The sequence below is a fragment of the Mya arenaria genome, chromosome 14 (assembly GCF_026914265.1).
Source record: "Mya arenaria isolate MELC-2E11 chromosome 14, ASM2691426v1".
In the NCBI taxonomy this organism is placed as follows: domain Eukaryota; kingdom Metazoa; phylum Mollusca; class Bivalvia; order Myida; family Myidae; genus Mya; species Mya arenaria.
In genome coordinates this window covers 28,980,601-29,052,689 of record NC_069135.1, presented here as the reverse complement: position 1 = coordinate 29,052,689, position 72,089 = coordinate 28,980,601, and the positions used below count along the sequence as shown (strand labels likewise).

The following is a 72,089-nucleotide window of genomic DNA, read 5'->3' as shown; positions in this document are numbered from 1 at the left end:
ACTAAAGAATCACAAACATGTCGAACTCCCACCACCCACCAAAAACACATAATTGACGCCGTGAAAGGTATAAAAAAAAGATGTTCATATAATCAATATCGGGACACGATTTCTACTTTTAATCGAAAAAGATTGGAAAATTTCTTTTGCGATTTCTAGCTTTATCAAGTGAAAACTGGCTACAATATTTAAAGGTACTAGATACCAGATGGTACTGTTGCAAAAATAAAGAGAAAATTTCCAAAAACTTAAACGGAATTGATACTATTGTGTACAGCACATTACATCTTACTAACTGATGTTCCACAGATCAGATTTTAAAAAAATACTAGGTTTGTCTACCACGTACTTACCGGTAAATAAAAAATAGCGTCGGTATGTGCTTCTGTATTAATCACATGACTTTCAAATACTAAAAATACACACAATGAACTGGAAAACAATACTTCGCTATTTTTAACTGGTAAACTTCTTTTTATCATGTAAATTTCGAGATAATTTTGTGTCTCGTCCCTTTAATAGGCAAGGAAACAAGCCATCGTAAAGCTGAACTGTAGTGGCGGTACCTTTTTGCATTGTGATCATCCATTGCCTGTCCGTCCGTCGTTCGTTCATAATTGTTTGTATATACCTGGAGTGAGTTTCAAAGAGACCACATTTTGCAAACAGAAATGCACAACTTGTATTGGCGTAATCGGTCAGATCCCATTACGGGCTCTCCAGTCACGACACATTAAAGAGGGAATTTGCTGTTCTGATTTTGCAGCCATATGTAATCTATTAGATATTATTTTGGATACAAGCTTTCAAAATGCATGTTTCGTCATAGGCGATGTGCGAAACTTGGTAGCATTGAGGTAATCTGTACAAAAGGGATAGCTTGTTTACACATTTGATTTGAATGCTAAAAAGCTTAGTCAAATGGTCGAGATAATAAAAGCTTTCTCCCATCTCAGATAAGTAGATCCAATAATTTAACCATGCTAGAAATTCTTATCTTGCCCTAGGGCGAAGATAAAATGCCCGTATGGAACTTCTGTTTAATGGTCACCACATTGTAATTATTTCCCTTGTTAAAGACTGGCGTCTGTAGCACCATGGAAACATTTTTTTTCTTTTGGCAATACTTGGAACGCTAATTAATTATTTCTCGATTCAAATGTCACCATTAAACAGTTTTCATGCACCTTTCAAGAAATAATGCTTCGTTCTCCTTAGAACTATTTAAAGACCGGTTTGACTACTTACATCATCTGAATCACTGCGCATCCATGACAACCACGACTAATCGCATATCCATGCGAAATAACTTTTACTAAGCACACAAGAATTCCAGCAAAAAATACATGTTAACTTAATATTGTTTAACTGAGGTGGGAGAAAAAGCATCTACCATAGCCGCTCCTGTAAGATTGGCGATCGTTTAATATGAATATGTTCCACATAACATAATGTTCAGCCTAACTCAGATTGTTAAAATCAGACATAAGAGGAGAACGACCTGATATCAACCTTATGTGTATATAACATTCTCCACATGTCTCCTCAATTGTCGCTTATTTCTATAATTTCTTAAAACTTTTAAACTACATTCGAATTATGATTAAAATATTTTTTCACATCTTAACCTAGTCCGTCGCCTCTTTAGTGTCTTGCATCATAACTCTGATATAGGAACGCCATTTCCTGATGGAGATGATGATGATGATGATGATGATGTTTTATTTTCATTTTCAGAAACAACAAAAACATGCAGAATCACTGTGAATTGGTACAGAAATTAAAGTTTTCACAATATTTTATATACTAAATCCCTCCTGGTATCACTCCAGCAAAGATAATGTATAGAAAAATGTTATAATTTGTTCTGATGAAGCTAATTTCATTGATTTTTAATCGGTAATCCAACTAGTTTGGTCATTTTTTTCATATAGATGGTACATACAGTATGAAACAACTCTTTGAACGATAAAATTTTGAATAGACTGATACAAATTTGTACCATCTTTGAAACTTATATTTTTTTTTTCAGAACTGTCCTCTTGCAAATGCCTGGGCATTTCTTGAAACGTCCCATGAAGAAGAACAAGATCTTCGTGAATATATCAAGACGTGTAAGGTATGTGATCATATTTCTCCTATATCTTTTGAAGATGCGCAGTCTTGTATTGTCACGATTGGGTCAATACAGATACTGAAATGCCACGTATCACTTATTGATTCGAGACGAAGGTTATTTGGCTGTTCGGACAGCGGCAGCACAGTGCGGTATTTTTTGTATTGACGCCACGCAAACATTTAATGATACGTCACTTGACCAATCATGAGTGTTAGTTCTATATAAGCAATAGTATTCCAAAAGTGTTCCTTTCCGTGATTTATGAATGCATTGAATAAAATGTATACGCAATAGGAGTAGCTATTTGCATTTATACTCGTAACGCAAGCGCTTCCTTACAAAGTTCAAAAACATTTCATAGCATATTCCCGAGAGAGAGAGCATTATGAGAAAGCATGTCGTCGACTAACATTGAGGTGCTGTACTGTTAGCTTCTGATACAGTTCTTGAGATGTATTCGTTCGATGAAATATCAAAACTATTATTTGGATCACTAACTAAAATCGATGGACGATATAGTAAGGATCCTCATAAAACCTTTCAATATATTAATAGCATTTTAAAAAAATTTATTTCAGAAGAATATTCGGAATGGCGAATTAATAGAGGCCGACCTCCGGCAACACATGCAAGCCATTGAAGCTGTGCGAACCGGCGTTGCGGTTAAACTTACTGAACATAGAGAGGAGGTTAGTTTTATTCTTATTAAAATGTTTAAAGGAATGAGTGCATTGTATAAGACACCTCCACGAATCGGGTGAAAATAAATTCATGTTAGAAGGCGAAATAAAATCTTCTCATATAGTATTATATACTGTATAGCAGGAGCTAGTGAAATAAAACATAATTTTAACCATATTTAATAATGATAAAAATAATTTTTGAACCAATGGGTTGGCAGTACTTTTCAAATTATTCGATTTTTGAATCACTTATTCATCGTCATTTTACCTGGGGTACTTATTGATTGAAACGCCAAAGTGTTTTAAGTATTCTATTTATTTGAAAGGAATTCCACAAACTGTTTTGTCCAAAATGTAAATTTTCGAAAATATGGGTAGAGGGTGAAGTAACTATTTGTACGATTTCCCATCTTGACTGTAAAGCAACTGTTTGTTTGAGGTATAATACAAAAAGGTGTGCTAAATAAAAGATACTGCACCAACATCCTGAATAGGGTTTAAGGAAATACAAAAAGGTGTGTTTAGTAGTAGATACTGCACCCACACCTGAGTAAGGTTTAAGGGAATATACAAAAGATGTGTTTAGAAGTAGATACTGCACCCACACCGGCCCAGTAAGGTTTAAGGGAATATACAAAAAGGTGTGTTTAGTAGTAGATACTGCACCCACACCTGAGTAAGGTTTAAGGGAATATACAAAAAGGTGTGTTTGGTAGTAGTTACTGCACCCACACCGGCCCAGTAAGGTTTAAGGGAATATACAAAAAGACGTGCTTTGTAATAGATACTGCACCCACACCGGCCGAGTAAGGTTTAAGGGAATACACAAACAGATGTGTTTGGAAGTAGATACTGCATCCACACCGGCCGAGTAAGGTTTAAGGACATAAACATAAGATGTGTTTAGTAGTAGATATTGCATCCGCACCTGAGTAAGGTTTAAGGGAATATACAAAAAGGTGTGGGTGCAGTGTCTACTTCTAAACACACCTTTTTGTATATTGTATATATATATATAAGACACAAGATACAAGAATTTTTAGAAGTCGGGTATTTGTTAACAAGCAACATTAGTTCAATGAGCTATTTTCTGACATATAACAAACATACATAACATATCAAGTAACAGTTAAAATGAGCAGGAATAAACAAAAAGGTGTGTTAAGTAGTAGATACTGCATACACATCGACCTAGTAAGGTCGCACCCACACCGGCCGAGTAAGGTTGAAGGAATTATGATGTTTGAAGGGAATATACAAAAAGATGTGTTTAGAAGTAGACACCCAAACCAGCCTAGTAAGGTCCGAAGGCGGAGCTGCTGGTATAGACTATAGTATAGTATACACTATGATATGCTTAATCATTGTTTATTACGATGTGTTGCATTGCTTAGTCTATGTTTTTTAAGTATTTGGCATGAACTGATGTTCCCTACCTTGTTTGTTAGAAGTGTTTTATGAAGCAGGATACAATCGAAGAGTATGCCATAAGTGCAGTATTCGTCAACTGCATCGCCTATACTTCAATAGCAGTGGAACAAACACAGACACTAACAAATCAAAAGCTACAACAACAGCAGTATCAACGACCACAACACGAGAACAAACTGCCAATTCGTTACAAGGATTACGTGTGCTAAGAGATTCTTAACTATGGATTGTGCATAAGGGCATAATAAACCCTAACCATCCATCAGTTGCAAGTATCATACTACATGTAAGCTGATATTTTCTTTGATAAATTTCTTAAAAATTAATATATATATCACTTTTTATATACTAGTATATGCTTTAAAATTATTCATAATTGTGTATGTTTATTATGTTATGTAAATGATTGCTTAAAAGAATAAACATTTCTTTGTATATCTACTAAAATAAACTTTGGAAATGTTGGAACACCATTTTTCACAAAAAAACCTAATTTAGGACAAGTTAGGTTAAAGGGAGTAAACAAAAAGGTGGGGTTTGTGATAGAAACAACCCACATCAGTCGAGTTATGTTAATGGGAGTAAACAAAAAGGTGGGGTTTGTGATAGAAACAACCCACATCAGTCGAGTTAGGGTAAAGGGAGTGAACAAAAAGTGTTCTGTGATTATACTAAGAAACTGCACAGACAAGACACCCAACACCGCCAGTCAGCGTGACAAGATACCGGCACGAACAGTCAGCGTGACAGGACACCAAACACCGTCAGTTAGCGTGACAAGATACCGGCTCGGACAGTCAGCGTGACAAGACACCAAACACCGTCAGTCAGCGTGACAAGATACCGGCACGGACAGTCAGCGTGACAAGACACCAAACACCGTCAGTCAGCGTGACAAGATACCGGCACGGACAGTCAGCGTGACAAGACACCAAACACCGTCAGTCAGCGTGACAAGATACCGGCACGGACAGTCAGCGTGACAAGACACCAAACACCGTCAGTCAGCGTGACAAGATACCGGCACGGACAGTCAGCGTGACAAGACACCAAACACTGTCAATCAGCGTGACAAGATACCGACACGGACAGTCAGCGTGACAGGACACCAAACACCGTCAGTCAGCGTGACAAGATACCGGCACGGACAGTCAGCGTGACAAGACACGAAACACCGTCAGTCATCGTAACAGATACCGGCACGGATAGTCAGCGTGACAAGACACCAAACACCGCCAGTTAGCGTGACAAGAAAGCACGATGCGACGAAGAGGACTTTGCTAATCACTGGCTATAATTTCAATCTTTTAAAGTGCAGTTACTGTTAACTTTCCCATATAGACACACTGGACGTATACAACTATGATTTCAAAGTTTAGTTTATGATTTACATGTTAATAATCATGAATGTTTTTCAAATTTTTGATATGTCTGAAGGAGTTAACAGCTCAGTTTTACATGATTGTTTTTTTTTTCTCCAAATAAATCGAGGATTTGATCTTGTTTTGTCTCTTTGCATGAGTTTGGTCACTCCACCTTCATTCCTTATCCCCAATAAACTAAAGAATCACAAACATGTCGAACTCCCACCACCCACCAAAAACACATAATTGACGCCGTGAAAGGTATAAAAAAAAAGATGTTCATATCATCAATATCGGGACACGATTTCTACTTTTAATCGAAAAAGATTGGAAAATTTCTTTTGCGATTTCTAGCTTTATCAAGTGAAAACTGGCTACAATATTTAAAGGTACTAGATACCAGATGGTACTGTTGCAAAAATAAAGAGAAAATTTCCAAAAACTTAAACGGAATTGATACTATTGTGTACAGCACATTACATCTTACTAACTGATGTTCCACAGATCAGATTTTAAAAAAAATACTAGGTTTGTCTACCACGTACTTACCGGTAAATAAAAAATAGCGTCGGTATGTGCTTCTGTATTAATCACATGACTTTCAAATACTAAAAATACACACAATGAACTGGAAAACAATACTTCGCTATTTTTAACTGGTAAACTTCTTTTTATCATGTAAATTTCGAGATAATTTTGTGTGTCGTCCCTTTAATAGGCAAGGAAACAAGCCATCGTAAAGCTGAACTGTAGTGGCGGTACCTTTTTGCATTGTGATCATCCATTGCCTGTCCGTCCGTCGTTCGTTCATAATTGTTTGTATATACCTGGAGTGAGTTTCAAAGAGACCACATTTTGCAAACAGAAATGCACAACTTGTATTGGCGTAATCGGTCAGATCCCATTAAGGGCTCTCCAGTCACGACACATTAAAGAGGGAATTTGCTGTTCTGATTTTGCAGCCATATGTAATCTATTAGATATTATTTTGGATACAAGCTTTCAAAATGCATGTTTCGTCATACGCGATGTGCGAAACTTGGTAGCATTGAGGTAATCTGTACAAAAGGGATAGCTTGTTTACACATTTGATTTGAATGCTAAAAAGCTTAGTCAAATGGTCGAGATAATAAAAGCTTTCTCCCATCTCAGATAAGTAGATCCAATAATTTAACCATGCTAGAAATTCTTATCTTGCCCTAGGGCGAAGATAAAATGCCCGTATGGAACTTCTTTTTAATGGTCACCACATTGTAATTATTTCCCTTGTTAAAGACTGGCGTCTGTAGCACCATGGAAACATTATTTTTCTTTTGGCAATACTTGGAACGCTAATTAATTATTTCTCGCTTCAAATGTCACCATTAAACAGTTTTCATGCACCTTTCAAGAAATAATGCTTCGTTCTCCTTAGAACTATTTAAAGACCGGTTTGACTACTTACATCATCTGAATCACTGCGCATCCATGACAACCACGACTAATCGGATATCCATGCGAAATAACTTTTACTAAGCACACAAGAATTCCAGCAAAAAAATACATGTTAACTTAATATTGTTTAACTGAGGTGGGAGAAAAAGCATCTACCATAGCCGCTCCTGTAAGATTGGCGATCGTTTAATATGAATATGTTCCACATAACATAATGTTCAGCCTAACTCAGATTGTTAAAATCAGACATAAGAGGAGAACGACCTGATATCAACCTTATGTGTATATAACATTCTCCACATGTCTCCTCAATTGTCGCTTATTTCTATAATTTCTTAAAACTTTTAAACTACATTCGAATTATGATTAAAATATTTTTTCACATCTTAACCTAGTCCGTCGCCTCTTTAATGTCTTGCATCATAACTCTGATATAGGAACGCCATTTCCTGATGGAGATGATGATGATGATGATGATGATGATGATGTTTTATTTTCATTTTCAGAAACAACAAAAACATGCAGAATCACTGTGAATTGGTACAGAAATTAAAGTTTTCACAATATTTTATATACTAAATCCCTCCTGGTATCACTCCAGCAAAGATAATGTATAGAAAAATGTTATAATTTGTTCTGATGAAGCTAATTTCATTGATTTTTAATCGGTAATCCAACTAGTTTGGTCATTTTTTCATATAGATGGTACATACAGTATGAAACAACTCTTTGAACGATAAAATTTTGAATAGACTGATACAAATTTGTACCATCTTTGAAACTTATATAATTTTTTTTCAGAACTGTCCTCTTGCAAATGCCTGGGCATTTCTTGAAACGAACCATGAAGAAGAACAACAAGATCTTCGTGAATATATCAAGACGTGTAAGGTATGTGATCATATTTCTCCTATATCTTTTGAAGATGCGCAGTCTTGTATTGTCACGATTGGGTCAATACAGATACTGAAATGCCACGTATCACTTATTGATTCGAGACGAAGGTTATTTGGCTGTTCGGACAGCGGCAGCACAGTGCGGTATTTTTTGTATTGACGCCACGCAAACATTTAATGATACGTCACTTGACCAATCATGAGTGTTAGTTCTATATAAGCAATAGTATTCCAAAAGTGTTCCTTTCCGTGATTTATGAATGCATTGAATAAAATGTATACGCAATAGGAGTAGCTATTTGCATTTATACTCGTAACGCAAGCGCTTCCTTACAAAGTTCAAAAACATTTCATAGCATATTCCCGAGAGAGAGAGCATTATGAGAAAGCATGTCGTCGACTAACATTGAGGTGCTGTACTGAAAGCGCCTGATACAGTTCTTGAGATTTATTCGTTCGATGAAATATCAAAACTATTATTTGGATCACTAACTAAAATTGATGGACGATATAATAAGGATCCTCATAAAACCTTTCAATATATTAATAGCATTTTTAAAAAATTATTTCAGAAGAATATTCGGAATGGCGAAGTTATTGAGGCCGACATCCGGCAACATATACAAGCCATTGAAGCTATTCGAACAGGCGTATCGGTAAAACTTACTGAACATAGAGAGGAGGTTAGTTTTATTCTTATTAAAATGTTTAAAGGAATGAGTGCATTGTATAAGAAACCTCCAGGGATCGGGTGAAAATAAATTCATGTTAGAAGGCGAAATAAAATCTTCTCAAATAGTATTATATTACTGTATAGCATGAGCTAGTGAAATCAAACATAATTTTACCTATATTATTTTAAATAATGATAAAAATTATTTTTGAACCAATGGGTTGGCAGTACTTTTCAAAATATTCGCTTTTTCAATCACTCATTCATCGTCATTTTACCTGTGGTACTTATTGATTGAAACGCCAAAGTGTATTAAGTTGCAACTGTTTGTTTGAATAAATACAAAAAGGAGTTCTTAATAAAAGATACTGCCCCAACATCCTGAATAGGGTTTAAGGGAAAATACAAAAAGGTGTGTTTAGTAGTAGATACTGCACCCACACCTAAGTAAGGTTTAAGGGAAAATACAAAAAGGTGTGTTTAGTAGTAGATACTGCACCCACACCTAAGTAAGGTTTAAGGGAAAATACAAAAAGGTGTGTTTAGTAGTAGATACTGCACCCACACCGGCCAAGTCAAGTTTGAGGGAATATACAAAAAGGTGTGTTTAGTAGTAGATACTTCATCCACACCGGCCTAGTAAGGTTTAAGGGAATATACATTGTATATATATCAGACACAAGATATAAGAATTTTTAGAAGTCGGGTATTTGTTAACAAGCAACATTAGTTCAATGAGCTATCTTCCGACATATAACAAACATACATAACATATCAAGTAACAGTTAAAATGAGCAGGAATAAACAAAAAGGTGTGTCAAGTAGTAGATACTGCATACACATCGGCCTAGTAAGGTTTAAGGGAATATTAAAAAAAATGTGTTTTTAGTAATAGATACTGCACGCACAAAATATAAAAAAACGTTAAAGTGAATATACAAGAAAGGTTTGTTTAGTAATGGGTACCGAACACACAACGGCCGAGTAAGGTTATAGGGAGTGAACAATAAGGTGTGTTTTGTTATAGAAACATAACACACGCCGGCCGCGTTAGGGTAAAGGGAGTGAACAAAAAGGTGGGTTTTGTGATAGAAACAACCCACACCAGTCGAGTTAGGTTATAGGGAGTGAACAATAAGGTGTGTTTTGTGATAGAAACATAACACACACCGGTCGAGTTAGGTTAAAGGGAGTGAACAAAAAGTGTTTTGTGATAGAAACTGCACTAACATCTTGAGTAATTAGCACATTGCACACGAATTTCGCTCGAAGGTAAAATTTCAATTGAAAGGTAACATCTTGAGTAATTAACACGATGCACACAAATTTCGCTCGAAGGTAAAATTTCAATTGAAAGGGTAGCTGTAAATGTGACTGTTTGGTATCATATTGTCAAGGTCGCTGCTCAATAACTAGCGTGTGTTATGTAAATAGCGTTGTAATTTATTAAGTCATTGCGTCGACTGTAATTACACGGATAAACATGGTTTTCTTGTTACCTTCGTGAATAGACTAAAGAAAAGAACACTCTCAGGCATTAGTTCACTATAATAATGAATTTCAAATGTTGCAGTTGAAGCAGACCGAGGAGGCCCTGGTGGTTTACAATAAAGTCCGGGAAGTTTTGAAAGTAATTACTTTGTTGTGAACAGTACTGCATACCACCACCACCATAATTATCGTTATCACCATTACCATTATCATCACCATCACCACTATTATCACCATCATCAATCATCAATCGTAGGCTAACAACGTGCTTCTTTTTTTATACAGAACAGAGAAAAAAGATCTTAAAAAGGCTGCCAAAGCCAATGCAGAGGTCGGCAGGCCCGGAGGCGGAGCTGCTGGTATAGACTATAGTATAGTATACACTATGATATGCTTAATCTTTGTTTATTACGATGTGTTGCATTGCTTAGTCTATGTTTTTTAAGTATTTGGCATGAACTGATGTTCCCTACCTTGTTTGTTAGAAGTGTTTTATGAAGCAGGATACAATCGAAGAGTATGCCATAAGTGCAGTATTCGTCAACTGCATCGCCTATACTTCAATAGCAGTGGAACAAACACAGACACTACCAAATCAAAAGCTACAACAACAGCAGTATCAACGACCACAACGCGAGAACAAACCGCCAATTCGTTACAAGGATTACGTGTGCTAAGAGATTCTTAACTATGGATTGTGTATAAGGGCATAATAAACCCTAACCATCCATCAGTGGCAAGTATCATACTACATGTAAGCTGATATTTTCTGTGATAAATTTCTTGAAAATTAATATATATATATATATATCACTTTTTATATACTAGTATATGCTTTTATAATTATTCATTCATGTGTATATGTTTATTATGTTATGTAAATGATTGCTTAAAAGAATAAACATTTCTTTGTATATCTACTAAAATAAACTTTGGAAATGTTGGAACACCATTTTTCACCAAAAACCTAATTTAGGACAAGTTAGGTTAAAGGGAGTAAACAAAAAGGTGGGGTTTGTGATAGAAACAACCCACATCAGTCGAGTTAGGTTAATGGGAGTAAACAAAAAGGTGGGGTTTGTGATAGAAACAACCCACATCAGTCGAGTTAGGGTTAAGGGAGTGAACAAAAAGTGTTCTGTGATTATACTAAGAAACTGCACAGACATCTTGAGTAATTAACACGATGCACACAAATTTCGCTCGAAGGTAAAATTTCAATTGAAAGGGTAGCTGTAAATGTGACTGTTTGGTATCATATTGTCAAGGTCGCTGCTCAATAACTAGCGTGTGTTATGTAAATAGCGTTGTAATTTATTAGCTCATTGCGTCGACTGTAATTACACGGATAAACATGGTTTTCTTGTTACCTTCGTGAATAGACTAAAGAAAAGAACACTCTCAGGCATTAGTTCACTATAATAATGAATTTCAAATGTTGCAGTTGAAGCAGACCGAGGAGGCCCTAGTGGTTTACAATAAAGTCCGGGAAGTTTTGAAAGTAATTACTTTGTTGTGAACAGTACTGCATACCACCACCACCATAATTATCGTTATCAGCATTACCATTATCATCACCATCACCACTATTATCACCATCATCAATCATCAATCGTAGGCTAACAATGTGCTTCTTTTTTTATACAGAACAGAGAAAAAAGATCTTAAAAAGGCTGCCGAAGCCAATGCAGAGGTCGGCAGGCCCGGAGGCGGAGCTGCTGGTATAGACTATAGTATAGTATACACTATGATATCCTTAATCTTTGTTTATTACGATGTGTTGCATTGCTTAGTCTATGTTTAAGTATTTGGCATGAACTGATGTTCCCTACCTTGTTTGTTAGAAGTGTTTTATGAAGCAAGATACAATCGAAGAGTATGCCATAAGTGCAGTATTCGTCAACTGCATCGCCTATACTTCAATAGCAGTGGAACAAACACAGACACTAACAAATCAAAAGCTACAACAACAGCAGTATCAACGACCACAACGCGAGAACAAACTGCCAATTCGTTACAAGGATTACGTATGCTAAGAGATTCTTAACTATGGATTGTGCATAAGGGCATAATAAACCCTAACCATCCATAAGTGGCAAGTATCATACTACATGTAAGCTGATATTTTCTGTGATAAATTTATTGAAAATTAATATCACTTTTTATATACTAGTATGTACTTTTATAATTATTCATTTATGTGTATGTTTATTATGTTATGTAAAATGATTGCTTAAAAGAATAAACATTTCTTTGTATATCTACTAAAATAAACTTTGGAAATGTTGGAACACCATTTTTCACAAAAACCTAATTTAGGACAAGTTAGGTTAAAGGGAGTAAACAAAAAGGTGGCTTTTGTGATAGAAACAACCCTATGTAAATAGCGTTGTAATTTATTAGCTCACTGCGTCGACTAATTGCACGGTTAAACATGGTTTTCTTGTTACCTTCGTGAGTAGACTAAAGAAAGGAATATTCTCAGGCATTATTTTAACAATAACAATGTATTTTAAATGTTGCAGTTAAAGCTGGATGAAGAGGCGATGACAATTTTTGATGGGTTAAGAGACACGCTCAAGGTAATTACTTGTGAACAGTACTGCACAGTATTATAAATTGTGTGTCAGTAGGCATATTATTGTAGGGTGGTGATGAACAACTAAGTCTTATAAAATGGTCTAGACAAGCCGAATTTCCTGGATTGAAGGTCTAACTGTAAGTCATTTTGAACCATAAAGGGCATGCCCCCAAGAATTTCAACATCAATTTGGTCAGCAACAATAGCTTCTAATGTCAATGGGGTTTGACCACATAACAGTGTAATATGCGTTTCTCCAACAATTGACAGGGGTGTCACACCATCAGCTTACAATGCACTTTGCTTCGTTTTCTTTATAGGGGCACCAATAGTTTTTACTACTGAATGCTTAATCATATTGATTTCAGCGCCAGTTTCAAAATTCACAGCCAAAAGGTTATGCAAGTAGAATACTTTCAGAGTCGGGACTGCTTAGAAGTGACTCGATGAGACGTTGAAACTCTTTAATTGTGGCTTTCCTTATCTACTGATGACTCCTATGGTTGTCCATATGCTCCTTACAACATGGCGCTCAGGTGGGGGGGGGGGTTTAGTAAGGTTTGACAAAGAGACCAAACTTGGTAACATTGCATCATTGTAATTGTATTCACTTCTAAATCAAAGCAGTGTAGTCGAGCGTGGAAAGACAGCTTTTGTGCTATAGTGCTCTGATTGGATAAGTGTGACATCAAAACTATGATTTGAAAGAAAATAAAAGTACCATTTGGAACTACTTCAAATTTTCACAAATGTTTATATTCAAGGATGAGGTACAGAGAGTAATGGTCACCCTGCCGAAGTTAGAGGCGATTTCAAAACAAGTGGACAGTCTGAAAACGCTGATGAAGCAGAAACTTAAAACTGCCCAAACAAACGTGAGAAAAGGTTATACGATACAGATTGATAATTAAGAAATTAATTAATTACCATGTAATTAGGTAAATATTCAAGCAAATTCATACGATGTTGGCTGTTGAATTGTATCTGACACCGATCCGAAGATTATGCATAACAGTCATTCATGAGTTCTACTCAATACAGATATAGGCCAATGTGAAAAACCCTCAGTGTTAGTCTTATAAAATGGTGTAGACAAGTCATTTGGATATTCATACATTTTGATAAGTTAACAGTTCTAAAACATACTGGTTCCTTTTTAACCTTAAAATGATATTCACTTGGAACTAACAAATATTTGTGCCTATGTCAAAATGCTCTATCTGAAAAAGGACCCACTAATCTGTTGGCTGCTGCTCCTCCAAAAAGAACAAACAATAGGCATAAGACGGCATACATTGTGGTAATCATTTTATACCTTACAAAAGAACATGTTGTTTTCCAGAGTAGAAATGCTGTACAAGCAGAGAAAATATTCAGCGAATATGACATTGCGTTAAAGGTACTTGTTAAAGTTCAATGCATAGTTCTTTAACATCTAATTAAAATCAGAAATCTGAAAATATATACTTTAATTGAAAGGCAAAATATGTTTTGTACAATTTTCCGAAAAAGCATTTCTGTATTCACAAATCCAAAGGAAGCATACTAGTTTATGAATATAAGATTTCTAATATGATGTGGACGAAGAGCTCACGCAGAAATTTATAACAAATATAAGCAATTTATATAAGTGGCCATGGAACGTCTCATGTGATGCAAATTTTTTATTGGTTAATGCATTCGGAACTCCTCGGCCATTTCCCATCAGAAACAACCTCAGATTTATGCCAGTACATCAGTAGGAATAGTTCGTAAAAACTGAATTATTAGTAATAATTATTTGTAGTGTTGTTATGTTTATTTTGTAAATCTAAGTTTAAATTTATTGCCAGTGAAGTGCTTTATGGCATCAATGATTAAGATTCATTCCCAATAGCAGTCATTAAGTTTAACTGCTTAATTGAAATTTCTATACGATCTTCTTGCGTTGTAGTTAATGTAAAGATTTATTACATTGTAAACCGTCCATTTCATCCGAGTTGGTTTAAGGATGAGAAATGGCCGGTGAATTCCGAATGGGACTATTGTATGCAAGCATATTCCGTATAATTTAAAGGTTACATCCATTAAGTAAAATGAAACTTACAATTGCATGTATTATTTTTGAATATAATTATATTTATTTAATGACTTAACACTGCCTTTTTGACTAATATCAAGTCTAAGAATTGTTTGTCCATATTATGTTTATTCTTTAGATTTGGAAGGCGTCAGATGCAGCCCTTAAAGAAGCTGAAGAAGAGCTGGCGCCAATTGTCCCTGCCGGCACTGCAAAATTGCAGAGGACCAGGGAGGTATACAATCTGATTACATCACCCTTTTGTCATTCCTTAGTGTCATTGATATTTGTCATTGTCATTGGGACAACCTACACAATATAGTAGAGTCAACGGTGGTCATTTAGTAACGATAGTAACAGCCAAATTTCTACTTAGACATTAACTGGTTCTATTATTGATAGCTCGCGAAGGACCTCTGGCTAGTATAGGGGCATTTGATAGGCAGCTTGCGCTGAACACTAAAGACAGTAAACACCCATTGATGGTCTTCGAAACGAAAGGTCCACGCATTACTTGAACGCAGCCTACTTAAGCATTTAAATGGAGAAAAAAACTATATTTATTGTACAGTTACACTTGTAAGGAAGTTATTGTGTGATTTATGTCATTCTCGGGGTATAAATGTAGATGGGCTGGTTAAAGTGTGTGGTAAGTGAAGAACTCCTAGCATACATGAACCAGCCTAACTGTTTTCATGTCCCCAATAATAATAACAATCATGCAATTCATTTCTTATATTATACGCCAGTAATTCATTATTTCTTTCGAGAATTGTCAAAAAAAATAATTCGTTTTAGAGAACCATTCGAAACATTTAAAGATGTATAACAACTTATTTTCATTTATTATTACAATTAATCTTAGTTATGTTCTGTTGTTTCATTATCATTTTAATACATTACCGGCATGTTACTCTGGCTAATGAACACATTTATGTTTTAACCAATTCCCTTTTTGTTAAGTACCTCTAGACTTAAATGCTAAGGCCAAAAAAACAACAACATTTGATTCGGGTTACCGGACCCTACCTACCTAATAAGCGCCGACCCTACCGTTTTTATAGTCAGTTTTTTTTTAATTCCTTTTCAATACGTAGTTTAAAACCGGTTATACAGAAGATAACTTTAAAACCTATCCGTTTTGATGAAAATGACATTCTTATATGAACCTTATATAAAAAAAAGCCTACCTACCCTACCTATTTTTTAAAAGGATCATAACCCTTACCAAACAGGCCTAAGCAATTTTTATCATCAAAGATACTATTTTGTAAGTATTATCAGTGTTCATTTACCAGAAACTGCCAATTCATTCATTATTGTTTTCATGTATATTCATTAGTAATGTAAAATAAATAAGACTTCAAATATCAACTGATGGGCTCTCTTTGAACCAGGTACCCTCCAAACCAAAGTACAACTGGTCTTAACGAACACTTCAATAATCAGCCAGGCCCAACTTCCATATCAAGTTTGATGTGCAAAGGTCTAGGCAGTGTTGAGTTATCACTCGGACAATCTTTAAAATTCCTTGACCTTCAAAAGTCACTGTGACATTGACCTTTGACCCGATGAGCCCTAAGGGTCATCTACTGGTCAGGCCCAACCTCCATATCAAGTATGAGGACAATAGGTCCAGGAATTGTAAAGTTTGCTTACAAGGTCAATGTGACCTTGACATTTGACCCCTTATATAAATAGAGGTCATATACTGGTCAGGCTAAACCTCCAAGTCAAGTTTGAGGGCTATGGGTGCAGGCATTGTTGAGTTATCACTCGGACAAGCTTTTACCATTTCAGGTCGCTGTGACCTTGACCTTTGGCCCAATGACCATCCGTCCAAGAATTGGTCTACCAACGGACCGACCGACATGTGCAAGGCAGTACACTCCTCTTGTTCTAAGTGGGGCATAAAAACTGGCATGAAGGCAAAAACTACAGTAACGTGGATGCCAAACCAAAGTACTTCAAAGCACGACCAGTTCCGTATACTATGATAGAAGATATTGAGAAAGAGCAAAGAACATATACAAAACTAAAGCAGAATAACCCCCTGTATAGTTCTCAGAAAAAGCAACGCCAATTGTACCGATTGTCAAATGTGATAAATCAATCAGGAAAAATGTCGTGATTATAAATTAGCAATAAACCAGTGTGTTGAATTTGGACCAGAAACTGCTAAGTAAACTAGTACTGGGTTTACTGAAGGAAAACAAACAGATTCAAACAACGGCAGCAGCAAGAATACAGAGATGAGCATTGACATTGGCAGGTTACAAGTATGTTTTGGAATACAAGGCAGGACCAAGCATTGGCAATGTTGGTGGTTAAGGTTGATTGGCGAGACATACAGAGGTTTCCGAACCGCCAATACCAGCGTAAATTGTGTTAGCCATTGAACAATTGGATGAAACGCCGGTAACATCACAACAGGTCAGGACCTGGACGCAACGAGATCCGGATGCTGTGTTGTCCAAATAAGGAATTAAGACCTTAATTTGCTGTAAGCAGTGATTTCAGCATGCGTGATAGATACATTCTCCGGGGAAATCATGTAATTATACCTCCACTCGGACGTGAAACGATGTTGGACACGATGCACGAAGGACATCCAGGCGCGAACAGGATGAAATCCTTAGCCAGAATGTATGTATGGTGGTCTTTAATGGACACTGATATTGAAAAGAAGAAGTAAACTTGAAAACGTTAGAGTGGCCGCAACGACCTTGGGTGAGACTGCATGTGAACTATGCAGGTCCATTCATGGGGAAAATGTTTTTGGTCATAATCAAATGGATGCATATCTAAAGTGGATCAAAGCATTCGATATGAACAAAGCAACTTCAGCAGTAAAAATTGATCTTTTACAAAGGACATTTGCGACATATGGACTATGCCAGCAACTGGTCACAGAAAATGGAAGTGCATTCAATAGTTCAGAATTCAATGAGTTCATGAAAAGAATGGCATACAGCACATTCAGGTTGCAATTTACCACACAGCGAGCAATGGTCTGGGAGAGCAAGTTGTAGGGATAATCAAAAGTAGCAACGTCATGGGACTTTTCGGAAAAAGTTGGTAAAGGTGTAACCCACTTATATCGACTCATACAGCAGACGACATTTGTTGTGAGCCCGAGTGAACTCCTTTATGGAAGAAAACAACCTAAGAAGAAAAGGCCAAGGTTAGATTTGGTAATGCCCAATTTCACTGAAAAAGTTCAAAATAAACAGGCAAATATGAAAACCTATCACGATGTACATGCAAACGACAATTTCAAACAATTGCAAAACTGGAGAAAAGGTTTATGTGTGGAAAATTTAAAAAAACATCATGGACATATGGGACAGTCTTTAATCAAACAGGCCTGGTTTCATATGGAACGGAAGTAAATGATGGTCGTTTGTTGAAAAAAAACAACATGTAGATCATTTGCGTAACCCACACTGTGTTGTTACCACAGAAGAGTCTGAATTGAGGATGTTATACCCTCAATACCAAATCCAGCTACGCTAAAGCCTAACGCAACAGCAGGATACAATGAGAGTATGCCATAAGTGCAGTATTCGCCAACCATCGCCTATACTTTAATAGCAGTGGAACAAACACAGACACTACCAAATCAAAAGCTACAACAACAGCAGTATCAACGACCACAACGCGAGAACAAACAGCCAATTTGTTACAAGGATTATATGTGCTAAGAGATTCTTACAATATGGATGTGTGCATAAGGGCATAATAAACCCTAACCATCCATAAGTGGCAAGTATCATACTACATGTAAGCCGATATTTTCTTTGATAAATTTATAGAAAATTAGTATATGATAAATATCACTTTTTATATACTAGTATATGCTTCTATAATTCATAACCATGTATTCATTCATGTGTATATGTTTATTATGTAATGTAAATGATTGCTTAAAAGAATAAACATTTCTTTGTATATCTACTAAAATAAACTTTGGAAATGTTGGAACACCATTTTTCACCAAAACCCTAATTTAGGACATTGGGTTATTATTTTCATGGACATTTACAGTGTTTTTGACATTTTAATCAGTCAACAACCACATTACTTTGATAACGTTCTGTTATTGTAGTTTAATTGCCAAACCCAGGATTCAACTTACAAATGTTAACAAAGTTTAATAAAATAAGTTTTATTTCATGGGAATTCAGGGAAAAGAGGGTCTAGTACTGTAAGAAAGACTATAGGTTGATTTAACTAATGGTTTGCATTGTCATATTTTCTTCAGTTGTACTGTGATGCTTGTTGAGAATAAATGTGTGTAAAGCTTATGAAATCTTAAAGGGACTGTACACCAGATTGGCACCAAAAGGTTTTTTTTTCTGTATCAATCTCAGGACAATTATTTAGTAAAATGATATACTCTTTGATATTAAATTGTAAAAAAACATGCCAAAATGTAAAAAAAAATAGAGTCTGAGCCCAGGTACGTACCGCTGTCACCAAAATTGCAGTCAAGTGCTTTATCCACTGTGTTACGAAGGCTTACCCTGATCAGTTTGAATATTTCAGCTATATACTAAACTTGGTAATATCACATGTCAATTTGTTCAAATTCCAACAACTTTAAAGTAGACAGATTACTAAATAATTACAATAAATTATTCAAATACAAATAAATAATATAACTTCTAATAAAATCATATTTGACTAGTGAATCTTCATTATAGTATTCAAACACTAAGTAATCTAAAACCCTAAAGTATCATAAACGCATCACATTGTGTTTGTAATTACAAATGTACAATACTATCTAACACTGGGTTTCCGACACTACTACAAAAAATGGTACTACTACTATACTGAGAAAGTCGTAAACCAGTGGTGGGTTTCTGATAGCCAATGAAATTTTACAACTGCCTTTGACATCACAGGACTTTCCCCAGTTGGAACCAATACGTAAAACATGGAATGCTCGACAAATTCATGCAAAACAGCCATATTCGAAAAAGTAGTCCTTTTAGCACAAAAGCTAAATTTTTAGCAAAATGCAATACAGCATGAAGTAAAATATGTCTCGGACAATGGATTGTATTTGAAATGTATTAAATGCAATTCCCAATTGCCAAAGTTTTCCCAATGTTCAACAAACCGTGAACAAAAAATGTGGGTCAATGAGCCGATTGGAAACCTGTGTCAACATAAAAATCACCCTCAAATTTAGAAAGTATGTAAACAAACAAGCAGAATACCTCAAAATAGCAGCATGTACCAGATTGGATATCTGTTATAACTAGTTCAAAGAGAAAGGGAATAAATAGAACTTCAGATACCTAAACCAGTCTGTTATGTCATGCAATTGAAAAAATGCTCTCAGACTCAATTTCTAATTCACATTTTGTCAAAAATTACTAGAAAATGTCTATCAAATATAAAACAATGATAATAAATGAAATATGCAAGAAAACAAAATCCATATACAGTGACAAATTATTATTTTGTACTCACAAATCTGATGAACCTCTGATCACTTGGCCAGTCTTAATTCGTTATTACAAATATTGATACCACTGCTGTAAGTCATAATCTTCACAATTGATAGGATAAATTGTCCTAATCTTCACAATTGATAGGATAAATTGTCCTAATCTTCACTGATGATCTCAATAATGTTCAGCAACATGAGGTCCTCCTTTCTGAATCCAGTTAATATGACTGTTCACTTATATGATATAGATAATGTCCAGGTGGATTAAGGTTGAAGTGGATAAAACTCCAACTAAAATTTCTTTCCATCTTATGTGTATTCCATGATAAATCGTTGAACAATCACAACCCTGAAGATGATATATCTTTTCCATAATTACATACTGAAAATAGACAATGGAATAACAATAAATACATAGTTATAATTATACATCGCATGTTTATAAATTTACTATTAACATGTTACTTTAGATCATCTTGTACTTAAATAATACTGAAGTCGTCTAGTGGCCGTAACAAAAAATTATGCTAAATAGTATGACATGACCTGAACATAAACTCAATGATTACTTACATGTATGTGGAACCAAATGTCCTAGGGAAACATCTCGGCCAGTCCCACCCTCTGCACGTGCTGCAAACTGTCTGCCACCAATGAAAGGCGCATCCCTTACCGAGAAATACCTCTTAGACGGCAAGCCAGACAGCTGAAAATAATTGTTAGATATTTCGTTTAATTGTTATAGGTATTTAACACGCAAAGCGTAAATGTATACAGAACATAACAGAGCATACATTTTTTTCGGACTTGTTCAATGTACAGCGTCTACAAATATATATACAGTATTTTCATATTCAATTGGAAGTTTTCACAAATTAATTTTTATACAACAACCTTTCTCGAAGTCACACACGAATTCCTCACCGCAATGCTGCCTAACCTTGTCAAGGAGATCGTTGAAAACTTTAAGGTAGCCCGTCATTGCCCGTCTACCCATGAGGGCGAACACCAATGCCAACTGTTTTGTCTTCCCATGCCTCTCTATGAAGGTGTGGATTAAAAACAACTGGCCCTGCCCATGGAAAGGGCCACTTACTACCTGAAAGTTTTAAATGTTATTTAATAATCATACTACTACTTCTACCATTACTACTACGCCAACAGTTAATAATAATAATAATAATAATAATAATAATAGCCGCTATGACTAAGAAGTGAATACAATAATGATGCATGTGCCTGTCAAAAGCAATAAAAATCAAATTAAAAAGTAAACAGTGACCATAACTCTTGAAGGCCCAAAATCCAATCTCATGAAAGGTCTCTATAAACTCTTTATATATATATCAAGTTTCTTGCAATACGTCAACCCTTACTAAAGTTATTCAATACCAACCCTTTTTCTATTAATATTAACTTTGACCTTGATCATATGGGCCTCAAATGCAATCCCATGAAAGGTCTTCATAAACCCTTCTTATATACCAAGATAGGTCACTAGATGTCAAACCTAGCTGAAGTTATTCGATACATAATATGACTTTGATGCTGCCCTCCCACCAACCTGTCTAAACAATTACAAAAGGCCTTCTTGTAACTTGTTTTCATTTGTGAAAATCTGATTAAGAATATAAAAATGTGTTTGTCAAAAGAAATAAAAAGAAAATTTAAATAATAAAAATAGAGTCAATCAAGGGCCATAATTGGTGTTTAGGGTTTAAATAGAGTTATGCAACCTAATTGTAAGATGGTCGTCATTAATTGTGCGAAGTATTAAGTCAATTGAATGAAGGGTAAAAAAGTTTTTTACTAAATCTAAACTTGTCCTAAAACTTTAATGTAAGTTCCTAAGTCAATCAGGGGCCATAATTTGTATAAAGGTGATATGGAGTTATGTAACCTTGTTGTGTGATGGTCTTGAACAACTGTGTGAAGTATTAAGTCAATAGAATGATAGTATTGTTCTTATAAGTGAAAATCCCAACTTGCCCTAAAACCTTAACCTGACCTAAAACTTTAACCAAAGTTCCTAAGTCAATCAGGGGCCATAACTTGTATAAAGGATAATATGGAGTTATGTAACCTCATTAAGGGGTGATGCTGAACAACTGTGTGAACTAACAAGTCAATCGGATGAAGGGTATAGAAGTTATAATTAAATATCCTAACCTGCCCTAAAACCTAAGTTCCATAGTCAATCAGGGGCTATAATATGTACAAAAGATAATATGGAGTTATCTAAATTCATTATTTGATGGTCCTGAGGGAATTGAATAAAGGGTATTGGACTTGTAAGTGAAAATCTCAACTTGCCCTAAACCTTAACCAGACACCGACGCTGGGGCAAGTAGTACAGGCCTCCTTATTCTTTGAATAGTCAAGTTAATAATAATAATAATAATAATTACACTTATCCTTTCATTTTCTTACCTTGAAGGTTCTGTCCATGTACCAACAACTTGCATCACAGAGAAGGGAAAGCTGATAGGAGTGGCGACGACAAAGTGACACTGTCCATCTAGCTTGATGTCAGCAATCCAGAACTCGTCGCCATTAATGAACCCGCCGTCAACCTGTCAATTATTACAATTTGTTTATACAGTACGAACTTGCTATGTCGACATTGGATATCTCAAATTCTCGGTTATGTTCCTTCTTAATCTATATAAAATAAATCTGCTTGTGTCGATTTTTCTATTTCGATTTTTTCGCTAAGTCGACCTCCTATTTCAGTCCCAGTGGTCGAAAAGACATTGGAAAGTGTTAATTATTAAATTTGTTTGTTTACGTTTGTTGTCATATGAGCTTAACCCTTTCTTTACAATATACAAGTGTATATAATTGTGGTTTCATATCTGTTTTGTGAAATAAATAAATGTGAATAAAATAATTTTGGCACAAATAATTCTTTTTTTTAATCACTTTTCAATAATATGTTTGCTGTTTCGATATCAAACTCATATATGTAGGGATTGGTGATACTTTTTTGTAATTCGGATGTGTCGAATATTCGTTATTGTCTTTTTTCCCTAGGTCCCAACAAGGTCAACATAACAAGTTTCAACTGTACTAGAAGTCCGCAAGTCGGATGCGTCACATGACAAATTATTTACTGTCGACATTATAGCTGTTGGATTGGCATTTTATTCATTTATAGACAATGATTGCACCATTTAAATTTCAAAAATATAGAAGCAAGAGTTACGGTTCTTGTGCACTTCACTTGGCCTTAAAGGGATTTATCTACCTATTAAATTTTAGGTTGATACCTCTTGTAGTTTACAATATCATTATGCCCCTTACAAAATTTAAGCTATAAAAATAAACAAAGGGCAATAATTCTAAACATATAGATGCAAGAGTTAAGGTTCTTGTGCACTGCACTTGCCCTCAATTAGATCTATCTAGCTATGTATGGTGTTTTACGTTGATTCCTCTTTTATTCGTCATTATATCCCGGACAAAACTTTAAGCATGAAAATTAACAAAGATCTATGTAATACTCTATAACAACAAAATTGACTGGTTTATGTTCTGCACTTGACCTTCATGAGATCTTCCTAGACATGATATTTCAAGTTAATAACTCTTATAAATATTCTACAAGTTATACCCCAAACAAAACTTAAGGTATGACAATTATCAAAGGGCAATAACTAAAAAAATATGGAAGCAAGAGTAACAGTTCTTGTGCACTGCATTTCCCCTTTATGAGATCTATATACATATTAAATTTCAAGATCATGTGATATGCCCCAGACAAGCGTAAATGGGATGCGACAACCACCGCCGCCGACAAAAGTAACCCCTATATGTTGCCTTTTTAGGTCACACATACTGATAATTTGGTTTTCAGATTATGATAGACCTTTTACATAAACTTGATATTGTGAAATCCTATTACCTTGATACTTTAGAGTATTTGGTTCATCTGGTCTCAGCTGTGCCCTCATACGGTTGGCAGCCCACTTAAACAAAGACTTCTTTGGAGTGCCACATCATCTGGGCCACAGTGATCAAGAAGAACTTCTTCAATCCTCATCGCCAATGTCACACAAAGTCTGTTTTACCTGCTAAACATGAATTTAATGATTGTGTAAATCCAACGTTGTTAGCTTTTGTCGGACTAACGAAGTAATTCGGACTTACTATGGGATACAATTTGTAAAAACTGTAAATATAATTCATGTGAAACACTACTCACATAACAAGTTACCTTAGAGTACACCTGTACGCAAAGTTCCAGGTCTGGGACATGCACATGGTCGTGCAACCGAGGAAAGGCGTCCCCGACCCATCAAACCAGCTTCTTGCACTTGATGCTATTGCCAGGTGTACCGCCACATTATGCATGCCTTGTTCTCTCTCTGAAACATAATATTGCATTTGAGCTATTTTAACTTTGTAAATTATACCGAACACAACACTAAACACATTTCATTTGTGACAAATGAAGTATTTATGAAGATACACCAGGTCGATACTCTGCTCCTAACCTTGACTTTGTAGGCATTGCCCAAACTGAATCCCAAACACCTTCGAAACAGCCAACTTACGCCATCTATTACGATCCAAGTTATGCTGCAGTTCCCAAGATAGTCTCCGTCAGGGTACCATAGTGAGACTGTTTTGTTATAGGGACGACCTCGGCAACACCCCGGCTGGTGACGTCAAAGGAAATATTGTCCAGGTGGCTCTCATCCTCTCCAGTGCAGTACGAGTTGTAGGACTCATTAAATGCAGTAGAACATGGTCGTTAATGTCAGGAAAGCTGAAATTCAATATGATATGCAATCGGAAACAAACTTTTACAATTCCTGAATATGAAAACCACAGTTTTGATGCTACATGATATCTTAACTCATCTCAGGTGGTACAATGTGTCGTTTCCAATCAAAATTCTTATTTATTCACTTTATATAGATTTACTCTTATAAGATGTAACATATAATATTAATTGGAAAATATTTCAGGTGGTACGCAAACTTTAACGTAAATTCTAAGTAAAAAAAAAAGGGCATAATTTTGTCAAAATGCTTGAAAGAGTTACCTCCTCCCATGTACAGGTTGGGGGGGATAACGGTGAACTAGTGCAAAGTTTAAAAGCCAGATGTCAATGGACTTTGAAAATATTTGATGTGGTACGCAAACTTTAACATATATTCTAAGCAGAAAAGTGGCAAAATTTTATCAAAATGCTTGATAGAGTTACCTCCTCCTGTGTACAGATTGGGGGCAAGATGGTGAACAAGTGTGCAAAGTTTAAAAGCCATATGTCAATGAACTTTGAAAATATTTAAGGTGGTACGCAAACTTTTAACGTAAATTCTAAGTAGAAAAAGGGGCATAATTTTGTCAAAATGTTTAATAGAGTTACCTCCTCATGTGTACAGGTTGGAGGCATGATGGTGAACAAGTGTGCAAAGTTTAAAAGCCATATGTCCATGGACATTGAAATATCTGAGGTGGTACAAAAACTCTTACAAAAACTTTAACATAAGTGGTTACGCCGACGCTCAGGTGACTAGGATAGCTCTCATTCTTTGAATAGTCAAGCTAAACAATGTCATGGATTCTGGTTGGGTTTGGATACGCCGTTCTAACCAGCGAACACATCCAAAAAAGTAATATACATGTTCGCTGGAGTTCTTTAGCTATGCTGCCTCATGCACCAGTCAATTGTAACCACGGCTCCCCCTGGTCCGGGGGTATACCGGGGATAGTCGGGGAAAAGGGCCCTGTTTTTACATTACAGGTGCCCCCGCAGTGCCGGGTGACCGCATGGTTTTGTCACAACGCCAAATTTAGCAGAGATTGGGCTTTGGGTAAAATATGAATATAAACATTTTTATTCATTTCAAACATAAAATACCTCACTCAATGCAATTTCAATATTTTTGTCAACTCCCCGGTTTTTGAAATTCTGTTTAGACCTAAGGAATTGTAAGAATCCCGTATAACACGTCTATCATTTTAGACTTACTTAACCAGAACCACGAAAATACAGGAATTGCTTCGAAAATACAAACAAAGCATCCCAATAGTCCAAATAATTGTACGTTGGCGGATTTTTTTTAGATTTTTGATATGGCAAATCCTTCACGTGCAAATTGTTTAGTATCAGAAGTGGGTAGTTGTTCCGATCAGGATTCCGGGTTAAAGCATATAGCGTCTATAAAATATCATAAAAACAAGAAATATTACCAGATAATGTTATTTTATATTAGTTCCGTACACAAAAAATATATATCCAACTTATAATTATGAGTTTGACGGCTTTTCTTCATTTCATTCTGTCAAAACATAACGATATATACATGAAGGACACCTGCAAGGCTTCAGGGCACAGTTTTAAATCGCTCGGAACATTTCGGCCATGGCCGAGTTGTTACGATTGTAATACAAGGTCTATCTCGAAGCATTGTCGGAGGAGGCCGAGTTATAACAATTGTATCCAGTTGTTCCCCTTCGCATAATTGTTTTCTGTGTCAGTCAACATTGGTTTTATTGGAAAGGTAAACAACTTGTTTTAATGCATTAAATGCTTGTTTAGTGCAAAATAGCATTTCACTTACATGGTAAAATATGAATATAACTCTTTATGATCAATTTCAACCATAAAATACTTCACTTAAAACAATTTCAATATTTTTAAAACACCCCCGTTTTTTGCACATTCCCGTTTAGACGTTAGGGATTGGAAGAATCCCGTATATAACACGTCTAATATTTTAGACCAAGCATCCCAAATGCACAATTAAACAATGAAGGACCAATTGGCAATACATACCAAATAGCATAATGCTAAAACTCCTTACTCTTAAAGGTAAAATTCAAGATGTCTCCTAAAAGCATGTTTCAAGCGTGGTCATTTCACGAAACTCACGAAATGCCCGTGCATGAAACGCTAATTTCACAACATAGTATTTTATCAAGGAAACGATCAAAACGGCAAATTAGCACCGGGTTACATGGATCAACAAGCACTGAAGATCAAACCCATAAATGGAAGAATCAGTCAGGCCAGTTGAAAGCATATTTTTGATAGTTCAAATCATGTAAATAGATCACTATAAAAACTGTTTTTATTAGATTTACACTTTGTTATTTTCAAAATGAACGAGATAATAGGTAAGTATATCTATCAACTGGAGTAAGTATATTATATACGTATGTATAAACTCACTGGATTTGGCATAGAGACGATAATTGATCACATATTTCACAGAGTGGGCATCAAAAACTGTTTTAACTTTTGAGCAATAGCCACAAAAACGAGAACGCCAGATAATGTTCAAGGGACTGTACACCAGATTGGCTCCAAAAAAGTTTTTTTCTGTAACGAATCTCAGGACAATCATTTAATAAAATGTTTTACTTTTTGATATCATAGTTGTCCAAAAAAATAATACCAAAATGTATAAGGGACCGGGTTCGAACCGGCGTTGCCAAAATTGCAGACCAGTATTGTACCCACTGTGCTACGAAGGCTTACAATAAACAGCTAGAATATTTAAGCTATTAATCTAACTTGGTAATTTACCCTCCACTAGCCAATCGCGCATAAGGAATGGATTCTACTAGGTAGACATACCTAGTCATCTTATTTAAAGGAAAACTGCGAAAAAACTGCGAAAATAAATTAATTGTAAATTATGTGGTACTTCAGTTAGTAATTTCCAATGCATTGTACACATCGATACTAAGTTTATGTCAGTTTTCGACAATGTTCTCTCTTTTTTTGCTATTTCATCATACGAAGTGCAGCCCCTTTAACATAACATTCGAAATTACATGCATATATTCAATAGTCTAAGCTCCTGAGACAACATTAAAGGGAGATTATCACAACTAGAAATAAGACAAGTTCTTTTACTTTGAAGACGGTATTAAAGACGGTATCGTCAGAGCACATTTTTAGAATCCACATCTGATCCATGACTGAGGTGTGTCGAGAATACGCTTCTTTCTTTTAATCCATTACTCGATAGTATAATGGTAAGTATCCTCGCCTGTCACGCGGGAGACCGGGGTTCGATTTCCCGTCGGGAAGCCAATTTGAAGAAGGTCCGAGTTTGACAAAGACACTTCTCGGGGTTTGGGTTTATTTATTGTGGTTATTGAAACCTATAAACTTAACATGTATTATAGAAAACTAGAAACATAATATATTTAAATAGAACACAAGACAAGTGTTAAAAAGACATAATACAGGGTACAATACAATAACCACGCCCGTGTAATAGAACATAATATTAGAAATACAAATGTGTTTAATTATTTAGATATTATTTAATGCAAACTACTAATCTTTAACTGTGTAATGAAACAAAATAACTCACCAGGATATGATGCGATATACTTATAATATTTAAATTATGAAACAGTTTTGTGATAAACTGAGTGTAATACTGTATAGTGAAATACCGTCAAACTTTACAGTTTGAAGTTCAGATCAGGAGTGGTTAGAGGAAAAGAGAAAGTTAGCGTGGTGCGGTGAAGATATAAATATCGTCCAATGAAATTTTGAATTAAATATATAAAACCTGTTTAAACATCACCCCATACAGAACATTGTACATACATGAAGATAACATGGACTGAACGAATGACAATTACATGGACAGCACAAGTGACAAAACAAAACGGACTGCTGGGGTGGAGTTGACCCGTCTACAGAAATTTGTAATATCCATTCGTTTTGTCCCTCTTCTGCAAAACTAATAGCAGATATGCCAGTACTTGCCCGGTTATAAGTGACAGCCATGTAAGCAAATAACAATATTGTTTTTATGTTTACACAATCAACACATCAATTCATTTCCGTCTTTGTTTAATTCGGACTTTTTCTCTGACACAACGATTACTTCTCCTCTCTGATTTGCTCTCCTCCAGCTCGATGGAGGGCCATAAAACCATATGGACCGACCATTCAGGGTGTTCAGAGCTGGTGATTTTCTCCTCAGTTGCTATCGCAACAAATCAAGATTCTCGTATTATTGTACCACAACGTCTTAGCTGAGATACAGCGATAGCTTTGAATTCACCAAACAGCAGCATTCGGTAAACTCTTCAAAGAATTGTGTTAGCAAAGTGTTTGCTTCCTCTGAAGTCTTTCCATTTCCTTTAACATATCTTAATGATGGCGCGTCCCAAACGGCTTTAGTTATCTCCTGTAAATAATAAAACATAATTTGTTGTCCACAAAAAATGAAAACATATCGTCACATGAAGTATTAATTATCTTAGTAATTAATTTATCGCTGTTTCACCATTTTTCTATTTCTGATTTTTTTTTTATAAAATATTATTCAAATTCTCAACCTGAATCGGTTTTATCCCTAAGCAAATGGCCTTGAACCAAGTTTTCGTATGTGCAAATTTAGTTACGCTAACACGTACATATCTTAAATACTATTTCTAATTTAAGTACTAGTATACGTAACCTTTCCCACAGTAACTTAGCTGTGGATTACAGAAAGCAACCATTCGAAGGGATACGTGATCATGAAAGATGTAGGTAACTTTTCTATTTCTCGTTTCACCAGTACTTGTCCTGAAATTGTGTTTTTCTGTTCTCACTTAACAAGCTATTTTGTTTGGTTTACATCGATTTATAGTTCTTTGCGATAAAGAATGATTTATGTTTTACAAACTATTTTGTTGGGTATCAATGTCATGTTTCTTACGACCATTCTACCTTATATTCGGCCTTGTTACATAATTTCCACCCGAAAAACACTTGTTTATCCTTTCCTTCTGTGATATCTCGCAACCATTTAGCTTTTGGTTTGTGGTCACCAAGCCGGATAAGTGGGTTTTCTGCGGGTTCTCCGGTTTCCCCCACAACACAAGACCACACTATCGCGTAAAATCGTGCCAACGAGAGTGATTAATATAATGTTGTAATAACTTGTTTCACAATCGTTGTAAAAAAATATATGTTTAAACTAACTATTTAACTTCACGAAGAAATTCATATGTACAGGGAAACAAGCTACCAGCAATAACCCGCGGCTTTCCGCAAAAGTTTCCAAAAAGTTACAACAGTGGAAATTCTGTGTACCTGTTCCACCAGTTAAACTTTGAAAATCGGATGAAGGTCCTTGAAATCACAAAACTCCTGTATGAAACCTGTATGATTTTAATAAGCATTTAAGTAAATGATATCTTTCAAATGAATTGACAATGTACATTTGTGCTTATGTAAAAACACAACAACATGGATTAAAACTATGAGCATTTTGCTTAGAATGACGCTGTTAAAGAATTAACATTTGTGTTAGTCGTAGCTATGGTGACATTTTGTGTACAATGATTTAGACTTTTATGAGTCCTATAAACTTATTTTGTAAATGATATCTTTGAAATGATTATTCCTACAATTTGTAATTATCATTGTATACAGTCATGCACATACTTGAAATACTTGAATTTTAAACCAATGCTCATATGTGCTTATGTAAAAAACATGGTTTGACAGGAGACACGCTTCGTTGTAATGCACCAGTCAATTATAACCACGGCCTCCTCCAGGTCCGGGGGTATACCGGGGATAGCCGGGGAAATGGGCCGTGTTTTTACTTTCCAGGTGGCCCCGCAGTGCCTGGTGACTGCGGTGGTTTTGTCTTCACGCCAAATAGAGCGGGAAATTGGCCATATCTAGGGTCCCTTGGGTGCGGGGGCATTTGGCGGGGGTTTTACCAGCATATCGGCCCCGCAGGGCGGAGACTTTGCCCGGTCTTGGCTGGACTGAAAGTCAAAGTCCCCGCTATTCTCCGGACCTGGGGGCGTGGTTACAAATGACTGGTGCATAACCGAGGCACGGCTGGTTAGCGACAGTAAACTGAAGAAGACACAGAGAAAACGTGCAAAAGACATGAGCGGCAAGATATTCGAGAAGTAGGCACTTTATAACGAAAGTGTGTGGTAAAAAAATGTATTTATGTGGATTCATAATTGTGCTAGGGGGTCCGGGAGCATGTCCCCTCAGAAAATTTGAAAACCATGATGTAATCTGCATTTAGTCCTGGAAAATGGACAGTTTTAGGATAACATAGCCTAGTACGCATACTGTAAATTTGGCTCATGTTTTGTCAGAGCATGTGGGCTCAGTCGCGTTCTGGCGTATAAGCAACTACGCGCCAGGTCATAGGCTAAAATATCCACAATACCCAACATAGCCTAGTACGCATACTGTAAATTTGGCTCATGTTTTGTCAGAGCATGTGGGCTCAGTCGCGTTCTGGCGTATAAGCAACTACGCCAACTGCTGGGTTCGACTCAGCACAAGATGTAAACTGCAGGCGCCAATTCCTCAAAACTTCTTAAGTACCTTATAACAAGTTTAATCTAAACCCACCCTTTGAGTTATTCAATTATTTGTATTATATTCACCTATTTGAGTTTGTTTTATACTTTAGATAGAAGGTATCGTTAAGGGTTATCACAATTTACCATTTTCCCTTTATCAAAAGTCAACATAAGTATGTATTTTGGCTTGTTGAAATAAGCACCATAAGTCTGTTAAGCTTAAGAAGTTTCGAGAAATTAGAGTCAGAGTAATAAACCACAAGTGAAATTCAGACTCAATTATTTATGCATATCCTTTTCATGTAATAAAAATTAATGTCGGCGATAAGTAATACAATCCATAGTTTTAAACGAAATATTAATAATGCTGGCTGTAACGAATGAAACGAATGTAGTAATTTTCATAATTGACTTGCGCTTGAACTTATTTTACACACTCCATTGCAATTAACCATTCATACAGCTACGTTTTGTACAGGTAAAGGTACCCTGGGATAATAATCCATACATTTGTCCTCTTCTCAAAAACGCTTGCTCCACAGGGGGCCCACCTCTACTAATTGGTTCTCTATGTGTGTCACGGGCGACATAACATGCAGACATTGGAACAACGCCAGTGTTTCTTTGTTCAGTTTGGTGTATGTTGGCATTGGCTGCCTGACATATTGTCAACATCGGAATTCGAACTATTGGTTGGCATAACGACGTCATCGTCGTGGGGCCAATGGTGGCCAAATTGTAATCGAAGTTTTGGACTGCGCCAAAGTCTATGTATTCAGAAAGAAATGTATGTGATTCCATGTATCTGTGAAAATAATTATTCACTATGAAAGAAATTAATTCGTTTTAAATGCCAATAAACATGTACTTTAATGCAAATATGTTTTTGTACTAAGGTAAGCATTAGCTTCACTAAATTGAGGGGGCCGTGGTTACAATTGACTGGTGCATTATGACTCCCCGAAAGACGGCAGGTTAACTAGATCCAAAGTCATGCGTATAAAATCTACTCAGTTGAAAACACCTGAACCCCCTACTTATAGATACACACGACAGTTGTATGTTTCACATATCAGTTTTTTGGTGGCTTTCATTATTTGAACACGTTCGGCGTTCTCAGTTCATGTATATTCTCTGATACTTTTAAAGATGCACTATTACTCCCAAAAAAGATTTACCACAATTAATACAATTGTTTAAATAAACTAGAAAGGGTGAAAATATGTTGAAAACAATGGTTCTTATAAAGGATTCCGAGTTTAATGTGAAAGCAATGTGCAGAAAACACAGTATTTCTACCTTATGAGACGATAGTAGATCACTGTATATCTTTTAGCATTGACCAATCATTTAATATTTTTGGGTTTTCATCTATTAAATACACTCTTACAATATTGTTATCAGTAATTAATATTTTCCATAAATGCTTCATTTATTAAGTAGTTAAAGCTTAATCACTCGAAACGTATTTTGTTATGCATGTGTATGCATTGATTTTGAATAAGAGTGTCACTTTAAGAACATGTCATGAAAGTTATAGACAACAAATGACTGTCATTCCCAACACAAGCTGGAGGGTTCCAATGACGGCAAAACCTAAACTATAGAGTAATCTACCATCTGTGAAATTCAGATGCAATTACTCAAGTAATTTATTGATGGAGATAAACAATACAATCAGTTTTAAACGAAATATTGTTGCTGTTGGCATAGCTCAAGTACTAATATAAAAAACAACAACTTGGTATCCTTTAACCCAATACAGTACAGTTCACTATCCATACAGGTACGTATGTACAGGTACCGCTCCATACGTTTGTCATCTTTTCAGAAACTCTCGGGCCACAGAAAGATCTCCACCCAATCGGTTCCCTATGTGTGTTTCGGAGGACATAGCATGCTGACATTGGAACAATTTAATATTTTGTAGTCGGTTTGGTGTATGTTGCCGTTGGCTGCGTGACCTAGGGACAACATCGGAAATCGTGCGACTGATAATGGCAACACGACTTTGGTCCAAAGGTAGCCAAATTGTAATGAATTTTGTTTGCGGCAGGCTATAGACAGCGTCCAGGTCTATGTTATCAAAATGTAATGTAACGTGGTTGCATGTATATGTACACTATAAAAAATAATGTACTCGTTTTAAATACCAATAAACACATGATTAAATGCTGATATGTTTTAAGCATAATTATGCTTCACTGTATTCAATAAAAATAACATTGTATGTAAACAGTCGGTACTGACTAGTAGTGCTTAAAGTTTATAATAATAATAATAATAATAATAATAATAATAATAATAATAATAATGTTTATTAAGTTGCAGTGTTTTAACGTGTTATTTGTTATAAAAGTGATAAAGTTCAAAATTATTTCAAGTGAAGTGTATTCTTCCATATAAAATTAATATTTCTTAGTGTAAATAGTTCAAGAAGGATGTACAGTGAATAATCCCTTCAGATTTTAGGGGTTATGGATCTTTTTGTTTCAATAATATTAATGATTGAGTAAATGTTTATCCATGATGTACCCTCATATTAAAATGACTTTTCGTCTGTTTTATATTTCAGGTATAAAACAACCATTACTATTTTTTTAATATTCATCTGTACAATCATTATTGTTATCTTGAAAAGTGATAATGCTTTTGAATTGTGATAATTTTTATTTCTTTTTCGGTTTGTTATATAATCTATATGCGTTCTTTATCAAATGCATCGTATCGAAGTTGAAATAAATAGGACAACTAAATTTTATAATAAACATGAATGGTTACAGTTTTTAAATTTTTATATAATATAAAATCGTACGTCCTTTTATTGTGCAGAAAAATAAGTTGTTTATCTCTATTTAATGATGGCATAACTACTCTAAGTGATACTTATTTATTATAAAATGATACTGTTACGCTTGCAACTGGTCATCATGATTATATATATATCAAATAGTGTATACAATTACATGCACACGTGCATATTGAATACATTGTAAAACAGCACTTGTTACACTAGTTCATCTCGAATCGAAATAAAGAGAATAAATTTCAAAACAATGTATGAATTGTGCGTGTCTATATTGAAAACACATTTAACAGTATTGCTCTCTTATCATAAAAAATCATAGCAATAAATAATGCAACATAAAACGTAGGTCCGTTATCAATTTAATATATATTTACGAGTAGCCATTTGAATAAAACAAATAAATGTGACAAGTATCATGTCAAAACTGTGTTGTAAATGGCTTTACTGACTCTTTTTAAGGATATTTTGCCTTTATAAAACTGTTCTATTTTCGTTTATAATCAGAACATGCAATTTTAAAAAAGAGAGTAAACACGTTAAAACACTGAAGTCGGCAGTGATGTGAACATTGACATCAGTGGTGATGACTAAACGTGTAGAAATATTAAAGTATTTCAAATCAATGGTATCAAGTGTAGATTTTCTCAGAGAGCACCTTGTGGTAACGGCATCGGTCTTGACACAAGATAGTCAGAGAGCCACTCCGGTAAATGCCACAATAACCGGAACAGAATATTGGCGTCTAAACCAACAACATATCTGGAATAAAAGAACTCAAATAGTTAAGGGTTTAAAATTCGCTGAATGTGTGGTAAGGATCATAAAGCTAACTTTACAATCAAACAAAATAATTCAGAAACTTGACGGGCATATTGTCAAGAAAGAATCAAACGGTGAAAAAATTGCAGTTGAAAAGTTTGAATAAGAAAGGATTCATTCAGAAAATCATTGGTCCTACAGCATGTGAACCACACACAATATTCAGCAGTACGAGTCATATCTTTCAATTAAAGTATTTACTCCTACTCAAGAAAGATGAACATTCAGTTATATATACAATAACAAGATGTGTTCTAGTTCTTCTCCCACTAGTGAGCAAATTATCAACCATAGTAATTTATCCTCTATTTCGTTGATGAGCTTGCGACCATGCATTGTCACTGACGCTCATTTTAAGCAAATTCGCTCAATTGGTTTAATCTTGTATACATTAACCTGTTCATTTTCATGCATACCTTGGTTTTGGGAATTTCGCAAGAACCGCATGTTCATATGCATCCACTACTTTGTGAATTTTGGGGGACATAATAAGTCCAAGTAGTTTGGCTGTTGTCTCTTGGACTGAAAGAAACGACGACTTAATTGTAAACTAATGAGCTATCACATCAACATTAATGTTACATGTCACTGTCATTTAGCCATACACAAGATTACGAATGGTTAACGTAACTTATCATTAAAACTGTTTATGGTTTTAATCGCCATGTACTTAATAATTGATGAGTAGAATTCCATTATTAGTCCGTATGGTGAGCCAAAATAACTCGGAGTGTTCCGATAATTAAATTTTTCAGACCTTACAAAAAGAACTAAAAAATCATAACAGAAATGTTGATAAATGCATTTCTAATGTGTGTGCTATCATTAATACTTTCATAAACAAACGATATGGACAAGAAACTCGCTTGACTTACGTCCTTCAAGGTAATCCTTTCCGTAGTATTCTTTCACTTCCGGATCCGCTGTATCATATCGCATTTGAAAGTATTCCCGTAGTCGTTCTTCGTCCACAATTGTCGTACGGAAGTAGCCTGGTTCTATAATGTGTACACTAACACCGGTGCGATATATCTCGCGTCTGCAAACAGGAAATTGTTCAATTCTCAAAACAAAATATTGCATAGAATGTAATACAATTAGGTGTGATGGAACATATGGGGGGATATAAAGTACGTTATAGAAAATATTAAGCATATTACTTACATAGGTGCTGAAACAAAACTCGTTTAAAGAAATATTTAGCATGTTTGAGTTGCAGAACACATGTTTTGACCATTGAAGTCAGTAATAATCAGATAGGTGTAATGATATTATTGAATATAAATAATATCTAAGGGGCTTATCACCAGACTTGTACAATAAACTCAAATCCTTTTTCAAACTATAAAATAATCATGTTTTTTTGTGAAAGTACCTTTCAATTTATAATTGAATACATTTTATTGACTAAAACGTTTGTTTTCATCACGTATACACGCATAGTCTTGCTTTGTCATAAAATAATGTTTTACGATGAAATATGTAGTTTTATCAGTGAAATAACAACTTGATATTTTCAGTACAAACAAAAACATGAATATATCAACTTAAAGAACTATTTTTAAAATCATGGGTAGTTACTGATTTTAAAGTTATCCGTCATTCGTGAAATAAAAACGGTTTAACCCTGTAATCAACAAATATTCTCAATATATATCTTGCCTAAGTTGATCAGAGAATCCCTCTACAGCGTACTTCGATGCCGCGTAAGGGCCGGACGACATTGAGAACCGCCCCATGATGCTTGCCATGTTCACTATGCGCCCTCGTTCCCTTCGCACAAGGGGCAAAAAGGCCTTCGCAACGAATATGACGCCGAACATATTGATTTCCAGCACAGACCGGAAATCGTTTGTTTAAGCCATTCGATTGGTGCTACTACTCCGGACACTCCTGCGTTGTTTACAACTGCCCAAAGACCTGGAAACAAACACACACAAAATCAACTTTCCATATAAAGATAATAAATTATATGCTTTATATATTTTCAATAAAGTTTTACAAGCGCAAACGTTTACTAATAGGTATCAACGTAGATATATATGCCATCATAATAATTTGATGATAGCAAACTAATCGATGATATTCTGTCTAAATACGACGTCGTGTATGTGTTTTTTTTCGAAATGCATGCACACAATATATAACTGTATACCTTTTCCTTTGGGCAACCGTTTTTCCACGAAGAGTTTAGCTTTTGCGATACTCTCTTCATTTGTCACGTCTAAATTCAATGTATTCAGCCTTTTTGAACATGTCTCGCGCAATGCGTGTGCGCCATCTGACGTCAAGCAACCTGCAAAAACGTTGATGCCAAATCGATCAAGCCGTTTTGCAAGCAGATTCCCAAACCCTGTGTCACATCCGGTTATGAAAACGTATTTATCGGCATAGTTTCTGACACGAAATCGTCTTAATATCCATCTTATAAGGAGAAACAGGCCAAGGGCTGCTGCTAGCATGAGATTGGTTGACATCTTCTAAACTAGCAGTTGATGGGTCTCAAGTACCTACAAAACAAGGCCGAATAAAAGTTACAAAGATTAACCTATTAAAAATAATTTAAAAAGTACCATAAGCTTTATCACGTCAAAACAGTTTAAACTGTCAGGAACAATTTAAAGTATTTATATTAAGTTATCGTAATGCTATTTAACAAAACTAGGTAATAGATTTACGCCTTTTGAAAGCAATCGGAAACATCTGATAGTGTATAAGTTCATGAAATGTAACGACATTTAAATACCCACGGCTTCAATTCACTGAACTGAACTGTAAGAGCAAAGAGTATTATGTTTATATGCTTGAAGAGTTTTGTCATGGGTACCTTTAAAGCATGTTTTAAAACATTTCACATTTATCACAATATTCAATCAAACTTAATTTAAATAAACAAAAAATGTACTTACTGGCTCTGTGTAGCCCATGTAAACTTTAAACGAATGTTATCAAGGTGACTAGGCTTACGCTCATGTATAATCGTACCACATATTATTGTAAACATATTCATTCAGGTACAGGCGAGTTAAAAGCTTGATTTCGGATTGCGCATATTAAATGCCCTAGATCTATTGATATGGCAACAGCCATTTTATGCGCTAAGGAGCGAGTTGAATTTGACGCTCGCGTTGCGTAAAATCGTACGTCAAACTTTTACAATCATGAATTATGCATATGGATTGCTCAAGACAAGATGGCCGTAGCTCTGGAAAAATACCGACCCTCCTCGATATGTACGACCCCACCCCTTCAGTATATCAACCTACACACACAGCAAATAATTCTGCCACATGTCCCGTGTCGATAGATAGAAAATGTGACTAAAACATTATAATGATACTTACCATATTGCCTTTTTCTTCAAATTACTACATAAAGCATGTATGAACCAGTTAATAATCATTTCGAATATCTTCAATGCAATGAATAACCTGAATACCGTGGGTGCCAATAAATATGCACAAGCTAAAATTTATAATCATTTAAAGATGCACTCTTACTCCCAAATAAGATTTTCCACGATTAATAATATTGTTTAATATTCCAAAAAGGATGAATAAATGTCAAAAACAATGGTTCTTATGAAGGATATCGCGTTTGATTTGAAAGAAACTAGTATAAGACACAATATTTTTACCGCATGAGACTATAGTAGATTACAGTTATTTTTTTAGCATTCGCCAATCATTTAATATGTTTGCGCTTTCCGTCATTAAATTCACGGTTACAATCTTGTTATCAGAAATCGATATTTTCCATATGTCAGTTATGTCATAGGACCAGATCTCGGATTAATAGACACAAACATACTCGGTCTGAGTCTATACTAAGGAGTCATTTGATCATTGTATCAGATTGATCAGATCTTTTCGAAATTTTAATTAAAGCAAAGTACGACATTGTGTTAAAACACGATTTTAATTGCAATACATTGTGACACATATTTATTCTATAAAGAAGCTTAATTATAGAAGTATCTTATTATGGTCATTCAATCAAGAGTTTCCAAATAGAAGTGTATTGACAGTGTTTTATTCAGTTGTTTGGAAACTGACTAAGGGAGCTACGTATACAGTGTATTCCTAAAAAACCCACTCATCCAATGTCTGATACGAGGGTAGAGGATGCAAACATTACACCAAAAAGGCTTAATTACAAAACTTAATTTGGTTGAGTTTTGCCCAACCCAAATGAGGTAATCTCGTTTTCGAGAAAAACGGTTGCAAATATGACGTCATTAAATCATAAAATATATATCCAGTTATAAGTAAAGTAATGATGAATTCTTAAATCTGCAAATTAAATGATATTGCGTTTTTCATTTCAGGCAAATACTGATGTGTGAACTGTGGTTTTATTGAATTATTTTAATATTTCAGTTTTTTTTTGTTATTCACTAACGATAGGCAAACAGTTTCATGGATACATCTTATGATAACATCGTACGAGTTTTACGCAGTAGGTGGAGGCCAAGGTGATGTCGCACGATTCTTTAAAAGGATGGAAGATCACGTGAAACGGTTTTCGGGACAGATTTTGCAGGTTTTTACCATGCGAAAGATATAAATCGGATGGTGAACGGGAGATACGGGACGAATTTTGCTTAAAACGGCTGAATCGGAAAAATTTTTACCATGAGAAAGATACAAATCGGATTGAGAACCGAAAATTCGGGACGATTTTGGCTAAAAACGGATGCATCGGGTCTCTTCCTGAAAAATATCTGATTGTTGTCGTGATTTAATCAATGTTTTAATAAATTTAAATAAAAAAAGCATCGAATCACATTATCATGATCAGGCTTTTGGCAAATTTTAATCGGGAATCTTGAGTATGTGACTGAGACTTTTGAATGTTATTTTTTTATTTATATAATATGTTTTGTTTGAACGCTTCGAAACATGACGACTCGGTTTATGTTATGGTGATTAGTGTAGTAGTTTTGTTTTTGTATCCCATCTATTTGACGATTTAAAAGTACAGTGTATGAATTACCTAATTACTTTCGAATTATGTTAATTGTATTCATTTCTTAAACGTCAGAGGATGTTCTTATTACAATTTACTGTTCCTCCTGGTGCAACCCGTTCACGGAAAGTGACGATGTCAAATCATCGCATATTTTCGAACGGATTTTATAGAATCTTGAAAATGGTCATGTTTTTTTCTTACGACTTGAACGCGCTTTAGATAAGCAACGTGGGTTCCAACTCACTGAATCAAAACAATTGAATTTCATTATACTAGCTTTGAAAAAAATATCTGACAGTAATGCTGATAATTTTTACCGTTCTGATATAAAAAAAACTAACGCATAATCAGAAAATAAAACCACTCAGTAATATGGTTTCATATTATTGCATTTTTAATGTAGTTAGCAGTCCATCACATTTATGCTGCTATCAAAGCCGTCAGGAAGAAGGGTTCACTGCAAAAAACATGATGACCCCCCCCCCCCCCTCCTAATGGCAGATGGCAGCCAGTCAGAAATTTCGCATGAAATGTCTGAGGGGTAGTTTACGGTAATGGCCAACATCCGTTCCAAGTTTTTTAAAAAAACAACAATAAAACATGAATGTGTCGGCCTCCTGACAGCAGTGAATTAGATAAAAAACTAACTAATTTAAAGTTAAGGATAAGTGCAATGCAAGGTACACATTTAGATGATTAAATGTAAATAGAAGTGGTAACAAATATGTTTAAGGTAATAAGACAATGGTCAATGAAAAAAACATAATTAAATTAATGATTAATCATTGTATATTTTTAAATACCTGTTTTGAAATATGAACTTGACTGTGGTCAATCTGGTGACATTGACCTGTCAAAATACCAAATTTGTTAAGCAAAATTCTGACTGATGATTGATGTAGTGAACGTGTATATTATATCAATACAGTTCTAATTTAAGAGAGGCACGACCAATATATACTACATTTGATTAAAAAACGAAGTGCATTTAAAAAATAAACACATTAAATTTACAATGTTTATTTTTGGAATAAAATAAATGATACATGAACTTTAATTGTAAAGTATTCTCATAAAAAAGCAAAGCGTTTTATATAGTTTATGTGATCCAAACTTTAAAAGTAATAGTGAGTTGTTTTTTTTCATCAAGCATTACTTTACATTTGAAAACATAGAACTTCCGACCCACCTGAAAATGTTGCCTATACCAGTATCTGAATATATAAACAATAAAAGAGGTAAAAGCATCATGTGATTATGAAACTATAGGAATGTGTGCGTGTGAGTTGGGAGTAAGATTGTTTTTGATCCCAGGTGCATGTCACGATACGCTTTTTCCGTTCCGTAGTTTGGTAATACTTTATATGCGCTCATGCAACTGGTACGGATCTGTACGGACAATACCGCCGATTTCACATTCGGACTGTTTCGATTATCACCATATTCTGGATATTTTGTTTTGAAAAACATTGAAACAATCCACAAATAAAATGATATGGTAATAAAACAGTTGGTTTATACATCACTTTGTTAACAGTTGATTTCTATAATTTACATTGTAAATTTATGAGCGTGAAATAAAAACTAGTTTCTAAATCTTGACCAAGGTACTAGATCAGTACAGTATTTGTTAATTTGTTGACAATTTGTAAACAATATGTCAGGGAATGGGAGCAGGTATCCTGGACGGACGATCGTGGACTAGCCAGTATTGACTTCCAAACAATCATCAACTTTTCATTTATTTATTCACCCTACATCAATGGATTTAAGCCAGTACACAATGCAAAAGAAAACAACATGACACTTGTCTAAAATATTAGACGTTCAAAATGGATTCTTCTCATCTCTAAACAGTAACACTGCCAGTATCCCTTGTTTACACATGTAAACAGCATCATCTTGTTATTGGCCGTAAACGTTTACCAATTCTCAGACTATTTTATCTGTGTCATGTGTATTATGTAGTCTAAAATAGTAGACATTTTAAACTGGATTCTTTTAATCCCTAACGTCTAAACGGGTTGGTGCAAAAACAAAAACCTGGGGTGTTTTAAAAATATTGAAATTCTATTAGGTGAAGTTTCCAATAAAACGAAAGTTGACTGACACAGACAACAATTAATGCCAAGGGGATCAACTCGATCCAACCTTAATAACTCGGTCACCTCCAACAAGCTTCGAGATAGACCTCGTTAATACAATCGTAACAACTCGGCCATGGCAGAAATATTCCGATTGTTTTAAAATTGTGCCCGGAAGCCTTGCAGGTGCTCTTCATATATATATATATATTTATATATTGTTAAGTTTTGAAAGAATGAAATGAAGAAAACCTGTCAAACTCATAATTAGAAGTTGGATATTTATTTTTTGTCTACGGACTAATATAAAATAACATTATCTGGTAATATTTCTTGTTTTTATGATATTTTATAGATGCAATATGCTTTAACCCGGAATCCCGATCAGAATAGCTACTCACTTTTGATACTAAACAATTTGTACGTGAAGGATTTGCCATATCAAAATTTTTAAAAAAATCCATCAACATACAATTATTTGGACTAGTGTAGTATGTATGGAAAATATTAATTACTGATAACAAGGTTTTAACTGCGTTTTTATGTACTTAATTGCTGAAAAACAAATATCAAATGACTGGTGAGTGCTAAAAGATTTACAGTGATTAAATAGCATTCCATACGGTAGAATTACTGTGTTTGATGCACCTTCCCTTCAATTTAAACTTCATATTAGGGACCATTGTTTTCGATAATTACTCATCCTTTTCGGAAAAGTAAATAAATTGATAAAATTGTGGTAACGTACCGCTAATTTGGGAGTCAGAGTGCCTCTTTAAAACCCATTGCAACACAGTCCATATCCAAATGAAGTGACTTGATGGTTGGAATTAGCCAGCTACTTCATGTATTAAATTATCTTAAAGGTAGCTAAACATTACAATTTTGATAGAGTTTAAACAAAGAATAACACATTTTACAATTTTGTTAAACCAGTGTGATAAGACTGAAATGAACATTGTTAAAAAAAAAAAAAAATCCTGGTGCTCTTTTTACAAAGTCCTACTATCAGATTAAGCATTTCAGATATATATATATATACATGTAAATTACTTGTAAACAGCTTTTTCAATTGAAATTTTCATTGAATTAATCACTAATAGAGGATGTACATTATCCTAATTGCATAACTATTCTTATATTATTAAAAAAGGGATAATGCCTTCCACGACTTCATTAGGATGATCACATCATGTGACATTATAAAACGTTGTTAATGTTGTATATAAATAATATATTTATTGAAGGAAATGCTTTGTTGTGTAAGCCAAAATAAACTTCTCTTCTGTTTTAAGATGCTCCTCAGCACGGAAAATTACAATCTTGGAATGACCACGTGATACCTCTCTTTTTACTTTTGTGCTGAACTTTAAAAAAATAACTTGAATGAATAAGAAATAAAAACATTCTTTTGCAGAGTGACGATGATGCATGTTCCAGTGTTGGTGCTTTTTCTGGTGTCAGGTGTTTTCTGTGAAACTTTACATTGTAAGTACCGGTAGGCAGGTTTAATCAGTCATGTATTGTCAGATCATTTAGTTTAAACATACTAATTTTAAACGATTGTGAAACAAGTTATTACAACATTATATAAATCACTCTCGGTGGCACGATTTTACGCGGTAGTGTGATCTTGTGTTGTGGGGGAAAGCAGAGAACCCGGAGAAAACCCACTTGTACAGCTTGGTGACCACAAACCAGGTGCATGCGCACAAACTGGGAATAGAACCCGGGTTGCCTAGGTGAGAAGAGAGTGCACTAACCACTGCGTATTATCTGAACTGTATAGTTTTCTAAGCAACTGTTGTATACTTTGAACCTTATTCTAGTTATACATGTAGTAATGTACAGGATATAACAAGAGTGGTCATTCAAGAAGGAAAATATTAAACAAGTTTTTTAAAACTGATAAAAACAAGCCTAAGGAAGTTTATAGAAATTTAATAATAAATAAGAAATATCAACTGTATATAGGATAACCATTCATGTGAAATTCTACTTATATGATATACTAATCTCAAGATTTACAGCAATAAATATGTAAAACATCGCAATATACATGTAGCACGCACATGGTTAACACTATCCAGATACATAAATGGTGTCACGTAAGTTATTACACTAAGTATAAACATGTATCAAAAATGTATACAGGGATGGTAAAAATAAGGATTTATCCTGATTAACAGCCTTCAATTTTAGACTATCAAACAGTTGTATAGTTTATTTTTGCTAGATATTTCAGCTAGGATTTGAAAAGGAGTGGGTGCTAGGCCAGAAAGTGCACTTTTGATGATAGAATAACATTAATTGGGCACATTTAAGGGTTAATGTTCAATTTTGTCTATGTGTAGTAACTACTTTCAATACTAAAACTTTATGAAAACCTTAGCTGTTACATGTATCTTCACTGAAGTGTCAAAATTAAGTATTTCTATGCCCCTGAAGGTGGGGCTTAAAAAAAAACAACATTTGGTTCGGCTTACCCGACCCTACCTACGGAATAGGCGCAGACCCTACCATTTTTATAGTCAGTTTGAAAAAAAAAATGAAAAACAAAAAAAACAGTTTTTTTTTTTTTTAAATTGCTTTTCACTTTGTAGAACAGAAGATAACTTTAACACCATTATCCAATGATGAAAATGACATTCTTATATAAAGCCTAATAAAAAAATAAATTAAAAAAAGCCTACCTACCCTACCTATTTTTTAAAAGGATGTAACCCTAACCAAACAATTTTCTTTTTAGGCCCGGGCATATTAAAATTGCGCTGTCTGTCCGTGCTTCCAGCTCAACTTATCGTGTCCGGGCTTTAACTTTCTCTTGTATGGACAGATTTTAAAATAACTTGCCACATGTGTTCAGCATAATATAAAGACAATGTGTCCCGTACAAGACCTGTGTTCTTAACTTTAAGGTCAAGGTCATGCTTAGTGTTTGAATACTATGGAATGCTGCATATAAGGACATAGAGTATGGGTGGTCATGTCCGGGCTGCTACTTTCTCATGTATGGGGAAATTTAAAACAATTTGTCACATGTGTTTGGCATACAGAGACAATGTGTCGCATGCAAGACCTGTGTCCCTACCTCACAGGGCAAGGTCACACTTATTGTTTTAATACTATGGAATGCTGCATATAAGGACATAGAGTAAAGGTGGTCAAGTCCGCCCTGTAACTTTCACTTAAAAGTATGGACAGATTTTATAATAACTTGCCACATGTGTTTGGCATATTAAGATGATGTGCCGCGTACAAGACCTGTGTTCCAACCTCTAAGGGTAAGGCAGATTTAGTGTTTGAATACTATGGTGAGCTGCATATGAGACATAGAGTATATGTGGTAGTGTCCGGGATGTAACTTACTTATGTATGGACAGATTTTAAAATAACTTGTAACATGCATTTGTCACGTATTGTTATTTTTCAAGATAGTTTATGAAAATTGACTCAACAATATGTCCAATAAATATCAAATAAAGCTCATTATCATCAAAGGCTACTATGTCAAACAAATGTGCCCAGTGGGGCATAGTAAAAAGCAAGCAGGGTGATTGTAAAGGACAACAGGGAACTCTCCCCTACTATTCAAGCCTAGCTTGAGCATTGATATTTGCATTAAAAAGTACATTGAAATGGATATGAATGGCTTGTAATGACAAGTTCAACATGGGTTTAAGCCTTTAAACCCTTCTTTCCCTCATACTCAAACTAACTTTTCAAGATTGTGGATTTTGGTCTCTTAGTATTATCAGTCCAAATTATAATAATTTTGTGTAGATACTTCTTACAATGTACATTTCTGGTTTTGAAGAGATGTGTAAATAATGAACTTGGTGTAAAACACGCTGTATATATACATGTATGTATTTCAGACATTCTGGCCAATGACAGGACATGCAATTCGAATAACATAGTCACATACTGGATGGACGATGATGATATCGTCGTCGTTAGTGGAAAAACCAGTGATGAGCAATCTTACAAAGAATGCAACATCAAGCTGGGCCCGGCTACAAACTCGCAAAAAAAAATGGTACGAATGAAGATTCAAACCTACTACAACCAGGACTGTGGAGTGTTCCTTTCAGCTCAGCAGTCCCCCGCTGCATTTTTTGATCATGAAGTCAAATTAATGGTAAGCCTGTCAGCAGAGATGAGTTTAAACTTTATTTTGTAACTAAGATACCTTGGTCACAATAAAGGTTTTAAAACCCAAGCAAAAACACTGAGCACAGTTTTTAGCTCTACTGGCCAAAGGCCAGAAGAGCTTATGCGATGGTAATGTGTACGTAGTATGTGCATCCGTGCGGTCGTGCGTTCGTGCTTCTGTAAACAATTGCTTGTGAACACGATACAGTCTTCAGTTTTGATTGTATCTCGATGAAACTTGTACAGTATCTAGATATCCATTAGAGCTGGGTTCCTTTCGAAAACCAGCCAGATTCGCCCATGCATGCCTAGATTTTGGCCCTTGATAGTATAAAAAAAAATGCTATTGTGTAAACAATTGGTTGTGAACACGATACAGTCTTCAGTTTTTATTGTATCTCAATGAAACTTGTACAGTATCTAGATATCCATTACAGCTCGGTTCCTTTCGAAAACCAGCCAGATCCGCCCATGAATGCCTAGATTATGGGCCATGAAAGTTTTAAAGGAATGCTCTCTATTTTTAGCCAGGTCTGCATGAGCGAATTCTATTTTTAGCCAAGTTTACATGTACATGTAAATTCAAGTCTAGAGTTAAGGGAGACAATTTGCAAGTCTAGGATTTGAGAGACAATTTGCTTTTTGCTTCTGCAGCTGATTTTGTGATTTTCTCTGCCTTGTTCTTGTTGAAAGCCCAAAGGCCATTTTTTAGCTTTAAGTTCCGTAGTTTGCGCATTCATCTTAACAAAATTGGTTGTGAATGTTTAAGTTATGCACCTGGTGTCATTACTGGCCACACCCAGGGTTCACAGGTTTGGTAAACATAAATCTGGAAAGGCTTGAAAATCTTTTTGTGTGTTCGTGCATCCATCTCAGCACAATCGATTGTGAATGTTTGTTCAAATTGATCAATGTTGTCCTAGGATGCCCTTGACTTTGACCGTTTGACCAACTTTTTTTAACTTTTAAAACTACAGAAATTTTTACTATGAGTACAGTTTTGAAAGCATTTTTTTTTGTCAGATGACTTTTACTTGGCACATATTAAAATAGTTCATGGAACTAATCTGCTTACAATACTTTCTGGGCTCAGATGTTAAACGTGCTACGTTTTCAGGTAAGCCAAACACAAAACATAAACCATATGTCTGTTGCCTTTTACCCATACATACATGCTCTGGATTGATATGACCACAAAAGCCATGCCAGTAACGCATAGGCCCTTTTGGGCCTCTTGTTGGTGAAAGTCAACACATAATGTACATGTCCAGTATACCTCATCGTAACCATGGTCTACTGCCTTTTTCTGCTGCCTTGACAAATGTCCTCATGCTAAAGCATTTAGCCATATCGCTCTTTTAAGCGATTATATTTTACATACAAATGTACTCCCAGTTCAGTCGATACCAACCATCAATCGGTGTGAGTAGCGTCCCTTTGAAAAGAAATATTAACAAATATATTTCGGCTTGAAATGGACTCCGGAAAAGTGTCGAAAGGCCTATTACTGTATTTAAGACCCAATCAATTTATTTATAAGAATTCTTTGGGAAAAAAGTGTGTCCTATAATCAGTGATTTACGGTAATTGATGTATTTAATTTAATACTTTATTTGTTGTCTTGTCCATAATCTGCTAATAAACATTTCCAAAAGCATACATAATATTATAAATACAACCAGGGCCTGAGTCTGAAACTCAAGACATTAGTGAATCCAGACCCAGTTTCCTTCAGCATATCGTTCATGCATATTCTTATAAGCCCACATTTATTGATCATTTTTATTTGGTATTTTCAGTTCAATTATTCCTGCAGCTTGAGACCTGGAAATGACCTTACATTCTACTCTGATGCAGGAAATAATATTAAGATAAAGCTACAGAAGACGGACAACAGTGTCCTGAACTTCAACTTCAGGCTCAATATCTCCCTATCAGGTAAGATCTCTTGCTCCACAGAGAAATGAAAGACCTTTAACCTTGTCAATAGCTCAAAAAAACATTCACGACATTTCATTGAAACTTGGCACACGTTTGTTTTTTTATCTCAGTTTTAATCATTGTTGAGTTATACCCTATGTTCTATTTACAAAAACACAAAGTTCGCAACATTAACATCAAAGTTATGTGATATTTCATAGAAGTTGTTCGCAACATTAACATCAAAGTTATGTGATATTTCATAGAAGTTGTTCGCAACATTAACATCAAAGTTATGTGATATTTCATAGAAGTTGTTCGCAACATTAACATCAAAGTTATGTGATATTTCATAGAAGTTGTTCGCAACATTAACATCAAAGTTATAAATGTGATATTTCATAGAAGTTGTTTGCAACATTAACATCAAAGTTATGTGATATTTCATAGAAGTTTTTCGCAACATTAACATCAAAGTTATGTGATATTTCATAGAAGTTGTTGGCAACATTATGATTTTTTTTTCATTTCACAAAAGTTATTGAAAGAAACAAACATTTAAGTGTTGTTATCTTTCATAGAAGTTGTTACAACATAAACATCATATTTTTTTATCTTTCACAAAAGTTGTTCACAACGTAAACATATGATGTTCTTATTTTTCACAGAAGTTGTTCACAACACATGCATTCTTATATTTTCACAGAGCACCAAGTAGTTCAAGTCACAAATATCAAGGTGATTATCGGGGTCGCAGTCGCTTTATTCGTCGTCTCTTTGCTTGCCGGTGGGATGATATGGTACCTGTGTCATAGGAACAGAAGATGGTCACGAATATTGAAGCAGTCGGTGCCAAGTTCGGGAAGAGAGTCTCCGATTTCGGCGCGATATTCCGACTTCCCGCTACATGAAGTGCACCCATCTAGCTCTTTGCACAGTCAGACTTGTATTGTTGGTATGTATACAGTAGCCAAATATAAGTGTGCTACATTTGCATAAAGTTCACCCCATTTGTCATGTACCTTCACTTAAGTTCAACTTTCTAGTACCATTCATGTACACAGTCTAATGTGTATTGTTGCACTCAAATATCATAAGTCAAATGTGTATTGTTGGTAGCGTAAGTCAAATGTGTATTGTTGGTAACATTAATTGAAAGTGATTGACCGTGTGATTGACCATTGACCATAAGTCAAATGTGTATTGTTGGTAGCGTAAGTCAAATGTGTATTGTTGGTAGCGTAAGTCAAATGTGTATTGTTGGTAGCGTAAGTCAAATGTGTATTGTTGGTAGCGTAAGTCAAATGTGTATTGTTGGTAGCGTAAGTCAAATGTGTATTGTTGGTAGCGTAAGTCAAATGTGTATTGTTGGTAGCGTAAGTCAAATGTGTATTGTTGGTACCGTAAGTCAAATGTGTATTGTTGGTACCGTAAGTCAAATGTGTATTGTTAGTATCATTAGTCAAATGGTTTATTGGTAAATATACTGCAACCAAAATTAAAATAGTAAGTGTAGAATGGTATGTCTTTGGTGCACTGTTTGGAATTTTTGCTAGATGTACTGCTTGGAACTTTGTCGGTTTAATTGATTTTCTTAACGATATATGTATTGGATAATTTGGCATATTGATAAAATGTATATACATGTAGCTTGGTTTACATCTTGGTGCAAAACATAGAATTATGAAAGAACTGTAATAACAGTCCAAATTTGTATGATATGTGTTCTATCTTTCAGGGAGTGTCACAGCTGATGGCACATGCACTGTTTGTAATCGACAACATGACGATTTTGCTCATGTGATTGATATTGGACCAGACGGTCATGTGCGCGGAACCCATAGTCGGGCCAGCAATAGACAGGCTGATACGGACACCTTAGCAGATAATCAAACATCAACACCAAACTTACAAGGGTCCAGGGGGCAACACTTCACCCATGGATCTCACCCCTCGAATAACCATCGACGTGAAGCGAGACTTGTCCGACATCCTGGTGACGAGTATAGTGACACTCATGTTGCCATAGCAACAACAAACGGTTCTAGAGGTAGTGGAGATATCCATGATGTTGGTGTAGATGATGATGAGATGGATATCAGTGGCAATGACTTAATCCCACCTTCATACGACTTGTCTCCTCCGTCGTATGACGAGGCTGTGAACATGCCAATGCCAGATCATGATTGCTCACAAGGTGCTGGTCAGGCTCATGGGGATACAGAGATAGACCCCCTGTACCAAAACATTGATCATTCACCCAGAGATTCAAGTAACAGATAAAGTGGTTGATTGTGAAATTTATTGAATTCCATTCTTAAACCTTGTCTTTTCCATGATTTTTTTTTGTCAAAGTATTGTCATATCTTTGATGTTGTTGTTGGTGCCATAGTCATCCACATCATAACATTTAACATAGTTCATAATTCTTTTGTTACCCATGACTATATGCAGACGTGTTGCAAGGCCCATAACTTGCTTTTGTCATTTTTGAATTGTGTCCCTTTATTGACTGAGGAAAAACAACAGCGTTGGCATCCTTGTGGTGCTCTTGTTAAAAAAGTGTTCTAAGTCATGTAGTTTAGAGGTTTTTGTCTATCTGCAAAGTGCATTTTGTTACATAATTAATTGTAGTATTTCAGAATTTGTGGGGAAAAAAATCATAACATGAAGAACATACCGAGGGCTTGGCGCAGGACTGTTGTAAGGTCTTCTCATTTTATATTGAGTTACAACAGTTTCACACTAAGCCTGCGCTTTGTTATTAGTCTCGTTGCCATAAAGATTGAAACCAGTATAAGTAAGGTCAGTCATTGTTTGAATTATACGCAAGGTTTTAAAGCTCAGGATTATTCCTCAAACAAGGATTGAAAGATTTTAATGTCAGACTATTGAACAGTTGTAAAGATTGATTTTTGCTTGAATATTTGCTTCAAAAACAGAAAGAAGTACCGTGAAATGAATATAAAAGACTTTGGAAATAATTTTAAAAGTGGTCAATGCCTGTTTGCACTGCTTTGGAGTGATTCCCTGATATTCAAACAGACTCTAGCAGATTGACAATTATTAGCTGTTAGAGCCCCTGTTATGTACATGTCTGGCCCAGGTTGATTGAGGTTTCCAACTTTGAGAAGCCCTGTATGTACCTGTACATAAATGCTGTCATGCATATTCCAAAGTATGTTTAATAATCTCGGACTATATTTTGTATACTAGTTTTAATTAAGTTAGCTTTATGAGTTTAAATGTTCCAGTTAGTATTTATGTACGGTGTGTATATTAAGTATTCAACTTTTGCCAGTTTTTTGTTTTAATTTAAAAACGTGTGTTTTTTATTTATTTGATTTAGTTAGGTCGATAAAATGTTATTTTGATAGTTAGTTACATGTAGTCAGTCTGTTGGATTTTTTGGGACATTTTTGTTATACGATTGGATGAAATGTTTTATATGGATTATTTATGCAGAAAGGTTTACTAACTTAAATTGTTCCTATTCATGTCACAGGTGTCAAAAATGTAACTTTTTTTTCTTATTTGAGTTAAAATCGAGGATATAACAAGAGATTCAATACAAAGTTTTCTAAGATCGATTAAAACAAGGTTTTACAGGTTGTTATCAGTTTAAGAAATAAAGCAAGGTTAATAAGTGCAAATGTGATATATTAATTAAATGTATATGTATTATAAATATTGTAAATATTGATTTGATGATTTACAGCACTAAACATGGAAAACATGGCTAAAGAAAGCATTATTTTGAAATGCTATTCATTTATGGCATTACATCAAGGTCATTACACCAGTTAACATTAATTTATGATAATGATAGTGCTTGAGACATCATAAATGATATACATTTGTTAATGCTTTTTGCAACTATATTTTGTTACGGTAAGATTAGAGTATCTTGTTTTTGGTACATACTGCATATTGTAGCTGTCAAATTAAAATCCAAACTCAAAATTTTTCGAGTTCCCCAGTACAGTTATTTAAAATTGATATGCAGTAAGAAATGTTTATATAAATCATTCGCAGATCCATTTTGAAAAGATCTGCTTTGAATATGGCTGTTTTAGTTCAGATTGATATTTTTTAAAGGTTTTTAAAGCAAACAAAATAATTATGCCAAAATCTAAAAATAATTATGCCAAAATTTAATACTTTCTATTTTCTTTGATTCTTAAATATACATGTACATCTCTCCCATTTTCAAAACCTCATTAGCACTGGATGGTATTTGTTTTCAATGTAATTAACTTTTAGTTTAGTTTTCTTTTTCATTTAAATTAAGTATTTAAATACCCCGTATTAACCACTAAAACCTTGTTTTTACAGAATGCAGTGATATATGTCTACATTATTATATATCAAGAATCATAACAGAAGTCTAACTTCAAAATTAAAACATTTATTCTAACATCATTCTTGGCCATTTTGGCCTTCATTCTTGGCCATTTTGGTCTTCATTCTCGGCCATCATGTCCTTCATCAGGTTGTATGCAATGCAGGATATGGAATGAAATAAGTGAAATAAACAAAACATCACATTCCTAACGCTTTCCAATAATGTACTTAAATTTTACTTACCTAAATATTCAGTCTGTGAAATAATCAATTGTCCTGGGACCTGTCTCAATAAAGATTGTAAGGCTCAAGGTTGTAAATGTCAAGGTGTAACACCGTTTTTGTTGCGTAATCTGCATTTCAATTCAAAGTTTGTAAGAATATTCATCCCATAGTTTTCTGTATGGATGTCACCGGGCATTCTTAAGCAGCATTAGGTTTACAACTCAGATATTTTATTGAAACAGAGCCCAGAAGTTTAGACGCCTGGACTTATACCAGGACTCTTGAGCCTGGGGTGTTCTCTCAGGCTCAAAAACAAAACAACCATTAAACAAATTGTCAACAATACTTCTATTTCTGATGAATAACATTAATTTTCCATCCACCATCTTGGAACTTATTCACTCTACTACAATTACAAGAATGGGAGTCTGAATGACCCCTTAAGTGATAGAAATGTTTCACAGATTGCAATTTTGTGAATGTGTAGGTACTTTTGATTTCTTTGAACTAATCAGAAGTATAAGATGATGGCTAATATAATTTGCATATTCAGATATATAGCCCGACATGCCAGTTTTATGTATCCAATAATAGACAGGTTATATGGTTGAGGTTTGATATATTGACAACCCATTCCAATCACTTGACAAATTTTAGATACATCTACATGTACCTTATAAATTCTATGGCTACGGAATTTTGTGCGTATTGTTAATTATTTTCGTGAATGGTAGCCAGTGTATCTGGTGGATACTTGTGATGAACAGCCGGCATGAGCAATTACCAGTGGATCGGAACATGTTGACATCACTTAAGATTTCTTGGACAACTGTTAAAGGCCTAGTTTAATCCATCTATAAGTGACCCCCTACTGTAGGAGCCAATTTCCTGTTTATTTGTTTATTGGCCCAGGGCCATTTAGGGTCCATCTATATAATAAAACCTCCAAAACTTCAAGGCAGGATATTCAGATCAGAGATCTGATAAGACAATTAGGCATTGAGATTAAGATCAATACACAGACTTTGTGTACAATAAACAGTTGGGGGGGGGGGGGGTCACTTATAGAAGGATTAAACTAGGCCTTTAAGACATAAAAGAAACTTAGTACATTTACACATGGTCACACTGACTGGAATGTTTGTTCAGTAATACCTTTGTCAACTAAGAAAAAACAGACTGGTGTTAGGACAAACTTGTAATGATCTTGTAATACCATTGGCAGAAGCCAAAAAACATTCTACCAGGGTTGCCTAGCAACCATGAAAAATCAGGGAAATTTCATGCGCTTTTGTCAGTAAAAGTTTATTTGTGGTTACCTTTGGTAAACTTTCTTTAAACTGTTGCTGAGTAGAGATGTTTCTTAATTGCAAGAAAATATATTTAGTGTGTATTTAAAATGTGCAATATCAATTTGTTCCATATATTGCTTCATTGCTTTATTGGCTGTGTATATACTAGTGTTGTGGACTCCATATTACAATGTGCAGATTGTTCAGAACCTCCTTAAAGTTAACAACATTGTTAACATCATTGTTGTTAACTTGCAATTCAATTCAATTCAATTCAACTTTCAAAACTTGTTAACTTTAACATTCTTATTGATGAAAACAATGATGACTTGCAAGATGACTTGAGTATTGTTTTGTTGATGTAAAGTGTATTTTTGGAAAAAAAAAATAGAATAGAAAACAGATTTTCCGTTGCTTTGATTAATATGTCATTTCTAAAAGACAAGGATTTATTTGAAGTCAGCAATACATTTTCCAACAACTTAAGCTCTGAAATATTGAACCATATTTGTTTAAAGCCCTTTTTAAAAAGCTTATATGTATTGATTGAGTGGGGTTTATCAGTATATAATAGTATACCTTAACATCTTACGGACTAATCGTTATCAAATCGCTCAAATGAAACCGTTATTATTTGCATGTTTTGTTTGTAATGCAATTACGTTTTATTTGTTTTTGTTTATTTCCCTGTGTTTCTACTGTTTATGTATATATATTGACGTGTTGTAAATAGAAAGTATTGCCTACGCCATTTAACCTTTACTTTGTAAAGTTTTATAGGGACAACCATGGGGGGGGGGGTATTGTGTTGCATTTTGAAAAAAGTAACTGTATCAATACCAGCCCTCATCAGAATATTAAATAATGTATAATGTTCACTAATACTGCAGAAAACGGTGTCCTGCTTTTTGCAAAAGGGTTAGTAACACAATTGAAAATTGACAATGAGTTTTAGCTTAAGTCAATTCTAATGTGTACATGTCTGCTGCTGTTCAGTGAATTTATATGCAAGTGATTAAAATGGCTTAGTTTGAATACATTTTGAAACATAATACCCAGTATGATGTATGGTAGTGAGACCACTTATATGTGTTTGCTATCCTGTTTCAAGAAGTCAATGTTTACAGAACAGAATGCAGAACAGAACAGAGCAGCTATTGACTTACACTATACACAGTTTCTTGTCATTGTAACCGTATTATATGAATTATTTACCTCAGTTATTTCTCGGAGAAAATATAACAAGTTGTTACAATGACCTTGGTGTGCGTGGTGTATAAAAAGCTTAAACCTTTTGAAGATATTCGCATGAAACTTGGTATACATGGTTACATTGACTATACCTACATGTGTAGCAATTTACATAATAGTGGATTTAATACTTGTAGTTATCCCCCTTTGTAAAAAAGGAAGTAAAAAGGTGGGCGTTGACATCCACTTTCAGTGCTCATGTTTATAAAACAACTTTACTGTTTACAGAAAATGACATTTTTAGTTGAATGTATTCTTATGCAGTGAGTCCTATAAAGGTCACATGCGATGTGATATCTAGTCAGGTTATTACTAAAACATAGGTCACTGTACCACCGTATTGTCCACTTGCTAATTTGTCGTTTTCAATTGTTTAAAGTATATTTCTATTAATCTAAATGTTAATTATTACTTTTTTCACAATAAACCATAGTTTCAGTTTTCGTAAGTGCCTTTATAGCCTATACACATGCTGTATACGAAATTAGTGAAACAAAGTTTTTTTTAGTTATTAAGAATGTTTATAACCACCAAAACCTGCAGATTAATAATTCTTAAAAGCGAGAATGGAAGTGTACGTTTAGGCGGCCTGCGTTTTAGTGATAGCCATCTAGTCAAATATATTGAATGATATTTAGTCGAGTCTAATGAGCAACCCTTTGTTTACCATAGCCATTGCATAACAATAACGTTTAAAAGTAGCATAGAAACTTGAGTACTGTTAAATGTGAACTATTTACAGTTTTATAAAAATGAAAAAATAGAACGTTTTGTTGTTCATTTCACATTTTACACTACACACATGCTATTGTTCAGATTGTTAAAATATGTGATTTAGATGGAGAAAAAAGACATATTTTATATAAACATATATATCCAATGCATAAATGGATAATACACTGGAGATAAGCCAAGAAGCTAGGGCCGGTATTCATAAAACAACTTGAGTCAGTTCCTAACTTTGTCAGTGTAGCTTGCCTTGTCGAAGAATACAGAGGCTTTAAAACTCGTCCCGGCGTCGGCGTCAAAATAAAGTTTTAGGGCAAGTTTGCATTTTTACTTATAACTCCCAATATCCTCTATCCCCTCTTTCTTCTCAAGCAGTTGGGTTATCTTGCTGGTCGGCGTGTCCAACAGGATGTTTTAAATGCCCCCTCCGCACACCAGCAGCTAGTAGTCCCCCGCAAGTGTCGTGCCATATGTATATCTCAGCATCGGGTCCTGGAAGGTCTTGAGCACCTTAGTGGGATTCTCAATTTGGTTGTGTTGCTGTAGTCCCAGTCTGAGATGTATATGGCCAGAGTGTGGCTCTCTCTGGTCACTGTCCGCCCGGTTAGCTCAATCGGTAGAGCTTTGGACTCTGAATCGGACAACCCGGGTTCGATTCCCGTGCGAACCAGGTCACTTCTGTTGTGATGGTTATGAAATCCTTTCTATGACCATTCGCACTGTACCACTGCCCCTGGCATGTACAGAAGTTGTCAGTTACTTGCAGACACCAGGGATCCTGAAACAAACGTTTTCCACTGCGGTCTTCGTCCACACTGTTTTACACCTTTCCATTCATGTCCATCAACCTAACATGAGTAGAATTACACTATCAAGTTGTCATCATATTCACGACATTCTACATCTACTTGAACAACATCCTGTAGTGTGACTTTTCCCTTTGTGGATACAAACTGTATAATCCGACGTCCAGGCAGCGTGATGGCTGCCCTGTCCCCGGGCAGGAGGCAAAGGTCCCATGGCAGACCTGGCAGTTCAACTTTGGACACCGCCTTATTGTTCTGGATGTCAACCAACTTCACTGAGCGATTGTGGCAATTAGCCTGTAGGATCATGTCCCCGGGAAGGTGGCAAGACTGGTCAGGCAGCAGCTACTAATGTTGTTGAAGTGTTGTTACATGTACATATCCCAAAGAACTTATTTGTGATTTAAATGCTTTGTGTTACTAACCTGGCCCCTGAAGTTGTTTCTGCTGGTCTGCCAATTCTGACGCTTCCTGGTCCACTCTGCCAATTGCTGTGCATGAGGCCAGCATCTGTTCTGTGGCGGGGTCTCTGCTGAACTTGAAGTATGGAACCCTATTTTTTCCCCTGATGTCCCCAAGGGCTGACTGTAGATCGACTAACTCCTTGATCGCTCTTGTTCCAGATATGAACAGCTGGTTGTTGTTGACCTCCTGGGCTTGTAATTCGGCCTTGAGCTTCTCAGTGGCAGCTTTTATGTCTTGGCAATTTGAGTTCAGTTCTATTAACAGGTTTTGTGACTTAAGTTTCTTCTGCTCAATTTCTTCAAGTAACTCTTTTTCCCTTTTATCCAGGTATTGGTTGATTTCATTCCTGAACTTTCGAAGTTCATTTATATTGGTCAGCCTTTCTTCATCGACAAATTTCATTCTCGCCTGTATGTCGTGCGAAAGGCTGTCGATATCAATGGTCATCAGGACTAGTCCTGCCTTCAGACTGGTGTATTCTGCGCCCTCCTTGTATCGTTTGCAACTTGAGAAATCCTTTCAATAGTGCATGAGCTGTGTACTTTCTCTGCCAAGCAGTCTCCACAAAGAAGTGCCTCATTGGGACAGTAGTATTTTATGAGCTCTTTGGTATGGCACTGACATGTTTCTGTAAAATGGTCATTCTCACTCTCTACTTGAAATGAAGAAGGCATGTTACTCTTGTCCTGGAGAGCGTGGCCTTTTGTAAGCTTCATGTTCCTGTGTACTCGGGCACAGTTGAAACAAAGGAACTCCATGCAGACCGTACAGAAGGCATCCGGAGGGATGTTCTTGCCATCGTTCGCACATGGCTGGCAGTAGGTGTGGTCAGAGACTGATCCTGTTTCCTGTGGTGCCTTTTTTCCTGAGACTGCATCCATCCGGAGTCGAAAAACATAATTTGATTGTCAAATAGACTTATCCATCAACTATTGGTAGTTTATAAAAGTGCCAATTTGTATTGAATATTCATCAACCTGCCGTAAAAGTGTTCAATAGTTTTCATAAAACTGTTTATCACCACTTCAGTATTTAATATAAATTCTTATTTACATTTAGTTATATATAAGTTCTATACACTAAAGCATACAATACGAAAATATTTTTATTTTGATAAAATCTATCTGGCTATATTATATTTAGTTTTCAAATTCCTGATGAATATGTGGGAGGTATAGGGTCAGATGGTCCTCAGAAGGTCCTTTTTTTCTTACAAAATATTTACTGCATATGTTTGTCCAATTTTTAGTTCAGCGACTGTGGAATCTTCTCGACTACACCCATATATTCAGCTTTTGCGCTTAAATTCCATTTGTTTCAGGTTAAGGGAAACGTACGAAGAAAACATATTCATTTTTTTTTGTCATAACATAGTGTTGTTTTGTTAAAGGCAAAGGCTCTAAGTCCATACCCAATTCAATGCAAATATATAAGAAACAAAGGCAGGTCGTACAAAGTTTGTCCTACCGTTTACAGTTGCTATGGACTGCGCATAACAATAAATCTCATTTAAGCATGTTGGCTAATTAGAAATTCTCCTACAGAAGTTGAGAATTGCCTATACAGTACATATACACTTGATTTCTCAAGTTGTTTTTGGTTTATGCCTCCCCCTCCTCCCAATTAATTAAACAATCGACCATGGTTGTAAATTAAGTGGATAAAATGTGCATACTTCACACAAGAATGGACCATTCTAAACTTAAGTCAGCCAAAACATTCCTTTGAGTGAAACAAACACCAAAATTTCGAATGTTTGGAGCCTATGTATTCGTGTCTGTGGGAGATTGGCGGCCCCAATTAAATTTGGTTTCGGTGGCGACATGGAAACATTAACATATGTCCAAATGACAAAACCATATTTCTCAACGCCCGTTATTGTGGCATTAAGGCCCCTACCCCAAGCGCACTCTAACTTTAAATCCCCCAGAAAAATACTATTTTATACTTACTTTTGTTTACGCTTGAAAGCAAGTCCTTTCCGATCGTCACTCTAACATCTTAAGTACACAACTCATTTCTTTAAAATGTGATTGTCGTTTGTAATTCAATATTTGCTGTTTGGAGAGAGAGAAAGTCAATGTATTTTATATGACTTCCAAAACGAAAGTAGCGAGTAACATTATGAAATAAGGGAGTTAATCATGGGTGGTATTAAAACCCGGAATGCGTTATAAATGGTTGAAAGACTGCCCGGACCGGACTCGATCCCGGACAAATCACAAATACGCATTTCTCTATTTTATAGGTATTTCATTTAATAATATTTAATTTTGTTATCTTTGTATTAGATCGCAATATATTTCATTATGTCATGTTATTTATGGTTATATTTAAAACAACAAACAAGAGTTAACAGCTTATTACATAGTATAATTAAATACATAAAACATAAGTTGCATATTATTCTTGAAACTGTTAGATACTGGATAGACACAGTGTGAAGAATATACTCACTAAAAGAAACCCATGCAGAGAAGGGTACACCAAAAATAACTGAAATAAATGTAAAAGTAAAACATTAAGCAATTACACATTTGGCGCAATTAACTTATATGCCTTACTATATTTCACGAAACCACTACATTAAGTAATAATTGTTTGAATTTATCTCTTTTGTTCATTACTCATTTTTTAATCATTATTTGAAACCGATATTTGATTGGTAATAAGTAAACACGAAACAGACGACATTTAATTGTTGCATAACTTCGAAACGTACATTCGGAGCTCCTCGGCCATTTTTATCTTAAACAACCTCGGATGTATGCCGGTACATCAGTTGAAGTAGTTCGTATTTTTTTAATTATATCCTTTATTAAATGTAGTGTTTTAGTTTGTATTTAGTGATCTAAGTTTAAATTGATTGCCAATGAGGTGTATAACTGCAAACATAATTAAGATTCCAAAAGGTTAAGTCATGGAATTTAACTGCTAAATAAAATTACTACTGCAGCGGACTTAAACGTACCACTTTTTGAGTATAAAAACCGTCCAAATACATCCGATAAAAACGGCCGAGGAGTTCCGAATGCAAAACTTATTGTTTATATATTGCATTCAATTCATAACTGCACTTTACAACACAAAACATGTTGTCACATTTTAATACACCTTCCAGATCGGCAATTCTTTTCTAATCGTCTTTCTCTTGACAAGGCTTTCAACCTGATAAATCCACAGAGACTTGAAAGTAATATGATGCAGATCCAAACAGCTGCCACTGGCTTACTTTAAATAGTTGCCTGTCACGCCTCAGTTGGGTAAAATCAGTCTTGGCCCTGAAAATAAAAAAAATACAACTTCTTATGGGCTGCTTATTATAGTGTAATCGGTTTCGTAGAGCTTATATGGATCGCTCTTATATAAACTTTCCTCAAGCTACTTTGTGTTATGATTGAAACAAATGATTCGAAAAATGATTGGCAAGATAAAACATAATCAACCCAAATAATCAGGGTTCAAAGATTACTCATTGGTTTATATATATCAAGTTCAATCACTTTAATATTGAATGGCCTTCTCTTACGGGAGCTTGTTATTTGGCGATGCAAAATACCTGAACCTTTGTCAGCCCACAGATCGCAATGCCCTGTGGCCAACACAGATGCCAGGTATGATGCTAGAGTTTTCAAGCCACCAGCTCCGTTATCCAGACTAGATTGCAATGCTCTATGTATCTGGCTACTTGAACTGAAACGCTAGATAGCCCTATATATGTCAAGTTTCTAATGCCCACAGATCGCGATGCTCTGTGTTCAATGCTAAATAGCGTGTTCAATGCTAAACAGCCAGAAGGTCAAGAACCTAAGTATTTGCCTTCAAAAGACGATTTCCTGTTGACTGATTGATGTTACCTCGACGGCGGTCAAACACATAATGAATCGTTGTTGTTGTTGTTTCGCCCACTATATGTATATATGTGAACTCACCACTTTGTTGTCGATGCCCGACTATTGCCTCACTATTTGTCGATGCCCGACTATTGCCTCACTATTTAGTAATTGAAACTTCTTCATGACCTGAGAGTGCGTTGACATTATTTGTTTTCCCTACACGTTTTTTAAATGTTCATGTACATATATATAGAAAGTAACTATGCTTATCATTTTTTTTTATTTATATATTTATTGTTTTTATTTATTTATTTGTATTTGTTTTAATTCAGCCCGCGCCCGAAATGTTTTCATCATAATATGTATGTGCGGGATAAAAATACATAGTATACATTCTAAACACAGGCATGATGCCCCTGGTCAAGTGTTGTTGTTTTTTTTCCTTTTTTATCAGGGGGTCGTAACAATATATATTTTCAAAAATTAAATATCTCTAAATGAATGAATTAGGGCTATGGTCAAAAACTATTTTTCCTAACAATGAACCTGGACCAGAAGCGTTATAGGACAACACCATCACCTAGCATTGCATGTAATATCATCTTGGACTTCTAATAGTACTATGGATGTAACGGTTTAAATTAGTGGAACTGTTATCTCATAATGTCTCTATACAGTTTATACCGATATTGGTATTCTTTCTTGACTACTTCGGCCGCAAAATAATTTGGTTGCGTTTTAGTTTATGGTGACTTGCATTTAATCATGTATCGTTAAATCGATGTATATCATCATACTCCTTAATACCTCCTCCTTTCATGTGAAAACGAAAGAAGAAAAGAAAGGAAATGTTTGTCACCATAATGTAGATTTTGAAAATCATTAAAATAATGTATAGCTACTAAAAGTAGTAGAGATCCAAATTATACGCGTTCATCTTAAGTTATATATAAACCTTTGTTTATGTTTTTTTTCATCTGGTTTCAGCTCATCACCATAGTGAATAAAAAAAATAAATAATAACAACATCCAAGCTAAAAACAAGTTCTAGTTATTATTATTTAAAAACCTGTTCAAAATAAGTAGTGAGAGAATTTTTGGAAACATTCTGGACTGACATCAGGGGTTTGAAGGGATCACTTGTAGATTCCTTTTCTTTGGCTTCACCAGCGTTCGATTTAAATATTTTAAGTGACTGGTTGAAGCTGGGAATGCTCCGTTCTAGCTTGTAGCGTTATGATCGAGCGTTTGTGCACCTAAAGACCACAAAATTATACTCATTTATAATAGCTCAATCCTAAATCAAAGGAGTGTGGGTATTACAAGTGGCGATCATTGTGTGGTCTAGTTATACCACACAATGACAGTCGATCTGAATTGAAGTCCTGTGTGATAAAGCTATACTGTATCTGGCCAATTCTAAAATATATTTTTATATATTAAAACTGTGAATAATGTTTGGTACAAGAAAAAACTTAAACCAAAAATGTGCATATGTGGCATATTTAAACAACACAGGCCGATATAGTTTATGAATATAAGTATATATATATAATTTAATATAAATATGCATAGTATTACCAATGATACAGACATCAGCCTAGATGAACCGAACATTCTTCATCGGTTGACACATAAATAGTGTGTTATTTTGCCTCGACAATGCTGAGGCGATTGCATCGCTTACAGAGAAAGATAGCCTCGTCAACGTCAGAACTTGATCGAACCCCTCCGAATAATTCCCTGCACCGTTCAATGGGTATTTTTTCTCTGCACCATTGATAATAATAATTGAAAATATGGCATAGTTTGTTGAATAGATTTCAAGACATGTGAAAAAATAAATTGGACCATAAATTTTGTTATATATACAGATGTCTCAAACATCCAATATACCTATACATTATGTTAGTGATTTCAATAACACTATTAATGTGTGTTGTTATGTTTGCTGAACATCACGAAAGAAAATCAGGCAAAAACTGTATTGAACTAATGTAATTATGGTATGAGTTGTATTCAAGTTGTTTTTATACATTCTACCATTGCCCTGCATTAGGCTGTTGTTGAGCTCCGTGAGCAAGTGGTCGAGGAACCGGAACGTACATGTTGACCTTCCAAAACTCGGAAATGGTATGTGCTGGGGCATAGGCGGGGTTTTGCGGATGCCCAACAATCCTGGCTATGGACGGCTCAACACCCAAATCGGCGACAATTTTCATCTGCATGTCCTCGTATGGCAATGTTCTTTTTACCACAGAATAATATCGTGTCAACGTGTCCGTTCAGGATGATGCGGACTTTTTTTATAAGAATTTTGTATTGTGTGAACACTTCTCCCCTTTCATTTCCGCACAGAAGTTGTCGGTACCTATTTTCTGGTTTGCATGATAAACAGAAGCTTCATGTCTTTCAAATATAGACCGGGTTTTTCATCTTGGGTCCTGGTCACAAAACAAGAAACACGGTCACAGTAAACCCCATCAGATGAGACGCAGTATATAAGCATTGACTTAGGAACTTAGGTTGAAGTTTTAAGGCACATTGTGTCCGGTTAAAGTTGAAGGGCAAGTTGGGATTTTCACTAATAACATATATACCCTTCTTTCGATTGACTTAATACATCACACATATGGTAACGGTCATCACACAATTCGGTTACATAAATCCATATTAACCCTTAATTTAAATTATGGCCCTTAATTTTTATCAACTAGGTTTTCACATAGTGTAACCTGGTTATAAGAATGGCATACGTTGTTGTATGGGTGGCTGGTTCGTCAAACTTACCTATGAAACTTAATGATTTTAGATAGAGTTGAGTTGACTTAACTTGGTACTTTGTCTATAAGAAAAAATAAGGATCCCTTTCATTGGATTGCGTATCGGGTCCATAGGGTCAAGGGTCGGGTCACTGTTACTAAAATTAGAAAAAACGGTTGAAACTGAATTACTTAAGTTAGGGTTGACATATCTTGTCTAAACTTAAGTATGTAAAGAGAGTTTATGGATACTTTTAATGATATTGCGTTTGGGGCCCCTCGGGTAATGGTTATTGTTACTAAAACAGACGAATTGTTGAAACTGTATGTTTTTATTTAGGGTCGACATATCTTGACTAAACATGTTATATAGGAAATGTTTATGGAGACCTTTCATTGGATTGCGTATCGGGTCCATAGGGTCAAGGTCATAGTCACTGTTACTAAAAATAGGAAAACGATTGAAATTGAATAAATTTAGTTAGGGTTAACATATGTTGACCAAACTTGGTATGTAGGAATAATTTATAGATGACTTCCAAGGGGTTGAATTAAGAGCCCCTAAGGTCAAGGCAAAGGTAAGTGTAACTAAAATTAGAGAAAAACAGTTGAAACTGAATCGCACAATGAAAGCTGAAATTCTTCTGTCAATCATTTCAACCTGGTTTCGTCGCATTGCGGTTTTTCTGGTTTATTTGTTTTGCTTTTGAATGACATACGCCGTTGTTGGGGAGGGCCGGCATGAGGGCGGCGTCAAACTCACCTATGATATCCATTAGTTATAACTGAATCTCACATCGACGGCTGAAGTTCTTCTATTAATATACTCACGTATAACTTGTGTCCTTCTATGACCTCATATACTCACGTTTAACTTGTGTCCCTCATTGGACTCTTATACTCACGTATAACGTGTGTCCCTCTTTGGACTCTTATACTCACGTATAACTTGTGTCCCTCTTTGGACTCTTATACTCACGTATAACTTGTGTCCCTTTTTGGACTCTTATACTCACGTATAACTTGTGTCCCTCTTTGGACTCTTATACTCACGTATAACTTGTGTCCCTCTTTGGCCTCTTATACTCACGTATAACTTGTGTCCCTCTTTGGACTCTTATGCTCACGTATAACGTGTGTCCCTCTTTGGACTCTTATGCTCACGTATAACTTGTGTCCCTCTTTGGACTCTTATACTCACGTATAACTTGTGTCCCTCTTTGGCCTCTTATACTCACGTATAACTTGTGTCCCTCTTTGGCCTCTTATACTCACGTATAACTTGTGTCCCTCTTTGGCCTCTTATACTCACGTATAACTTGTGTCCCTCTTTGGCCTCTTATACTCACGTATAACTTGTGTCCCTCTTTGGCCTCTTATACTCACGTATAACTTGAATCCCTCTTTGGCCTCTTATACTCACGTACAACTTGAATCCCTCTTTGGCCTCTTATACTCACGTATAACTTGAATCCCTCTTTGACCTCTTATACTCACGTATAACTTGAATCCCTCTTTAACCTCTTATACTCACGTACAACTTGAATCCCTCTTTGACCTCTTATACTCACGTATAACTTGTGTCCCTCTTTGGCCTCTTATACTCACGTATAACTTGTGTCCCTCTTTGGCCTCTTATACTCACGTATAACTTGTGTCCCTCTTTGGCCTCTTATACTCACGTTTAACTTGTGTCCCTCTTTGGACTCTTATACTCACGTATAACTTGAATCCCTCTTTGGCCTCTTATACTCACGTATAACTTGAATCCCTCTTTGGCCTCTTATACTCACGTATAACTTGAATCCTCTTTGGCCTTTAAATACACTTCTGGGTATTCCGGTTTCCCCCGCAACATTAGACCTCACTCACGTAACATCTTGTCACATCGAGCCAACGCCAGCAATCCATTTAATGTTGTTACGACTTGTTTGCCAGTCTTTGTTAATCTGATTAAGCATCAATACCAGCGAACAGTGAGTAAATTATACGGTTTATTTATGTGTCCGTCATATGATTGTAATGCCGCAAAAAATATTTTATTAATTATTGCAAGCTTAAAAGTTAGCGTGCCCTTCGCGTATTTTGGTGTTGTTTTTGTATTTTGACGGTTTTCAAGACAGCTAGACCAATTTTAATATTTGAAAAGGACAACGTTCAGGCATGGCAGATACAATTATTTAGTTGTAGTGTTTTAACGTGTATTATGTATTACTAGGTTGTTTTTTTATGCAAAATGGCCGAGATGTTCCCAATGATATATTAAAAGTTAGATAAATGGCATGATGATCGGTATTCACACGGGATTGTAAACCCAAAGACAAAGCCACCGCATCCAGCACTGCGGGCTCACCTTAAAGATACAAACACGGCCAATTTGCCTGGCTATCCCCGGTATACCCCCGGACCTTGGGGCGGGGTCGTGGTTACAATTAACTGGTGCATTTACCCCCTTGCACTATATATACTCAATAACGGATTGCATAACAAGATAATCTAATGTCTCACAAGCAAAATGTACAAACGATTTACATTAAAAAGTATTGCGGTTGTACTTGTTGTTTCATCTGTTAAAAACACAGTCCGAACTGCTACTAAGCGGCGTCATACGTCATTCGTATTTGTACAGCAAGTTTAAACCATTGACGAATTCTATATTTTAAATTGCATTTCTTTAAATCTGAAGAAGCATCATTATGCATGCAAACACTGTTGTTGTTTTCTTACCAATTGTTCCAATTGTTATTTAATTTTGGCAGGTGTTTTAGTATGCTATAGAGAGAGGTTACGAAAAACTATTAATTTTGTAGGGGTACTAAAGTATTTGTTGACTACTTTTTGTGCACACGTCATCCAGTTCGGCTACATTTTATAAGTTTTGAATGACATATACGATAATATCGATTTGAAAGCGCAATATCGCAAAGGACGTTTAAACTCACCTACAACTGTACTCGTACAGGTAGCTACAAGCATATAACAAAAATATAGTGTCTCACAACAACTCTGTTTACTTTTCGCAGTAAACGTAAACTCAAAATAGGATCTTTAAAATATGCGAATATATGTATGGGGGTGTCTTTGTTTTGTTATTTATATGTCTGCAGTTCTCGGTAACCTCCTCCTCATTCAGCCTTCTAAATAACTGTTGTCTCCATGTGTTGTATATAAGCTGAACGTTCACATGCGTCTCGTATTGTCGTGAAATCATTTTGTTTGCAAAAGGACGTTTTAATTATGTAAGAATTATTGTTGTTGTTTTTTTGTTTTAATTTTCACCGTTTGCTGACTTATACCTTATATTGATCATTATAAGTATGATCATTATATGTATGATCATTATAAGTATGATCATTTTATTATTATTATTATTATTATTATTATTATTATTATTATTATTATTATTACAATTTTTATTATTATAATTATTTATTATTGTTATCATTATTAATTCTCATTTATGTTTTATTAGTTTGACAGATCACCGGTGAATCCAACTAAAATGCGGTCAATAATCTGTGTATTTGTCATGCTCGTAATGGCTGGACATTCGTTGGCACAGTTTGGAGGTCTGACAGAGGCTAATACCAACGATGAAAATATCCAGAGAATAGCTGGAGAAGCAGTTTCTCAAATGGGTAGCCAGTATTCGTTGATCACGGTCACAAGAGCACAAACGCAGGTAAATGTTGTTGTTTTTGCTTTAATTCGATATCAGGAATAAAGAAAATGAATTCAAAAGGGTGGATATATACAACTGATTTGAAGGTTGGAAACTTTCAATTGGTCTGACGTTTGGAATGCTTGAAGTGGTTGTTTATGCTTATATTCCTAAAATTTCATACGGGAGTGGACACGCAACCCCTCTCAGTCACACAATCTTAGGTATTTACACTAAATAAAGTGATAACTTAACACAATAATAACTCGCTCTTGTTAAAATTTTAGGGTCGGTTCTTATTCACCATGCGTTCATGCCGTTTGAACCCCCGGAAGCGATTTTGCAAATGCATGAAGCGCGCTAGCGCTTCTTGGAGAATATGCAAAATCGCGGCTGAGCTTTCATACTGCATAAACGCACGAAAATAATTTGCGCGTATATCAAGAAAATAATCAAGATCTTAATTTCGGGTTTTACATACGATATGCATAGCCCGGGTGTTTCTAGCGAATATCCGCTACAGAGGCCACGAAAGGTCGACCAGTACGCAAATTTTATCGGACATAAACTTAAGTGCGAATGTAAATAGTTAAAAATGATACAGGTACGGCCCTGTCGTTCCTTCGTAATGTTGACGTTGTTAATACTGTTACCCATAGTTACAGACCTAGTCCTTAAAACGAAAGAGGACTAGAAATTGTTTGAAATAAGAAACGGTTGTCTTCTTGTTTATTTCCTTGATAAAGCCAAAAACTTGCATATACATTTTCGTACGTTACTCTCGCGTCAAGATATTTTAGACAAAGGACAGTTGTTGACCAAAAAACGAGTTAATGACGTATTGTTTTCAGCCTGTTGTTTGTTTTTTGAGATGACTTATCGCAGATACTAAAGATAATCTCAAAAACAAATAATGTAGTTTAGTTGTTTTTTAGCCGTTTTTCTTGTGATTGTAGCTGATGTTTGTATAAGTAAACTTTGTCGTTTTTTTATTTATATGTGCATATTATTTTGTTAAATCCTACTGTTCCTACTGTTGTCTTTGATTTCAGGTTGTTGCGGGCACAATGTATCACCTTGATTTAGATGTTAACAACAGCACAGGCCCAAATCCTGAGGTAAGAGTAAGAAGGTCTTATACCTTTTGTCCTTTAAAGACATTTTGCATCAAAACACATTTTGTATTGTGTGTAATACTTGTTATTTGCAATATGTTATTTTTTCTATATCGCCATTTTTTTATTCCTTTGTAAAATTTTTAATTGTTAATCATTTATGTAAGTTATGGATACGATTACTAATCCAAACCCAAACGGTGTTCCGGGCTATAAAAGAGACAATACAGGATTAAAGCTTTTATTCAACATGGAATCAATCAAAATCAACATCATTTGATACAACTTTTATTTATGTCAATTTTCAACAACGACTGTGACTTCCCAATCGTCAAGCGTCGTTAAGAACTATATAAGGCAGGTTTATTGATGTTAATATATCATGATGTTAAAAATGTCTAGGGTTTTTTGCAGGATGTGGTGAATTTGTCATGTGCAGTCAAGATGCATGAAGTTGTGTGGTTAGATACGTTGGATCTCGAGACGTTCACGTGTAATGAACGTATTTAAATATTTCAAATGATGACAGATAATTTTATTCAACCTTTATCGATCAGTTAAAATTTCCATTTCTAATGACGTTAAGATGTAGCGTTGGAACTTGAGCAATGTTTATTGTGAACAATTTACAGTTTTATAAAAGTAATTAATATGAATTTATTAAGTTGTGTTGTTAATTTTACATTATGCACATACTAATGTTAAGTTTGTTGTATGAAAATAGACATATTAAGTCGAGACAGTTGAAAGATCGTTGGTAACTCGATATATGGAAATATATCCCTTGCATACTTTGATAATACACCGGAGACAACCCAGTAGCCGAGACCGGTATTCATTGAACAGCTTAAGTCAGTCTTACTTTGTTATTTTCCTCGTTCAAGTATCTCACTTCTTCTTTTAGTTAAAAGGAAAACAACTTTTTTGTTTAAGCTGGGAAACATAATTGTCAAAAAAGACATTCAATATTCAATTCTTGCGACAAGATCAGTTGTAAATGTAGTGTTAAATGCTACAAACATTTATGTTTAAACCATCTATAATGTGAATAGCTAGATCAATGAACTATCAAGTGACCACCTTAAAGTAGTTCGTGAAAAGCAAGAGATCTCAAACTGTTCCAACAAGAGCAAAATTTAACATATAACCCCCATTTCAGCCCGCATTACTTGAGCTAAAGTATCAGCTTATGAATTAACTTGAATAATTGTATGACCTGTGACATGGACGTTGGCGGAGAGAGGGCCACATATTACCATATAGGGGTATGTGAGAGCGCTCCTGTATTGTCGTTTTTTCGATTTTATATCCGAAAAATGATATGCACATTATGCAACAAAAATGTCTCGTCTGGTTAGAGTCCTGTCCACTCCAATAAATTGCTTTGCACATGTTTATAATTTAATACATGAGTCAAGACAACTTTTCTCCGGGATTTAACAAAGAAATATTGCACAACGCGTGTTTTTCTATCTTTTCGGTACACCGCAAACTTCTATAAAAACGAGGCCAATACATTTTAGCACCAACTTATCATAGAACCATTAAATGTTAAGGAATACATGGTGATTTTATTGATAGGAACAGATTTGAGTTGAATTAACTCTAGTTGAACACCTACTAAAATTTCATTTTTTTATATATTCGGGCTATCTCAGTGTGACAGGGAATCGTATATCTCATGTTCCTTTTGGCCTTAAAGGGCACTTAAAGCGAATAATTTACAGGTATTCCGGTTTCCCCCGCAACATAAGACCTCACTCTCGTAACATCTCGTTACATCTTGCCAACGACAGTGATTCATATAATGTTTAATTCATATACTTGTTTGACAATCGATGTAAAATAAATATGTTTAAGCATCAATCATCAACCAGCGAACAGTGAACAAGTTTAGAGTGCAGAAGCCTTTGTCTTATTGTGTTAATTGGTAGTTTTCACCACTTGTACTGATTTCTTCCAAAAAAGACCACTTTTCACATTTTGAAATACACAACGTGATAGGTCAGGCAGGTGCGCTGATTGAACACTAATCATGCAAACGTGCGTTCTCCGTCACGTAACGTAAACAACTTGATGAATAAGTAAGATCATGAAAACATTTATGATGTTGCCAGGTTTGTTAAACGATATATTTAAAGTAAGATATATATGTTGGCCAGGATGATAGATAGTGGGTTCTTATTACAATGTTTTCTGAAATAATAAGTTTTTCATAACTCAACAACGAGGCTGCTCCATGTTTCACGCTTTATAAAGTTAAAGTCCATACGTATGTCAAGACTCGCATATATTTTAAGACTCCCCCCCCCCAATCCCCCTTGTATTATCATTATATTTATAACGAGACAATCTGCTCGGGTGTAATACACAATCTGAGCATGGCAATGATGTCTCGCATGGTGTAATAATTGGTACAGCTGTCAACAACACAGCCCGAACTGATGTTACTAAACGGAGTCATACCGTATCTAGTATCTGTGCGACTTTTTTAAATCATTGACGAATTCTATATTTTACGTAGCATATTTTACGCGTCATTATACGTGCAACTACTGTTGTTGTTGATTTTTACAATTGTTCCAGTTGATATTTAATTTGTTTTCTGATATTAGAGAGATTACGGAAAACTACTTGCATAGGTACTTGTATGTGTGGACTACATTTTGTGCACCACGTCATCCACTTATGTGTACATTTTACAAGTTTATGATGTATGTAAGTATCAACGAGCCATTCAAGTTCGATTATAAAGTGAAATATCGCAAACGACTTTAAAACTCGTATGCAACTTTTAAACGTACAGGTAGCCACACGCACATCTTTAAGTACACATAGTATTTCACATCCTTGCTGTTAACATTTTGGAAGTATACGTCAGCTCAAAACATGAACTTAAAAATGTACGAATATACGAATGAATTGGTCTTTAATTTGTTAAGATGTTTATTCGCATGCATTTCTCTTTTACTGCCTAGTCATTTCGTCGTCTTAATTATTGTTGCAACCATGTGTTTTATAATATGAACATTCATATAAGCTTCGTATTGTGGTGAAATTATTTAAATTGCAGGAGGCTTTTTAAATAATGTAAGCATATTGTTGCTGTTTCTTGTTTAAATTTTTACTCGTAGTAGTAAATTATAATCAATTCATTCAATACTAACCATTTTTCTATAAATAGTAACTTTCTACTTGATCCTATGGGCCTCAAATGCAATCCAATGAAAGGTCTCCATAAATTCTTCCCATATACCAAGTCTGGTCACTATATGTCAAGCCTAGCTAAAAGTATTCGATACATAAGGTGACTATGACGCTGCTCTCCCACCAGCCT

General features: G+C 35.2%; 4 protein-coding genes across 5 annotated transcripts; 2 read left to right on the top strand and 2 right to left on the bottom strand.

The window, feature by feature from the left end:
* Window positions 1–34,663: 34,663 nt before the first annotated feature.
* On the bottom strand, window positions 34,664–38,133 carry LOC128218264 (retinol dehydrogenase 7-like). Its single transcript, XM_052925879.1, is given in 7 exon segments — window positions 34,664–35,076; window positions 35,553–35,658; window positions 36,012–36,175; window positions 36,799–36,988; window positions 36,991–37,056; window positions 37,292–37,646; window positions 38,046–38,133. Coding segments are annotated over 6 exon segments (963 nt in total). The 5' UTR covers window positions 37,614–37,646; window positions 38,046–38,133; the 3' UTR covers window positions 34,664–34,961.
* Window positions 38,134–41,512: 3,379 nt separating this feature from the next.
* LOC128217304 (uncharacterized) lies at window positions 41,513–52,816 on the top strand. The gene is made up of 6 exons (XM_052924354.1): window positions 41,513–41,605; window positions 43,609–43,679; window positions 46,070–46,332; window positions 48,146–48,284; window positions 48,973–49,221; window positions 50,005–52,816. The coding sequence occupies exons 2-6, from the start codon at window positions 43,616–43,618 to the stop codon at window positions 50,547–50,549; spliced, it is 1,260 nt and encodes a 419-aa protein (XP_052780314.1). The 5' UTR covers window positions 41,513–41,605; window positions 43,609–43,615; the 3' UTR covers window positions 50,550–52,816.
* A 3,179-nt stretch (window positions 52,817–55,995) lies between these two features.
* LOC128217305 (uncharacterized) lies at window positions 55,996–59,461 on the bottom strand. The gene is made up of 2 exons (XM_052924356.1): window positions 59,331–59,461; window positions 55,996–58,249 (listed from the first exon to the last, which is right to left on the bottom strand). The coding sequence occupies exon 2, from the start codon at window positions 57,823–57,825 to the stop codon at window positions 57,334–57,336; it is 492 nt and encodes a 163-aa protein (XP_052780316.1). The 5' UTR covers window positions 57,826–58,249; window positions 59,331–59,461; the 3' UTR covers window positions 55,996–57,333.
* Window positions 59,462–67,060: 7,599 nt separating this feature from the next.
* LOC128216914 (uncharacterized) lies at window positions 67,061–69,408 on the top strand. 2 transcript variants are annotated; one of them, XM_052923625.1, is made up of 4 exons: window positions 67,061–67,215; window positions 67,449–67,658; window positions 68,690–68,755; window positions 69,167–69,408. In XM_052923625.1, the coding sequence occupies exons 2-4, from the start codon at window positions 67,479–67,481 to the stop codon at window positions 69,260–69,262; spliced, it is 342 nt and encodes a 113-aa protein (XP_052779585.1). In that variant the 5' UTR covers window positions 67,061–67,215; window positions 67,449–67,478; the 3' UTR covers window positions 69,263–69,408. The 2 variants fall into 2 exon arrangements, with proteins under 2 accessions (XP_052779585.1, XP_052779586.1); XM_052923626.1 differs by lacking the exon at window positions 67,061–67,215 and adding an exon at window positions 67,241–67,321.
* Window positions 69,409–72,089: the final 2,681 nt, after the last annotated feature.

Excerpts from the sequence above, each read along its gene's own strand:
- LOC128217304 (XM_052924354.1), top strand. The coding sequence starts at position 43,616 with ATGATGCATGTTCCAGTGTTGGTGCTTTTTCTGGTGTCAGGTGTTTTC. Across the intron at positions 43,680-46,069 it reads TTTCTGTGAAACTTTACATT|ACATTCTGGCCAATGACAGG; the intron begins GTAAGTACCGGT and ends TATGTATTTCAG. Across the intron at positions 48,285-48,972 it reads GCTCAATATCTCCCTATCAG|AGCACCAAGTAGTTCAAGTC; the intron begins GTAAGATCTCTT and ends ATATTTTCACAG.
- LOC128217305 (XM_052924356.1), bottom strand. The coding sequence starts at position 57,825 with ATGACCATTGATATCGACAGCCTTTCGCACGACATACAGGCGAGAATG.
- LOC128216914 (XM_052923625.1), top strand. The coding sequence starts at position 67,479 with ATGCGGTCAATAATCTGTGTATTTGTCATGCTCGTAATGGCTGGACAT. Across the intron at positions 67,659-68,689 it reads TCACAAGAGCACAAACGCAG|GTTGTTGCGGGCACAATGTA; the intron begins GTAAATGTTGTT and ends CTTTGATTTCAG. Across the intron at positions 68,756-69,166 it reads GCACAGGCCCAAATCCTGAG|GATGTGGTGAATTTGTCATG; the intron begins GTAAGAGTAAGA and ends GGTTTTTTGCAG.